General features: G+C 35.9%; 4 protein-coding genes and 1 long non-coding RNA gene across 6 annotated transcripts; 4 read left to right on the forward strand and 1 right to left on the reverse strand.

Moving 5' to 3' along the window:
• Positions 1–9,465: 9,465 nt before the first annotated feature.
• On the forward strand, positions 9,466–35,096 carry LOC116187338. Its single transcript, XM_031515997.1, has 5 exons — positions 9,466–10,305; positions 19,739–22,126; positions 22,361–23,170; positions 33,528–34,350; positions 34,541–35,096. The coding sequence occupies exons 2-4, from the start codon at positions 20,576–20,578 to the stop codon at positions 33,651–33,653; spliced, it is 2,487 nt and encodes an 828-aa protein (XP_031371857.1). The 5' UTR covers positions 9,466–10,305; positions 19,739–20,575; the 3' UTR covers positions 33,654–34,350; positions 34,541–35,096.
• Positions 9,902–20,572, forward strand: LOC116206932 (putative disease resistance protein At3g15700). The gene is made up of 3 exons (XM_031539773.1): positions 9,902–10,305; positions 19,725–20,475; positions 20,531–20,572. Exons 1-3 carry the CDS (start codon positions 9,902–9,904, stop codon positions 20,570–20,572), a joined length of 1,197 nt encoding a protein of 398 aa, XP_031395633.1.
• Positions 35,097–35,682: 586 nt separating the features above from the next.
• On the forward strand, positions 35,683–46,172 carry LOC116187327. Its single transcript, XM_031515986.1, has 5 exons — positions 35,683–36,447; positions 36,613–37,386; positions 43,146–43,883; positions 44,092–44,628; positions 45,970–46,172. Exons 1-5 carry the CDS (start codon positions 35,755–35,757, stop codon positions 46,036–46,038), a joined length of 2,811 nt encoding a protein of 936 aa, XP_031371846.1. The 5' UTR covers positions 35,683–35,754; the 3' UTR covers positions 46,039–46,172.
• A 408-nt stretch (positions 46,173–46,580) lies between these two features.
• Positions 46,581–48,096, reverse strand: LOC116187347. Of its 2 annotated transcripts, none has more exons than XR_004152034.1 (3): positions 48,002–48,096; positions 47,564–47,747; positions 46,581–47,303 (listed from the first exon to the last, which is right to left on the reverse strand). It is a non-coding gene; the product is annotated as an uncharacterized LOC116187347 (long non-coding RNA). The 2 variants fall into 2 exon arrangements; XR_004152035.1 differs by lacking the exon at positions 48,002–48,096 and adding an exon at positions 47,835–47,973.
• An 884-nt stretch (positions 48,097–48,980) lies between these two features.
• On the forward strand, positions 48,981–54,133 carry LOC116206942. Its single transcript, XM_031539784.1, has 6 exons — positions 48,981–49,028; positions 49,085–49,240; positions 49,473–49,856; positions 51,472–52,128; positions 52,337–52,876; positions 53,242–54,133. Exons 1-6 carry the CDS (start codon positions 48,981–48,983, stop codon positions 53,710–53,712), a joined length of 2,256 nt encoding a protein of 751 aa, XP_031395644.1. The 3' UTR covers positions 53,713–54,133.
• Positions 54,134–72,089: the final 17,956 nt, after the last annotated feature.

The following is a 72,089-nucleotide window of genomic DNA, read 5'->3' on the forward strand; positions in this document are numbered from 1 at the left end:
TGTCTAATGAAACCTTGACCCTAAATATCCCAATTGCAACTAGTCAGAACGATTACTGCTATGCAAATGTAATAGGTTGAAACCAATGACCACTAAAGGAAGCTGAAATCTGTTCAAAACCTCAAAACTCACATAGATTTGAGGTTTTGAGGTTTTGAACACACATATATGTTCACTTGACTAAACATATTATATATATGCATATATGTTTATACAATATATGAAGGATTACAATTTTTTCTATGACCGCTCATTATCAATACTGCTGCCAAGCCAAAAAAAAGAAGAAATATATATATATCAATAATACAGTTTTCGCGTGACATACCCACAGCTTCGCCTACAGCTGTTAGGCAAATCGTAAAAATATATGTCCACTGTTCACTCGACTAAATATATGTATATAGATGCACATATGTATATAATATATTAGAGAAGGGTCCTCCAATCTCATTGCAGGACCCCCCTCCAGCGATTCGTTGACTTCAAGGTTCTCCAAACTTTCCATGAGGCGAGTGCATATGTTGGCTGATTTCCTTGCAAGGCTAGTTCATGATGACTTAACTAATACCCATAATGCAGAGTACTTTGACTCGCCGCCGCTGACCTTTTGTATGCTGATGTTATCAGTGCTTCTACTACTAGACTGATTTCTTGATACTGGTAGTCTTCGGCCACTACTCCTTGATTAGTAATATAACTTTTCTATTTCTACCAATATATATATATATATATATATATTAGAGATTACGATTTTCTATGAAGAGCATGTGCGGCCGCACATTTATCAGTGTACTTTTCACATGACAGGTCCCTACTTAATTTGCCTAATACTAGCTAGATTTGAATTAAAAATTTGGGAAAGTAGGCCATTCATGCAAAAAGGTTCAAGGACTTTTTAAATTTACTATTTTAAAAATTTATATATGAAAATTCACAAAATTTCATTCAATTACTATATCTACCAAATAGTTAATTGTCCCATTAAATAGGATGATATGGAAGATAACAGTGCATACGTGGCTGACGGATTCCTACGTGGTTGACAAATTCCTCCTTGTTGCAAGCACTAGAGGAATTATCATGACAATAACTGTGAACTGTTTAAACAAATCAGAATACTAATAATCCTTTCATTTTTGAAAATTCTTGATCTCTTTTGTTTGTACTATTCGTAGTTATTGTTATGACAATTCATGTCGTGCTTCCAACAAGGAGGTTTGATTGTCGGGGCGTACGCTATAAGCAATAGACACGACAGTGAGGTCAAGAGAGAGAGAGAGAGAGAGAATGAGCAAGAGAGAGATAGAGAGAGGGCGACTTAGCTTGAGTCAATGAAGTTGGGCTTCGCTACTAGCTTGAAGAGGAAAAGGAGCAGTCTGCTTCGGAGTTCAGTGAAGCACAATGACCAATGAGCAGAAGAGGACCTCGAGTTGTAACCCAAGGAGATTGTCGGAGGCCAAGCCAGGGTTGAGCATATTGGAGGGATAGGGCTTCGAAGTTGAGGATACCAGAGGAGTCAACGCCGATAGAGGAACATCATCGAAGGAGCATCGTTATGCCGCTGCAAGTGGTTGCTACCTTCCTCTTCATCTCCGATGCAGTGTACACACAAACAATCCGTCACAGACCCATTGATTCCGCAGAATACCAGAACAACGACCTTCAATATCCTATTGAGTTTTCGAATACCTAAGAAATTGACATCAAACTCGAATCAAATCCGAGAATGGGCAAAGAGCACGGAAGCTCTAATTTTTATTAATTGATCAAAAGACAAAACGTTTAACCATAGGGTTTTACAAAGTTTTAATAGGAATTAAAACGTCTAAATTACATGAAAGACATAAACTTTTCCTAAAATTGCAAAAATGTCCAAATAACATAAAAATGCCTGTTTGAGGCCCGAAACGATGGAATTCAGTCTAAATCTCATATTTTCATGGTCGGGTGAATTCGCCCTCAAATCGTCATCGTTCGAGCTATCACCTGCATAAGGAATCATGTACTCCACATTAAACACGTCTACAGTGCGAATGTGGCCCAACTTAAGCCAATATGCGTTCGGGTTGATCTTCTCAACGACCTCCACAGGACTAATATTTCTAGAAGCGAGCTTATGGTAGTCACTAGCAGAAAAACGATCATTGGTAAGAACAGCCCAGACAAAATCGCCAACTTCAAACTCCACGTGCATTTTCCTTCTATCAGCAGAGGTCTTGTTTTTCTTGGCAACCTTCTCCAAATTATTTTGCATTGCCTCATGAATCTCTTGCAGATCGTGAATGAAGTTAGCTGCCTTTCCATGGACTCTGGTCTTATCCAGCACGAGTAAGAGATTAAGAGGACCTCTGGGAGTAACATAGTACACCACTTGGAAAGGACTGAAATCGGTGCTGCGATTAATAGCGTGATTGTGCGCAAACTCTGCCTGGCTCATCTTAGGTCCCAACTCTTCACGTGCCCCCCTACTAGACCCCTCAACAGGTTACCCAATGACCTATTAACCACTTATGTCTCCCCATCTGTCTGCGGGTGATAAGCCGTACTGATGTTCAGCTGGGTGTTCACCATCTTCTATAGGCTCCGCCAGAAAATGGCTCAGGAAACGGGTGTCCCTGTAGGACACAATAGAGAATGGTAGACCATGTAAACGGAAGACCTCCAAAAAATATAACTGAACAACCCGCACGGTATCAATGGTCTTCTTGCACTGAATAAAGTGTGCCATATTGGAAAACCTGTCAACGATTACATATATAGAATTATTGCCTCGCTGAGTACGGGGCAAGTTGAGAACGAAATCCATACTGATATCCACCTATGGCTGCGAGGGAATTGGCAGGGGCAAGTACAACTCCGCATTAGTTGCAGTTCCCTTGGACACTTGACAAACCTTACAGAGCTGCACGTACTTCTCTACCCCTTTACAAATCGTAGGTTAGAAATAGGATGTCTAGACTAGATGCAAGGTCCTGTCTCTCCCCACAATACCCTCGCCGTGTAATTGCTGAATAATGTAAATCCTCAAACTACATTCAGGGATACAGAGTTGATTACCCCTGAAAAGAAAACTATCCTACAACACATACTTCGTTCTCTCTCCAGTTCGAACTCTAGCAAGTGCCACAGAAAAATAGGGGTCGGTTTCAAGCAACTCAGCAAAGGAACTAAAACCAGGTACCTCAATCGTCATCCTACTCAGAATGCTACGCCTCCGACTAAGAGTATCAACAACGCGATTAGTAACTCTGCTCATGTGCTTTACCACGAAAGTGAAACGTTCTAGGTAAGCCACCCACGATGCATGACGGGCTGACACCTTATCCTGACTATGGATGTGTTTTAAGGCCTCATGGTCGGTATACAAAATGAACTCCTTGTGGAAAAGATAATGCCGCCAGTGCTTCACCTCCTACACTACAGCATAAAACTCCAAGCCGTAAGTGTTGTACCTCACCTTCGCTCCCATTAGCTTCTCGCTGAAAAAGGCAATTGGCCTGCTGTTCTGGCTCAAGACTGCTCAAATCCCCACCTTCAATGCATCAAAATGCAGCTCAAAGGGTTGTTGAAAATCAGGTAGGACAAGGATTGGTGCGATCGTCAAACGCTCCTTGATCTCTTGGAATGCTGCTTCTGCACCCTCAATCCACTTGAATATGCCACCCTTCATGCAGTCAGTTAAAGGAGCCATAATACTGCTGAAGTGAGGAATAAACCGCCCGTAGAAAGAAGCTAAACCTTGGAAGCTCCTGACTTCAGTAATATTCACAGGTCTAGGCCACTGTCTGACTGCCTCGACCTTGGACGAGTCCACCCTCAAACCATCAACGTAAATAATATAACCAAGGAAAATAACTTCCGACCTCATAAAAACACACTTCTTCAAGGCAGCATAGAGTTTCTCGTGTCAAAGGACAAAAAGTACTTCACGCAAGTGGATCAGATGTTGTTCGAGGTCGGCGCTGTAGATCAAGATGTCATCAAAATACACAACAACACACCTGCCAATGAAAGGCCGCAGAACCTAATTCATCACTCTCATGAACGTACTCGGCGCATTTGACAGCCCAAACGGCATTACCAGCCACTAATATAACCCTTCTCTGGTCTTGAACGCGGTATTCCACTCATCACTAACTCGAATCTGGCGATAGCCTCTCTTCAAGTCCAATTTAGTAAAAATCCTGGCACCATTCAGCAGGTCAAGCATATCATCCAAACGAGGTATAGGAAAACGATACATGACTGTTATCTTATTGATGGCTCGATTGTCCACACACATACGCTAAGATCCATCCTTTTTGGGTACTAGAAGCGTTAGAACAGTACACGGGCTCATACTCTCCCGAATGAACCCCTTCGATACCAGCTCCTCCACCTATCTCCTCAACTCCTCATGCTCAGCCTGTAGTGTGGCTTGTTCGGAAGGGATGCACTAGGCTGAAGGTCGATGTGGTGTTGGATGTCCCGCAAAGGTGGTAGTCCATATTGCAGCTCCTCAGGAAAGACATCCTTGAATTCTTTCAAAATCGGCAAGGACTCGACAGGTGCAATGTCCTCCTTCACAACCTCCCTGCCAATGAGAGCAAACATATACTCCGCATCATGCAACTCTTCTCGAAACCGAGCAAGGGACAACAGGTTGGTTCCGGTAATCGAATTCGCAGGTCGGGGCTCAACGATGTCCCTATCCCTGTTTGGCACTAGTACAATCTTCAACCCCTTATACGAAAAGTTGTATTTGTTAGTCCTTCCGTCATGGCTCACATGTCTATCAAACTGCCAACTCCTCCCCAACAACAAGTGGCATGCATCCATAATAACAATATCACACCAAACAGAATCCTTATATCGCGAGCCAATAAAGATCGTAACCAGAGCACGCTTCGATACACTAACTTTACCTCTTTTTCTTCAGCCACGCCTGCTTATACGATTTGGGATGTTGTTCAGTTCGCAGGCCCAACTTCTGCACGGCCTCAGCAGACACAATGTTCTTGCAGCTGCCAGAGTCTATTATGAAATAACATACTTTATTCTCGATAGTGCAGGTGGACCGGAAGATGTTGTTATGCAGCCAGTCTTCGTTCGTAGCCCTCAGGGTCATACAAGACCTCTTCACCACCGGATTGGTCACCCCGTCTCTTATCACAATTTCCTCCTCGTCGTCGAACTCGGGATCTCCATCGCCTCCCGCTACAAAAATTACTTCATCAGACTGATCTTCTTTGATAAACATCGCCCTCTTTTCCCATTTTCTGCATTCAGACTACCGATGTTCGGGTTCTCCACACTTGAAGCATTTCGCTCCGCTACTGCTTGGGCCAATGTTGGTAGGCTTTGATGGACGCTTAGGAACATTACTACCACCGCTAGCTCGAGAGACCCCACCAGTTCCTGCAACGGCGACACCTTCACTGGTCACCCTGCTGCCTACTCGTTTTAGCTACCTCTTGACAATCGAGGCCCTCTGACGGGCGGAAGACACGATGACAGGGTCGAACAAATTGATCGTGTCCTATAGCTGCACTCTCAGTCTACCAATACATCTCGCTACCAGCTGATCCTCGGTTTCTTGAAGCTCTTTACGAGCAACCAACTGGTAAAACTAGCCGGTGTATTCGTCCACCGACCTACTGCCTTGCCTCAAGTTCTACAGGCATTGGTACATGATATGTTGAAAATTATAAGGCAGAAAGGGAGCCCTCAAATTTTTCTTCATCTTCTCCCACGACGTGATCTTAGGTTTGCCCATGCTGCTACGGGTAAGCTTTACCTGCTGCCACCAAGCCGTCACCCTACTATGCAGTCGAGTCGCCACGAGCTGTATCCGCTTGTCCTCCAGTACCCCCTTGAACTCCAGAACTTATTCCACCGTCGCTAACAAATCCAGAAACTCCTCCCGTTGCAAACCCCCTTGGAATTTGGGAATATCGATCCTAAGTCCCATCTCCCATCGCCTCTGGTCTGTTTCTACGGTCGGCAACCGACCTCTCCTATGATCCCTCCTAGCATACTTAGTCGCTTCCCCCTTAGAATAGGAATCGTACTCGTCATCCTCCAAGTCTGCAGTCGGATTAGGGACTCGGCCCCGTCTCGGGTTGGCATCCTACCGGGCCTCCAACAACGTTCCCATCCTCTCGGCTAGCTGATCCACAACCTCGTCCAGCCTACGATCCAACGCCACCCCTAGCCGGGTATCCATGATTTGCTCGATCCTCCTATCCAATTCGTCATCCTCAGTAGCACGACGTTGATTAACTGCTATTCGGGGCGGCATTATTGATCTAAGAACGAATGCAGTTTTGATACCAATTGACGCAGCATACAAGCAAACAATCCGCACAAATCGTTGATTTCGCAGAATACCGGAACTACGACCTTTAATATCCTATTGATTCTTCGAATACCTAGGAAATTTGCATCCAACTCGAATCAAATCAGAGAATGGGCAAAGAGTATGGAAGTTCCAATTTTTATTAATTGATCAAAACACAAAATGTTTAACCCTAGGGTTTTACAAAGCTTTAATAGGAATTAAAATGCCTAAATTACACAAAAGACATAAATTTTTCCTAAAATTGTAAAAATGCCCAAATAACATAAAAATGCCGTTTGAGGCCCTAAACGATGGAATTCGGTCTAAATCTCGTCTTTTCACGACTGAAGGTGGTGAGTTGTCCAGAGATCGTTTCCCTCGAGACATGGTCGTCAAAACCTGTTTTTCTCAAAATATCGATTTGCCACGTCTTCTACCGCATCATTCTCATAGTCTAGCCCAACTTCACCGACTCGAATTTAGTCTCCCTCTCCCTCTATCTCTCTCTTGCTCGTTTACTCTCTCCCTTGACCTCACTGCCGTGTCTCTTCCTCACATCTCACCGGAGCTTTCTATGACGCACCCATTGCGCAACCTTCGTGTGCCTTCAGCCCGAGCTCCTTTGACCAAAAGCAGCATAATCGTGAGTCTCAACAAGGAGGAAAGTAGTAGAATCTATATTTCGACTTCAAACAATTCGCAGTTTTGTCATAACATTTCCCGTCGTGCTCCTAATAAGGAGGAATCTCTCAGCCATGTATTCACCTTATCTTCCATGTCAGCATATTTAACGGGCTAATTGACGATTTGATGCATGTGGTAATGAAATGGAAATGAAATTGTGTGAATTTTCAGGTTAAAATTTAAAAAACTGATAGATTCGAAACAAACTTAAAACTTTGTGTATTTCTAGGCTATTTTTCTAAAATTTATTGCATAGCTTTCTCCTGGGATATGAAGCATTTATAAAATTTTCTTTTCGTCAATAATCTCTCTGCACATAGTACAAAGATATCAACCTTTTCCTGCCTCCTCCTTAAGCCAAGTGATGAAAATAGACTCAATATAGACTAAATATATTGTTTTTTTTCTTCATATATGTATAAATATTAATAAGGGGACGTGAAGAGACGATTAATCACGAATTTAGAAATTGTTCGAGAAGCTTACGAGGAAACCATGGCCAGAGGTACAATGGAGTTTTGAGGCAAAATTTTGAAATCTTATTGATTTCATATAAAATTAAGAAATTTTAGTGGGCGTTTGATTTCATAGTATAGTTATAACTATATTCCACTTCATCAAATGAAGACAAAATAATTGGAGAATTTATAATTGATTGTATTAATAGTTAAGAAAAATATGTGAGAGAATTTATTATAAAATTAGAGAAAAATATTAAAAAAATTAATGAATAGTTGGGAGAATTTAGTAATAAAAAATTAGTTCTAATAATGGTTAGGAAAATATATGTGAGAGAATTTATAATTAAATTAGAGAAAAAATAAAAGCATTGAGGGAAGAATAGAGTGGAGTAGAATTAATATTTTCGAACCAAACGAAGCAATATTTCTAGTACTTCTAGAAATATTTGAAACTAAATCAATTTTAAGTACTTCTAGTTGCTAATGTCAATATTTCTTTATACTTTTAAAATACTAACTGTTCAAGCCAAAATATTACATATTTAGAAATTTCTTGAAGTACTGAAATTAGACTGATTATAGTATTTTTTTAATTATTGATGTTAGTACTTGCGTGTACTTCTAGAAATACCAACACGTTTAAACTAAAATACTAAATACTTGAAAATTGGAGTACTTAGAGTACTATTGTAATGCTGAAATTAGATTGAGTTTCATACTTGTAATTAGAAGATTAGCATACACGTGTACTTAAAAGATACTAAATGGTTTGAGCTAAAATACTAATTACCTGAAAATTGTAGTATTTCAAGTACTAATTAAGTTCTGAAATTAAACAGATTTTAGTATTTTTAGTTATTAAAATTAGTATTTGTACATACTTACAAAATACTAAATATTTGAACAAAAATATTTAATATTTGGAAATTATAATACTTCAAATACTAATGAAGTTACGTATACTTGAATGATTTTAGTATTTTTAGTTATTAGGTTAGTATTTGCATGTACTTAAAAGAAACTAAAGATTGGAGTTAAAATACTAAATATTTTGACGTTATAGTACTTCATGTATTATTGAAGGGTCTTTTTAGCATGACACGAAATTACGGTAACACGTTTTACTACTTTCAATTCAAGTATTTAATACTTTGATTCAAGTATCTAGCACTTTTAGTACTTGTGATTAGTACAAGTGTTTATTACTTTTATTTTCAATTCAAATGTTTAGTATCTTAATTCAAGTGTCAAACATTTGGTATAATTCATCACAAACAGTGAAAGTATTAAACATTTGAACTGAAATACTAAACACTTGAACTTGAACTTGATGTACTAAATGTGTCATGTTAGAATTCTCCACTATTTAACCACTAAAATATAAAATTTCAAATAAAATTAGAAATTGAGCGATGAAGGCAAGAGGGACAAGGTGAGGTCCTATCACCCTTGAAGTGGCTCGAGGCACATCACCCCGTGGTCGTTGGCAATCTAAAAAGGCCACCGACCACCTCGTTTGAAAGTGTGGTTGCCCGTGGATACGCATCGACCCCCAATGTCCTTCTCGGAATTGACAACTTTGATTTCCTTTTTCTTATTTATACAATTTTGTAATTTATTTAAAAAATATTATTATTCTTTTAAGAAAAGGAGGGCATGGATGGGTTTTTAGTTGGATGGTGGGAGAGGATCGTGCGGGGAAGGTTCCGTTGCCTGATGGGAGGGAGAGGAGGAATCGCACCCGGCATGGGCCCCACTTAAAAAGTTCTTGTTTTGATATGAATTTTGATATTCAAAAGTTAAATTGGATCATGATTAATTCAGTTGGATTTAATCGATATATTAAGAAATAAAATTCTTTCAATATGAATTTTTTACGATCGCAGGAACTCGAATATGAGACTTTAATTAAACAAAATAAATGCTGAACCACTTTGTTTACTTAAGAATTTTTTTCCTAAGGCCAAACCGGTGAATCTGTCTTCAGAGGGTAACCATAAAAAAAAAAGAGGACAAAATGGGGTCAGCATCAGATAGGGTCCATGCCAGACCCCACGAGAAATGCATCAGACAGCATTTCCTTCTTTTCTTCAATCAATCTCTCTACACAGTACACAGAGAATAACACTCCCTGCAGGCCTTTCTGCTCAAAGCTAAGTCGATCGTCAAGTCAACCCTTCTTAATTTCCATTGTTTGCTAAGCTTTGCTTTGCTTGCTCCGTTTCCTCTCTGGTTTCCTAACTCGTTTTCATTTCTTGTTGCTCTTCAGTTTGTTTCTTCCTAACTAGCTAGTTGTTTGTTTCTCCCCACCAAAAAAAAAAAAACCCAAAAAAAATGTTTGCTCATCCCCTTTTCTAGTTAGCAGTACTCTGAACTTGTTTTGCTAAACCCAGAAAAAAAAAGGAGAAAAAAAAAAACAGAGAGAGAGACACACATGGCTACTGATTTTCTTTGGAGTCTGGCATCCAAAGTCATCGGGTACACCGTCGGCCCGATCGCTCGTCAAGTCGGATATGCATTGCTGTCCGAGAGCTACGTGAACGACCTGCAAGATAAATGTCACCAGATCGGCGATGCTGGACAAGAGATCCAACATAACATTGAAGAGGCTCTCACGACCGAGGTGGGGAACAGGGTCGAGCCCAAGGTCTTGAGGTGGTCCGAGACAGCAGCCGAGCTCAAGGGGGAGGCAGAGGAGCTGATCGAACGGAAGAAGAAAGCTGCTGGTTGCTGTGGGTGTGTTGCCAATCCGATAACCCGCTACCGGTTGGGTCGGAAGGCGAACCACAACTCGCTTGCCATTCAAAATCATCTTGCACCTCCGCCCCTCACAGCCAGGTACGTGCGTGGTATTACTATATTTTTTTTCTCGGTGGGTGAGAAACGAACTTTCAAGGGTTAGTTGCGCCATATAACTTAACGTTTGAAGGAATTTTTAGTTCTACTCCAAACTTGATTTTTTACCTGAGATATTCCAACGTTGATGTGTTTGTTTCACATCTAGTCCGACGTTAACTTCCCGTCCAAAATTGACGGAATTGCACATGTGGCACGTTAATTTTGTAACATATGTAAGCAACGTTACAAAATTAACGTGTCACGTGTGTAATTCTGTCAATTTTGGACGGAAAGTTAGCGTCGGGCTAGATGTGAAACAAACACGTCAACGTTGGGATATCTCAAGTAAAAAATCAAGTTTAGACTAGGACTAAAAATTCCTTCAAACGTTAGGCTATATGTTGTAATTATCCCAACTTTCAATACATTTAAATAAATTATAGGAATAGTATAGTACAAACTTTATAACAAATGTAACACTTTAGTACATATTTAAAAAATTGTATAACAATCAAATTTTTTTTCAAAATGTAAGCAATCAATTAAATTCCGTCAATTTTATTGATGTAGTTGCTGACATGTAATGTTTTGACAATACAATTCTTACTTGGCAAAGCAATGTGACATTTGTGAATTAAAAATAAATAAATAAATAAATATAATACAAATATAAATGTTTGTAAAATTCGAACAAAAATAACAAAATTAAAATTAAAGTAAAATAAAAATTCTGAAAATCAATTATTTGAACAATTATAATTAAGAAGAATAGCAAATATTGTTTTATAAATAAAAATATATTAAAAAAAGTGAGAGATCTCGACTAAGATCTCCAATCGGGGTGGGGTGGGGAAATCGAAGACGAAGGCGAAAACGAAGGAGAAGAAGAAGTCAATGACTAGAAGAAGAAATAGGAGAAGGAGAAGGAGGAAGGCAGCAAATCGGAGAAGAAGAGAAGCAAATCCTCCACTGAGATTCTTGGAAAGCAGCAAATCCTCAATCCTCTGAAGAGGAGCAATGGAAGACACCTCAAAGAAGGAGAATCTCAACAGGAAGACGCCTCAACCATCAAGATTACCTCAACATTGCTAAATTCACTAAACCTGATAATATTGGATCATCGGTAATTTAAAACAAAGACACAAACCCGTGCATAGCACGGGCTTTCATAATTTCTTTTGGTTAAAAATCCAAACTGCACTAAGTGTGTTTTTATTTTCTTTCTATTAATTTTTTAAAATATAATTATTTTCGTAATTTTTCTATAAATATAAAAAGAAGATTTTTATTAATATTAATATTAAATAATAAAATTAATAAAAAAAATAAAAGTGTAAAATGCACTCTCCACCCTCGAGGTATTCTTAAATGACCAATGAGATCCAAACTTAAACAAAATAGACACACCATCCCATTTGACTAACGAAGAGTTAATAAAAAAGTTAGCGTCAACCACTTTTCATATCATGGTTAAATGATAAAAGAGTTAAAAATAAAAATAGAAATAAAAATGGGCGTCTCCTTCGTCTTTCTATAGAAAAAAAAGAAATAAAATCGGACCGAATCATTCCATAATTGTGGATAAGACTACAGGACGTTTTTTTGGGGTTCTCAGTCGATTATGGGCTTATTTGGTCCATTTTTATTTCTTTTTCTTTTTCTTTTATTTTTTAATTCTTCTATCATTTAACAATGGTATGAAAGGCGATTGATATTAACTTTTTCGTAGCTGTTTGTTAGTCAACTTGGTTTACAGGGGAGAACATCTATTTTCATCAAGTTTGACTCTCACTGTCATTCAAAATTTCGGGGTAGAGAGTGTATTTTATCCTTAAAAAATAAAAATAAAAAGACAACAAAATAAAAATGGACCAAATTAGCCCATAATCAGCTGAGAATCCAAAAAAATATCTTTTAATCTTCTCCACGATGCTAGATCCTTTTAAGTAACTAAATAATATATATATATATATATATATATACACACACACAATCACATACTTTTTTTTTTAAATAGCCACACAGCTTGAAAATGTGAGAGGAGAAGTTTCACTGGAGCAAACGTGGAGAACAATTAGAAAAAGGCGGGTTTGTTTTGCAAGTTACCAGGTCACTGAGGCTATCAATCTTTAACTAAGTGAATTTTCAATTCAAATTACTACTCAAAATTCTTTAGAATTAGAGTAATAACACTGAACTCATTTATCATAAATTTAAGCTAATAAATTACAAAGAAAGTGGCGATAGTCAATAGTCTCCCTTTCCATAAAATAGCCAGTACTTGATATGTAGTCAATGAGAAATTTTTCAGTAAGATCTTGTCGTAGTTGATAGTCTCCACAAACGACTAACACCATATACAGTAGAATGGGAGATGAAGTCTAAAAGGCATGACGAAGGTTATTAATTTTTTTATTTTTTCCTCAATTGAATATGGCCTCATTGGTTCATTTTGGGGTTTTTTTGGGTTCTTAGCCGATTATGGGATGATTCGGTCCATTTTTATTTCTATTTTTTAAATTCTTCTATCATTTAACCATGGTACGAAAGTGGTTAACGTTAACTTTCCATTAAGCAACTAGGTCAACTGGGGGAATGTCTATTTTGATTAAGTTTGGGATTCATAGTCATTCAGTAATACCTTGAGGATGGGGGAAAAAGAGGGAGGGCAACAGAGGAGAGACAGGGATAGGAAAAAAAGAGAAAAAAAAAAGAAAGAGCGAGAAGTTATTTTTTTGTGGTTAAGAAACACATGAATATACTTAATTATCCTCTTAATATCTATATATAGATAGTTGTTCCTTGCAATAAATAGGGTTAGAGAAGTAAATTTTTTATGATATAAGGGCAGAAAGGTCAATAGATATGAAATAAATTGAGTAGATAGGTCCAAATAAAATATTTCTGTCTCTATCAAATTGAAATTTAATTTAATTTAAAATAACAAAATCAGTAAAGAAACTTTACTTGGATTAATTTATGTTGATATCTTCGCCTTCATTTTGAAAAATTTTATTTGTAACAAATTAACTTTTATTTGTTAAGCTAATTGTACAATCTATAAACGAATTAAAATTTATAACTACAAAGTTAAATTTATTATTAGATTATTGCAATACAAATATCCTATTATTTTAAATTTACGTTGGAAAATTAGTTATTACAAATAAAATTTATATTATATATAAAAATTAATTATTTTATGTGTATTAAACTACGATCATCTGTACTTTTGATCATGTATAAACTTGACTTGAATTAATCGGTGTAGGTATTTTTGCCCTCAATTTGAAAAATATTATTTGTAAAAAATTAATTTTCAAATAATTGGTTAACTGTACGATATATATAATTGAACTAAAACTTATAAGTAAAAAGTTCAATATATTATTAATATATTGCAATACAAGCTCTTATCATTGTAAATATGTTGAAATATTGGGTGCGTTTGGAAACAGAGTTTGATTTTGATTTTGATTTTGATTCTGAAAAAGGTTAAATGAGATTGTATTATAAATTTGACTTGGGAAACGTGTGTTTTTGTTGTGTAGTGGGTAGAGTTAAAATCAAAATCATGATTCTAAAATTAAACTCCGTTCCCAAACGGAGCCTTATTATAACAAATAAAATTTATATTGTATATAACAAATTAATTATATATGTGTATAAAATAATAATAAAATTACGTGTACACTATATCCTGTATAGTTTTTGAAAACTACTTTATTTAAAATGAAATTATAATTAAATTTGGCAATATGAACGTTACCCAACCACCATCCTATTTTAATTTGTACTATTGATGTAAATCTGATTTTCGGTAAAATGATTACTGGCTATATATTATCATGGAGCAATGGACGAAATATCCCAAGACAACCCACCACCTCACTGACCGCCAGGACCGATTTTCCCCCTCCCTCCTGCAAAGACGAGTGTCTTCCCTGCTCCCTACACTCGGCTCCAGGGATTCCAGTTTGTGTGGTTTTCCAAACCGATTTTAACTTCAATTTTAATCCTACTCCACTTATTTTTAATTCAACAACATAATTATTATTTTTCCCGTTTTTAACCATTCAATTCAATTTTTAATATTAAATTCTCTCAACTATTCATTACTTTTTTCACAATTTAACAACACAATTATTACTTTATCTCAACTATTCATTATTTTTTCAACAATTCAACAACACAATAATTACTTTCTCTCAACTATTTTTTACTTTTTCACACTTTTTATCATAATTCAATAATACAATTATTTTAAACCAATTAAAATAAAAACTCAACTCAATCAAACTCTAAAACGAAATACAACAATTCCCCATGCTGATCTCGTTTTCATTCAATGCTCGAATGGAACCCTAAGAGACTCACATTCGATAATGTGGCAACCACAACCAGAAGTCGAAAGTATCATAAACTTAAGTATGACAGATGTGAATAAGATGATTTAAAAAATAAATTATAGTTGATTAGAGGAAAAAAAAGCAAAAGTCGATGATTTTAGGATAAATTTATGAACTTAACATGTTTTTCATAATTATAATAAACTTATTTTGCAAAGGATTAATTTAAAGAAAAATATCTATATTTTACTCTCTTTTCTAAATATAGAAAAAAAATGAAGGTTGTTAGAAATTAAGAAAAAAGGTTGTCTTGTCTATAGCCACACTTTTGACTTCCGCTAATTTTCGGAAGGTCGTATTTTTAAATAAAAAAAGGCCATTAGAAGGTCGGATTTTTAAATAATTTTAGAAATAAAAAAATGAGAAAGTTGAAAATAAAAAATAAAAATAAAAATGAAGATCCTTAAAGAGGAGCAAGAGATGGGGGACCCTCATCCATTACCACGTCAGGATTTGGTAACTCGTTCAAAGAGCGGGAGGGAGTATAAAATTTCGACCGGGTCAGGCTTGAAATTGGAATCAGGCCACTACCATTTAAGTAAAATTATGGCGTCCTCAGTGCGGTGCCTTCACTAAAGGTGTGTTTATTTCAATTTAATTAAATAAATACTTAAAAATTAATTACAAATTAGTTATAAGAGAAAATAAATTTAAGAAAGGAAAATATGAGAGATAAGGATTTATACTACTTGATCATTAAGTAAAAAATTACTTAATGAAATAAGTAGAAAATTTTGACTTCATAAAATAAATCATTTTTCACTCATTGGTACTCTTTATCTCTTAGAATTTTTTTTTTCATCCTTATTAATCCCTCCCTTTTTCCTATATATTTCTTCTGTTAACTAATTAAGTGTTTAATTTTTAAGCACTTAATTTATCAAACACCATCTAACTGCTGCATTCTCCCTTCATTATTATGTACTTTTTCCTTTTTATAAATTTATTTTTCTTATATGATTTAATTTTTTAAAGAAATTAATGGAAAAGTAATGAAAAACTGATGGAAAACGATGAACTTAACGAAAAAAAATGAAAAAATTAACAGAAAAATACACAATTAACTATAAACAAAACAATTCTGAAAGAAAGCATTTTAATTTCTGGCAACTTTTATTTTTTTGCTGTACTTAAGAAAGAGAGTAAAACACATATTTTTAAATTAACCCTCTTTTAAAATCATCTCTCTGAATTATGTCTTGGATCAATTATGTTTTACATTATGGGACTAACTGTGCCAATAATAATGAACTTTGTCTATTTTTTCAAATTTAGCATAAACTTTGACATAAAACTACATAAACTTTAGTTGGGTCCCAAATCTACCATCCATTAATTTTTTCTTGTATTTTTGCTGACATTGCAAACTAATTGCTGACATGGCACTACAAATATTTAAAAATAATATAAAATACATAAAAATTCAAGAGAAATGAAAAGCAGAAAAGTTCTAGAAATTAAAATAAAAAACAAATAAACTAAAAATAATAAAAAAATTTGTACAAATTTTCAAAAATTAGGCTTAAAAGTAAGAAATTTATAATAAAATGCATAAAAAGTTGAAAAGTGTAGAAAAATTTGTGAAATATAGAAAAGTTGAAAATAATAGAAAAAATAAAATTATAAAGAAAGCAAACAAAAAAAATAAAGTAAAATATTCAGACCAATGCAAAAATTAAATACTTCAAAGAAATGTAAAGACAATAAAGAAATCATGCCAGATTTGAGGTAATAGATAAAATTCATTATTATTGCTGCAATTATCGTAAATTCTGTAATATTTTTGTCTAATTAATGAGGTGGCATTGCCATCTATTACTTCTAGTCGTTTGCCTGTGCTTTGCATGGGTTGACTAAATAAAATTTGTTTTATAGGAATAAATATTGAAAATTAATTTATATTTTTACAGTTTCGATATAAATGCATGGAGAAATCTGATTATATGTCCTTCATAATAGATATATCTAGCTAAAGATAGTTAAAAGTCAAGTATTATATAACATTTCCTAAATTTTACTACTCGGCTTATCTTTATTATATTATAATGTTGCTACATGACATACATTGGAGGGTTATGTGTATTTATATATTTAAGACTCATCTAGAATGCAATTGCATAATTATAAAATAGAAGAAAAGATAGATATACCGTGATTCTTCTTATTTTATAAAGATGGGTAATCGATATAGTGAAATTACGTCCCAGAAGGATAGTACATGCTCCAATATGAGAAAGTCTTCATTCTTCTTGTTTCTTAGTTGACTCCGCACCCAACTAGCACCAAGGTAAAAGTAAAAAGAAAAAAAAATCCGGAAATGATAAAGTAATACATGCGATTATAGTGGAAAGAAAGTATGAGAAAATATGATATTTTGGTAACTTAAAATGTTGAATAAATAAAAAATTATAGAACTTTTATATATCTATTATTATAAATAAATATGCAATATTTCTTTGCTAAAAATGACTAAAAATAATTAATAAATAATTTTTCATTGTTTTATTATTTAATGCATTCAATGCAAGAATTTTACTTATTTGTTCTATAAATGATATTTCAACCCTATATCTCATTTAGATATTTACATTTGTAACCCGATAAAATTTTGACGTTTACCTTTAACCCTATTTATTGTGGGGGATACAACTTTATATATACTAGTATTCTATCCCGTGCTTTGTACGGATTCATTATCGTATACCTATTCATATTTTTTATGAGAACTATTCACATTTCTAACAACAACTTTTTTATTAGCAACAATAAATGATTAATTTGAAACACAAAATAATAATCTTCAATAATATTAGACCATATATAAATGATTAAATAACAATTTTTTAACTAATTTTCTTATACAATATGCATTATATATCGATTAATGATTAATATATATTGATTATCATGGATATATATTTTTACTAAGTCACAGATTTATTTTCACTCTGAAAGAAATTGTTTTGTGAGATTCTAATTTTCAAATTTTAGTTTTTTTAATGAATCATAAGCTTATAGAGTTTGTGATAAATTTTAATTTTTCAAATAACTTTAATTCCATTAAATTAGTGCCTTGTGATACTCTTTATCTTTTTTGAAAATTACATAAATAAAAATTAATTGTTCTTTTAGTGTCCTACCTTTATTATCATAAAGTTACATGATTTATTTAATTTTAAAATAAAAAACTTACTTTTAAGTCATTAATTAATTAATTATCCCATTGAAAATTTGAACAATTTATATTTGATTTTTTCTATATTAATGAAATTATGCATTTGTCATTTATATAGACCAACTTCTAATAAATAAATAAATATATATATATATATATATAATCTATGTAAATAGATAATTTTCTAAATTATATTAGTCCAAGGAGCTTTCTCATATGTATTTTACTATATATAAAGATAAATAGATATATGAATACTATAATTAAAGTATATTTTATAGTTATGTAAATAATCTCAAATTATTATGATATCTTCAGTCTTAATTGAAAAAAAAATAAGTGCAGTGACTAAAGCAATGCATATAGTTTTTTATTTATTTTTCAAATTTAATAAGAATAAGAAAATTTTATGAAAATTAATTGATAAATAAAGCAAATTGATATTTCTAACCCCATTAAATATAGGCTATTAATTGCTTGTAGGAGTCAATTTTACTGTATATATGGATATGGATTTATATTTTATAAAGTGAAAGACCTCCCTTTGCTCTCACTTTTTATTTCCAAAAAACATTTTGACGAAAAAATCCAATTAATTTGGCCACAAAAGGAATGTTAAAATTTTCAAATTGTCAAAATGTTTTTAATTTTGGCTCCTCAATATCGTGTAATAGGAGGCCTTAGTTCGTGTAATAGTATTCTGCTATATCAACAATTTCACAATTTTAGGAGCCTTTCTAGATTCTTCATATTCCTGCATTTAGTTTTTAGGTCCCAAAAGAATTTAAAAAATATAAAGAAAGTGTGAGATGAGTATAAGATTGTTGGTGTTGTATTGGTAGATATATGGCCAATTGTGCCCATTGTCCCGTGTTTGAAACTCTTCATTCAACTTCTCATGTTTTTATTATACTTTTCCCTTTATATATTTTATTATTTGGATTTTTTCCTTTTTCCTTTTATTTGTTGCATGTTAGACTAATCTTTTCTTCCCCTTTCGTACTTTTTGTTATTAATACCTTCTCTCTTCTTTTGTTTTTATTTTCACATATGCCCTCATTATAAATAATACTACCAAACTAAATATTATTTTTAGATAATTATTGAAACTTAGACAGCTTTTATAGTAGGGATATATAGAATTATATATAACTTGGTAAACATCTATTCTCTTATTCAACATATTTTATATTCTTCTTCTTTTTAGTAAAGTTTTTAATTTAAATATTAATATCACTTTTTCCTATATAATGAGTACTTCAATTTTTCATATCTAAATCGATAAATGACTTTATATACAATTTTCTTCATCCTTTTTTTATAATAAAATTCCTATGGTATGACAAAGTTTGTCTTAAGTCATTCTATGAGAAAACCACATGATACTATCATGACTTACTTTTTTTTTTCCTTGTATATATAATTAAAGTAGGCTTATGTGAACGAGAGCCCTTCATTTGATTTACTAGAGCTTTCCACATAGACTTTTCGAACAATTTCATTGAACAACTTTTCGAGTATCTATTATTTAATATGGATTTGAATTTTCACAATTAGTGATTAATTTTAACGGTTTAAAAGTGAACTTTATGATATGTTTGTAAATAACTTACGGCTCCATTTGGATAGAGGGAAATGGAAGGGAAGGGAGGAGAGGAGACTGTACGTAAGTTTTTGAAAATTTCCCACTACTTTTCCTTCTCCCCCCTCCCCTCCCCTTCCCTCCATATCCCTCACGCCTAAACAAAACACCAAAGTTCGTGATTTTTTTTTTCCGTATAATTTACCCATGAACTATATTTTAATTGAATTGAATCAGAAAATAACTTATCTAGTTTCTACTTTCCAGAAGGCATTGCCACCGCATCGTCCTCTCAAAGCATCTGTCCTCTCCAGTCAAGGGATTCAATGTTCGAGGACATCGTGAAAGCTTTGGCGGATGATTCTGTGAACAGGATTGGAGTGTATGGTGTGGGTGGGGTCGGCAAGACCACCCTGTTGTCTCAAGTTGAAAAACAAGCCAGGGCATCGAAGGAATACGTCGAAGTTGTGGCAGCACTTGTGTCGCAAAACCCGGAACTGAAGAAAATCCAACAGAAGATCCGTGAGACAATTGATAGGGTCAAGATAAAAGCGCAGCAGCAGCAGAAGAATGATAAGAAAAATGACAAAGAGCAAGAGCCCATGACGAAGAGGGCGGTCCTCATAATTTTAGACGATCTCTGGAAGAAACTTGACTTGGAGGAGATAGGACTTAGGGAGATGGAAGGTGACATTAAGTTCAAGTTAGTAATGACTTCTAGATATTGTCGCGTGCTAGCTGATGAAATGCACTGTCGGCAAGTTTTCCATCTTGAGAAACTGAAGAATGATGAAGCCCTGAAATTGTTCGCAAACACAGTGGGCAACAAACTTAGTGACCCCCTCCTCAAGCAGACTGCAGAGGAGCTAGCCAAGAAATGCCAAGGCTTGCCTCTTCTGATCGATGCGCTGGCAAAAGTGTTGCAGAATAGTGATTCGCCAAAAGACTGGGAGAATGCATTAGAACAGCTCGAAAAATCTGACAGCGTACACAAGGCCCTGGAGGTGAGTTTCAGGCAATTAGTGGACAGCCAGGTCAAGCTGCTATCCATAATCTCAGGGGTTGATGGAAGAGAAGGCATTTCGGATGAAGCTTTGCTGAGGTATGGTATCGGCTTGGGCCTATTGGCAGGCAGCATCCACACTATGGAAGCAGCTAGAGGTAGAATGCGAGCGTTGCTCGATGGTCTTCGGGCTACTTCATTGCTGCTTGATTGTGATGACAACTGTGTCAAGGTTCATGATATGGTTCGGGAAGCCGTCGGATGTCAAGCTATGTGAAAGCAAGGAGATCTTCTTGCCTTATCCTGATATCCAGGAGTTGCCCTGTATATGGGAATGTTCAGAATTGGAGATACTTGTCCTGTTTGCACGAGAAGACCGTCTCCTGCCAGTTCCATATTTATTCTTCACAATAATGCCAAAACTTAAGGTCTTGCATTTCGCCCGTGCATGTTTGAAGCCCTTACCATCATCAATCCGACACCTGAAAAACTTGCAAACGTTATGTCTTGAATACTGTGATCTGGAGGATGTCCGATTTGTCAGGGAGCTTAAGAACCTGCAAGTGCTCAGCTTCATGGGGTCTAAGATCACTCTACTGCCAAAAGAAGTTGGGGAGCTCACAGGTCTGAGATCGTTAGACTTGAGCCACTGCTCGAGACTTGAAGTGATTGAACCGGGCTCATTGGAGGGGCTGGCTCAACTGGAAGAACTATATCTGGAAAAATCCTTTGTCCAGTGGCATCTAAAGGGAGATGAACGGCAAAGTAATGTCAGCATTTCTGAGTTGAACAAGATGTATCGTCTGAGCAACCTAGAGGTACTTGTTCCTGACGTTGACATGCTCTGTGAAGACCTGCAATTTTTCTGGAAACTAGATAAATACAGAGTGCTCGTTGGCAATAAGTTCATTGGCGATAAGCGGAAGTGGTCTGAGATATGTAAAGGGCAGCGGACGCTAAAGGTCACGTTGAAAGGCAATGGTATCCTCTCTGAAGAGTGGTTCCAGCTGACTTTGCAGAGGACTGAAGATCTTCATCTGCATGGTTCAGATGGAATCAAGAGAAGCATCCATGGGTTGTGTAGAGAAGGCTTCAAGGAATTGAAGCATCTTCATGTGGAGCGCAGTCCCTCCACTCAATACCTTGTCCGCTCAACCGAATGTGCTGCTGAGAGTGCATTTATGGTTCTGGAGTCAATCTTTCTGGAGAATTTGTCCAATTTGGAGAAGGTATGCCATGGCCTGCCCGGAAAAGGTTCTCTTGAGAGACTAAAAATTGTGAGAGTCCATGGCTGTCGAAAGCTGAAGAATCTTTTCAGTCTTGCCTTGCTGAGAGACCTTAGAAACCTTGAGGAGATCGAAGTGATTGGCTGTGGCATGATGCAGGAAATTGTTGTATCTGAAAGGACGCTAGAGTATGATAGGAAAGACAAAGGCCCCAAGGGTTATCCAGCAAAAAAGGAAAAATCAACCAAGGATGATAAAATAAAGTTGCATGGTTTACGCCGTATAAAATTGGAGAACTTGCGGAACCTCAGGATTTTCTTGACCAACGCAGAGCCAATACCATCAGATTCACAGACGAAGGCAGGAGGGGGCAACTTAGCTAAGGATGAATCTCGAAATACAGTTGCTTTCTTCAACAGCCAGCAGGTAAGTAGTCTGCAATTTGGTTCACCTTCTCTTGCTTTAATATCACTTGTTTTTCGCCATCGATGATGTCAGCACAATCTATTTTTGTCAAGTTAAGATTGCAGTAGACTTTGAAACTGATATGTAAACACCACTAAATATATAATGGTGCTGGAAAATCACAAATTAGAAATTCTTTCACGAGAGAGAATAGAGGTGGATTCTCAATGACTTATTTAGTTGTCTGATTGTCAGGTTTTGCTTCCCTGCTTGGAGTCCCTGGAATTACTTCAGCTTCCCAAATTGACAGATATATGGAAATGCCAGCATTCCCTGGAGTGGAGCAAGCTTAAGTCGCTAAGAATAGAGAAATGCCACAACCTCTTGAAGGTTGTTGACTCGAGTAATTTAAAGCTTGAGAGCTTGGAATCGTTATCAATAAAAGATTGCAAGTCAATGGAAGAAGTCTTTGATTTACGAGGCGTTGCAATTGGAACAGTCAACAAGATTCTGCCCCGTTTACATGCACTAGAGTTGGAGGATTTGCCAAGTTTGAGGTGTCTGTGGAACATGACGAGTCCCAAAGGAATTTCAGGATTTCGAAAATTAGGGTCGTTGAAGGTGGATAGTTGTTCAGGTTTGAGATGTCTATTCCCTTCATCCATGGTTAAAGCTATGGTAGCTCTGAAGGAATTAGAAGTTTCATATTGTCGCAACATGGAAGCGATTGTTATGGAGGACGGTGAAGATGCATCAGAACGAAGTTGGTTGTCATCATCAAAGGTACTGAGTGCAGCATTCGAATGTCCAGGCAGCCTCTCAAGTTTTTCCAGCAAGCATTTACACGGTGACAGTGTGGAGGGAACAACCGAAAAAGCTAAAGACATGGCAAAGAACATCATAGCGTTCCCATCCTTAAGGGTGTTAACTATTTATGAATGCAGCAACATAAAGAGTTTCGTCTTATCATGTAAGAGGGAGCAAGAAGCCGTCATGATGGCTGGTGATGATAGCTCAGACTTGGAGTCTAAGGACGACGGCCATGCCGCCTTCTTCAATGCAAAGGTACGTGTATAGTGCATGCAGTCTTTAATATTAGATTTGTATCTAGAGTGATAATTAACAATGAACATGTGGTATCATATGTAACGGGTATATCATGTGCCATTATATCACAAGACACATAAAAAATACTGGAGATTAACTGTCAAAAAGAGTTGAAGACCACCTTAACTACATTAGACAAAAATGTGAAAACAAAGAAATAAAATTTGGAAGGAATACAAAAATAATTTATAATCTATATGTAATATCTATAATACATGATATAAAGTAGAATTGGTAGATTTCTTATGCACTAAATATATTACTATAAATTTCATCCAAAAATATATCAATATAAGTAACTAACTAGACAATGACCTGCATGTTGCGTAGACAATTAAAAAGAAATTTTAATATACAAATCTTGAAGCATCAAAACATATTCGTATTGTTAAATAATGTAAAATTTGATTTTGATATATATATATATATATCTATTATAAATGATTGAATTCTTTTTTAAAAATGGGAATTGAGAAAAAGAATCTAAGACTATAGAGATTAACATAGTATTATCTTTTTGGTTTAATTATAATTATAACTAGATGAAAACGCACGTGTTGTGCGGGAAATATTTCTAATTTTCTCAATTAAAATAATTATGCTATAATATTATATTGATAGTAATCATATTATATTGTCATAATTTAGTTTGTGTTGGGGAGTATTGCTTTTATTCCGCCAAAGTGACAACAAATAAGTTTACTATAGGCTGTTTGCCACTCCACGACCTTGTTGGTTGAAGTTGGGATCACATAATCTAAAATATTATTTTGGAAAATTAAAACAATTGGAAAGTATATATTTGAATTGGAAAAAAGAAGAAACAAAATTTAACAAATTAGCTTAAAAAAAGACCTATTCATAATATTTTATAACTTGAAGTTGGATATATACATGATTATTATAGATTAAAAATAAAATAATAAGAAATAATATCTGTTTCGATTCCATATTTAATGGATAGTTTATATTCATAATTGTATATATTTTTAACTTCATACTTATCAAATCTAGATTTCTTGGATATGATGTTTAGTGCAAAATAAAATTTTCCAAAACTATATAATGTCCAATAAGATAAAATAATCATCAACTCAAAATATCTGACGTCAATATTTCAATATATTTATGTATACCTCGTTGTTGTCAGAAAATTATTTGCGAAACAATAAAATATTAAAATAAGGAATTTTTGGATTCTTAGTAAATGAAAATGTAATAATTCTATAAAAATAATTATTTTGGAAAAAATAATAAAAATAATAAATATGTAAATGTTCATACTATATTTTCTCCATGTCATATAGTTATCGATATCGTAACAAAAATCCTAATGAAAATTGAAGTTGTTGACCAAAACTCCAAAAAAATATATATAATAAATCATCTCTTGTGTAAATTATTCTTATGGATGTAAGATATCATCTTATTATAGGGTAGCATCTATAGGGCCCACCTAATTCCTCACCGCTTGAATTTGAAGCGCGACTTGGGGAGCTTCAAGCACAATGAAGAAAATTCGCATGTAAAAATTCATCAAAAATAAACAAAGGAAAAACTACCTTCATTGGAAAACCTACCATTTATTCTTGTCAAACATAGTGGAAAAAATCCGCATGTAACAAAATTCATCACAAAAAACAAGGCAAAATGACATTCATTTGGGAACCAACTGTTTATTGAATTTATAGGGTCCATGGAATCCCTTTCCATTTGAACCTGGATTGAGACTAGGGGAGCTTCAATCCTAGAGGAGAAAATTTGCATGTGACAATATATATATATAAAAAAGGAATGGAGAGAAAAAGAAAAGAGGAGAAATGACATTCATTCGAGAAACTACCGTTTGTTACTTGTCAAAGAACTTAAGGGGTATAGAACACATATTTATAGTTAATTAAAGAGATGCCAAAATTTAATAAAATAAAATATAATTTTTAAAATACCGTAATAATAATTATATACTATATAATTTATATCGTAAATTATTGTGATGCCCCTTATTAGATTATATTTCATTGTAAATAATTTATAAGAGTTTTAATGCTATATATCTTATGGTTCTACTCTTTTTTCAAATCTATCACATGGTTTAAAAATTATCTAAAAAGACCCATGTTTTACATGTTGTTTCAGATCTATTGCGGTGTCAATTTGTCCGTTAATTTTTAACGATGTTGTTGATTTGGAACGTAAGTGAACCCATCTTTGCTACTGTGGCCTTTGCCTGGGGTAAATTTGAGAAAAAATTAAAACGTGTGATAGATTTGAGAAAAATTAAAATCATGGGAAAGGTTAGGGGCCCACTTACGTTTTATTAATGGACAAATTAATGGAACAATATGTAAACCATAGGCCTTTTTGAATAATTTTTAAAATATGGAATATATTTGAGAAAATGGTAAAATCATGAGATATGTAGCGTAAAAACTCCTAATCTATATATTGGCCTATGAATATACAATATATATATATATTCTATAGTATATTTTCTTCCCTTGTATATATTTTGTTGAGTTATATACATATAATATATATACTCTATTATTACATAATTAATAATCAAATTTTAAACAATTTATATGAGAATATTTCCTTTCTTTGTAAGAATATAATAATTTCCTTAATGTAAATTGATGACATGACAACGTGAGAGAGTTTCGTTTTTTTTTTATTTTTGATGATATGGCAGCGTGAGAATTCAGCTCGGGCTTTCTTTTCATAGATATATAGAAATGTAAAACTTGCATGAAAAACAATAAGCATCAAAACCATCAACTTCTAATTCCCATCAAAAAGTTCATCCACCAAATCAAAACTCAACCATGAAAAGGAAAATTTTAGAGAAGACTGATAAAACAATCATTATTGAAGTAATTAATTCGAAATTTGCATTAAAAAATTTATACAATTAAAATTAAACCAAAGAATTAAGAATAAATACATAAAGCTTATGAACTTGAAGTTTATGGAGAAAAGTTTTCCGTTATATTATGATATGATGAAATAAGAGTACAACATAAATATTCTTGGCATAGAAGTCAGAAAGGTCTGTCCATTACTGAAACAACATCCATAATGAAATTGCAATATAGAAGATTATTAAAGTTGAACAATCAATATCAAAGAAATTGGTTTGAAATTGCATTAAAAGAGTTATTCTACCTATTAAATTTCAACCAAAGAATTAAGAATAAATAATTAAAACTCATGACCTCGAAGTTCATGGAGAAAAGATTTCCATCAAATTATAAAATTAAAAATTAAAAAGAAATATTTAGAGAATAAAAATTCAAAAAAATTTATAAGCACTGAAGTGATACTCATAATGGAACTACAACATAGATCCTTTCAACGCAATCAATATCAAAGCAATCAATTTCACATTTGCATTAAAAAGTTTAATTAGGGAATCAAAGTTCAACCAAGAAAATTAAAATTTAAACAAAAAAAGAAAAAAGAGGTCTAAGATCATGCATAGAAAATAGAATTATATATGTCTGTTTTATGCCTTCCCCTTTTTTCGGTGGAATTGTTCTGGCTTCTCTTTTTGTTTCCCCTTATATATACATGTACATATATATATATATATTCATAAAGGAAATATTATCTGATATATACATACATATATATATTTTGTGGTTTGCACTTACGTTATTTTCTTTTTTGATAATCTTATGTCTATAATTGAATATATATACATATATTCCGTTAATTTGAAATTCATCGAATATATCAATATTGGCTGGATCTTCCTTTCTATTTATATCTATGCAAAAGAATCGATATATATATATATATATATATTGGTTTTGAATATCCTTTCTACTTATATGTCCATGCAATATATATTTGTAAGAATTTGTATATATTGTGCTCTATATTCTCAAAAAAATTCCTTAATACACAAGGGATGACGTGATAAAATGAGAGAACTTCGGTTTTTGATAATGAAGCAATGTGATAATTCGGCTCATGCTTTGTTTTAATATATATATATATATGTATATATATATATAGATTATAGGGTAAATTACAAAAAAAAACCCAAGTTCTGTAAAATGTCTCAATTTTGTCCTAAATTTTGTTTTGTAACAAAAAAAACCATAAGTTTTCTAAAATGTCTAAAAAATGACCTCCGTTATAACTTCCGTCAATTTTTGCTGCTGATGGTGGGTCCCTTTAACAGTCCACGTAGGTCACACGTAGGCAAAAATTGACGGAAGTTATAACGGAGATCATTTTTGAGACATTTTAGAAAACTTATGGTTTTTTTTGTTACAAAACAAAATTTAGGACAAAACTGAGACATTTTACAAAATTTGGGTTTTTTTTGTAATTTGCCCAAGATTATAAGAAGCTAATTGATTTTAATTTTGTTCTCTAAGAAATAATGCATAATAAAAAAACCCTAAATTTATTTATATATTGAATAAACATGAGCTTTTATTTATAAAAAATCACCCTCTAAAATATTTTAAAGAGATAGCCAAAAAGGAAATTATTTAAAGAGATGGCCAAAAAGAAAATTATTTAAAGAGATGTGTATATTTTTTTGGATCTTATCATTATTACAATAATTTAAGTGTGTATATATATATATATTTATCTTAAATCGATAATGTAATAATGAAGAGATTCGTACGTATTATAATTTGTTTGATTCTGTCTTTATAGTAATAATAGAAAATTTAAAACATAAATATTTTTTATTAAAAATTTACATATGCAAGATTATTTGCCTGTAACTTTTCTTATAATTTTTAGTAAGCATCTCTAGACTTATGAAATTTACATATATAATAGTATTATTGTAATGTAAACATTGATTGCAAGATGTCAATTTCAGAATAATATGTCAAGTTTATTTATTTATTTATTTATCAGGATATTTAGTTCAAAATTCACTTGAATAATTTATATAAGAATTAGTTTATTTAGGCAAACATGTCTGATTTTTAATCGAAATCCTATTTGCTTATTACAAAAATCACATCATAAAAAATTAAAAGTAATTTCCCCATAATTTTATAAAATTATGCAAACATTTTTTTAAATTTTTTTACAAAAAACTACTATGAACTTATAAAAAATTAAATGCTTGGATAATATTCATCTTATAAAGTTCTTTTATTAGAAATGCAAATAAATAAATATATCAAAAACCTGTGCATCGAACGGGTAGTTGACTAGTATACAGTAAAGAAGAATTCGCCCCTTTTTGATGCATTAATTACTCCATATTTTAGGTACAATGATAAAGATGAACAAAGCGTGTAATATGTAGATTTGGCTAAGTGTATTAAGTAACTACACTCGATAAATCGTAGAAAAATAAAAGTTAAAATCTGTGGCACAAGAGTATAGTTTTCATAATTTAATTAATTAGAATAGCAATTGAAAATTGAAATACTCAATACTTGATTCTGAAAAATATTTTTAATATGTTAATTGATCCAAAGAATCATATTGTATATTATCATTTGTACATATGAATTATTGCCCCTATCGCCCTTCTCCCTCTCCGAGGATCTCTATTTTTTTTTTCAAAAAATTAGTTTCAATGTTCAAAACTTCGAAAATTTAAAACATTAAAAGACTCAAGTAACACTTTGAAGTACTAATAGCAATTGGTGAATAGAACTATTTAATGGCTTGTGTTTATGTACTACCGCAATATATTTTTCTTACTGTACTGTTATAAAATCACTCACCCGGAGAGATTAAATCAAATTATTTTTAACTCTGGTAGCTACTTAATTTTAAAGGCATTGGAGGAATGGTAATTTTGGAAAAGGAAAGTAACATCAAGCATTTTTCTTTCTAGTTTGCAATATAAGATTAAGGCCGGGGCTATTTCTGCAACAATTACTAGTTGCATGACTATACTGTGCCCTCATTTCCCCTTAAAGCAAGTCTATGAATATATCCTTGTAGCATGTTTTTCTCGACCATCCAATCTCCTTTTCTATTTTACTTCACAAATCATGTACTCTCTTATATTAGCAATCTTTAAGTTCTATATCGCCTGTCCCGTCTGCTCCCTCCTTCCTTCAATCCATTCATATCTTTCCACTGTTAACGAACATGTGGGTAACACCTTAATTATTTCACTTAACATACCAACTCATTCAATTGGTAACATCTTTAAGTTACAAGGTATTCGCTTTGGAAATATTTATTTTAGATTGTAGAATAGAACTTTATTCAATTTTTCCATGTAATCTTCTTTATATGTTGTTAACGATTTCTATTAATTTAGCAAGTCTCCAACATGTTCCATTGTTTCCTATGTGAATCTTATGACTTAAATTTAAGTTGGACTATATTATGATGCCAATCTCCACATATACATTATTTATGATATACAACTCTCGCAAGAAATATATTTATGTTTAACTTTAATCATGTCTTTCCTTTTCTCATACAATATCATTATAATATATAATGACCTTTTAATTTCATGTATGCAAATTCTAAAATCTCAACTCCATGTAAATTGATCTTTTAATTTACTTAAAACCCTCAGCTCCACGTGCATTGACTTTCAATTTTAGTTAAATAAGCCTTTACTATATTATATTTTATTAGTGCTATATTCAATGAATGTTAAATGTTACTCCACTATGTAATATATAGATCCGCCCCTGTACATCTCTATCTATACTACTATGTAAAAGGAAATCCTTGGTAGCCTCTTGTAATTAGTTTAGCTTTGGGATAATTTTACAAAATTATGCCCATTATCTTTATTCTATTACAGAAAAAGTTGAATGGAAAATGTAAAAAAAATAAATAAATTGTAAGGCTACTCAAATTTTAAACCAACATCTCCTCCCTCCACGTGGCTATCGCCCACTCTCCCTTTTGCTTTTTTCTCCGGTAATCCCCTCTCTCTCAACCTAAAGTTTATTTTTTTTCAACTTAATGATGGTATGTAATGATTAAATATATAGGCGAAGTTTTAAGTCATGTTCTTTTAATATGTATGGCACACGTAGTAAGGGTAAAAAACATGGGATAAAACATGATCATTTATTTTTTCACTAATATTATTATATAACTTGTGTTATAAATTGTTGAATATAGTAATTTATAATAATAACACTGTGCCTTTAGATATATAAGAATGATGCTAATTTAATTTCACAAATAAGATAAAGAAAAAGTTACTTAAAAGGAGATAAGTAAATCTAATATAAGTCTTAAAAAATCTCCCTATAGAAAATGTTTCTATTGAGATATAAATTAATACATCAGGATATAAGTTACAAAAGAGGCAGAAAATTAAAAAAACTAATGTTTAAAAAATTGAAGAACTCACGTTCACCATGGCAAATAAAAAAGTCGTGTCCACTAGTTTAAAAGTGATTGTGCATAAAAAATAAAAACGAAAAATTTCAACCTGGGAGGATGATTTTTTGTCCTCAACATTATCAATATTCATATAGCGTTATATTGTATCTTATTCAATGACATATATAAAATACCCAAAAAATTCTACAAAAATTTATATAAGATAAAAAGCAAAAAGTTGATTGTGCATTTGGTTTCAGAGTTAAAGTAATTTTGATTTTGATTGTGGAAAATGACAAATGATTGTGTAGTATGTTGAGTTAAAGTTAAAGTTAAAATTTTTGACTTGGGAAATGAGTATTTTTGTTCTGCAATGTGTTGAGTTAAAGTTAAAATTAAAATTTTTGTGATTTTAACTGCGAAACCAAACGGAGCATGAAAAAATCACCTTCACGTCTCTAATAGTATACGTACTAAAATAAAATTGCGTGCATGTGAAAAATTGAAGAACTTGTGCCTAGTGGCTGCAATATTTTTCAGAGCTGGATCAGTGATAGTTTATATGTAGTAATTTTGCTTAATGTATTATACATAATATAATATAAATAATATACCAATACATCTATAAAAATTAAGATTTGATTTGCTTTTAGAAAAGCAAATATGTAATGCATCATATCTATGAAAAATATGATCTAATTTATCTTTTGGAAAAGCAAATATGATCTTATGTGATTTGTTGTATCTGGATATTTTCATAAAATATGTATATATAGAAAAAAATTAAAATCGAGAAAAATAATGAAGGGTTGCTTAAATCTATATCTATATACTTTTAAAAATTATAAATTCGTCTCCTAAAGAGCTTGAAAAAACCAATTAAATAACGAACGCTCTCACAAATCTATACTTATATATTTTAAAAATTAGAAATAAAAAATAAAAATTTGTTCTCTAAAAAAAACTCGAAAAACTGAGAAAATAATGTCCAATCTCACAAATCTATATTTATACAAAATTTTAACATTCATTTAAAAAATATAAAATTGAGAAAATAATGTCCTATCCCACAAATATATATATATATATATATTTTTTAAAAAGTTAAAATATTATTTTAAAAAATAAAGCTAAAAAAGTCGAGAAAATTATATTCAGCATTCCGCGGATTCGCGGATTCTAAGACTATCTATTCAACACACCATAACTTCGCTTATTTATATATATATATATATAGATAGATAGATAGATAGATAGATAGATATAGATAGATGTGTGTGGGGGCAAGCATGTGTTTGTGTGTTGACAAATGTTTAGAAGTGTCCAAAACCCACTAAACAGAGAGTATGAAATTAACCTGCAAACATCAAAATGGAAAAATGAATATAGATATGTAAAAAGTAAATTGAAATTAAAGCGGTCTTTGTTTCAACTTAATTAATTAAGTTCTTAAAAGTTAGTTATAAATTAATTATAAGAGAAAATGAAAGTAAGAAAGGGGAAAAATAAGAGATAAAGATCTAAACTACTTAATCATTACGTAAAAAATCACATAATTCATTAAGTAGAAAATTTTGACTTAATAAAATAAGTCATTCTTTACTTATTAGTACTCTTTATCTTTCGCAAAACTTTTCTTATCTTTATTCATTTCTCCCTTCTTCCTATACATTTCTTCCCTTAACTAATTAAGTGCTTAATTTTTAAGCACTTAATTTATCAAACACCACCTAAGTCAATATGGTTGGTTTTTTGGTTAAGGGGCCGGACTCCTGTAGTGAATATCTAAAATTGAATCACCAAAAAATCATATAGGATAATTGACTGTAGGATTTCATAAATCATAGGCATGTGATATATGGCTTATAAAATATGGTCAATAGCTCAAAAAGATAATTCAACAGTACAGCATAACTTACTAATACTAAACATATATATATATATATATATATAAATTTTCTGCAGATATATATAAATAAATAACTTTAGTCATATAATTAAACAAATTGTAATAACTTTAGTCATATAATTAAACAACTTACAATTGATTTGACTAATACTTAAGTCGTTATCGTGTAAACTCGGCTCATAAATGTGCAATTCATCAAAAGTTATTCCAGGGCATGAGGAGGCAATTTGGCGTTTTGGTGTTTCGGGGGACGGGGCTATATAAGGAATTTCTTCCAAATTTGAAGAATTATAAGTAAAATTTCTTATAGCGTTAAAATTTTAGGGAGCCGACCGTTCCTCAACCCCTCAGTCCATCCCTTCGAGCGCAGGTTTTTTGGTATTAGTTTAAAATGTAAAAATGATCTAAATTCAATGGCAAGCGTGAGGTTGGAATTTATTAACATTCGGTTCCCTTGAAACTGTCCATACTAAAATAACATAAGTAATTAAAAGAGGGTGTAGCACAGTAGCGCACGCCATCGCCTGGTAATTAAGAGGTTTAAGGTTTGATATTCAGTTAGATTACCAATGTCCATTTATTATTAGGATTTCTATTTCATTGTATTAGATCCATGAGCCTTCTTTGTAAGTTGTAACCGAAAAAAATAACATAAGTAATGACCAACCACTAGCTAGATTAAGAAGCAGTTAAGGAAACTTTTTTTTCGCTGCGAACCCGGTATCTGGAAAAGCAATTAAGAATACTTTCAATGATCAAAACGCAACCACTTCCAGAATTCTGTCCTCTCTCTCCTCTTTCCACTTTCTCTCTCTTTTCCAGCGCTTTCGAATTATTTCCCTTCTTCTAGGAAGGTCCAAGAAAAGTTCCCTTCTTTTTCTTTTTTTATTAAATTTTATTTTATTGCAACACATTTTTTTGTTAATTTTATTGCATCCCAGTTTTAATTGAAACAGAAATTTGATTTAATTTCGCACGTAGCACATGTCTCTTTCTAGTATAGATATACCAAAAAGGATCAAAATGAAATTACAAAAAGTCACGAAACATTTTTGTGATGATTGATAAATTATAGTCGATAGGCTTATGTGACGATGTTGTGCTTCCCAGGTTCATCTTCCGAGCTTGGAGGAGCTAGCACTCGGTGACTTATCTTGTAAGAAGATATGGCACGATAAGCTCCCTGAGGGATCCTTTTGCAAGCTAGGAGATCTCCGTATTGGCTGGCTGGTGTGACCACCTATCGGTTGTCTTTCCTTCAACTTTAATAGAAAGATTGAAGAATCTGAAAGGTGTCTTTGTTGGATGTTGCCCATCTCTAAGAAGACTATTTTGTTGCCATCTATCATCAGTTGTCTTTCCTTCAACTTTCATAGAAAGGTTGAAAATTCTGGCAAGTGTTTGCGTGGAAGATTGCTCAATTCTAAGAAGACTATTCGCACCTGTTTCGCGGGAATCTAACGAAAAGCTCAAATGGATGAGTCTACCTGAACTGAAAGAAGTGGAGTTATATGATCTGCCACGACTGATGCATGTTGTGGAGGGTGGCTTCGGCTCCCATAGGGTACTACTGGGATTTCCAAGTCTAACGAAAGTTGAAGTGGATGAATGCAAAAGTTTAATGGACATGTTCCCTACTGCCACAGCCACAACACTCTCAAAGCTAGAGGAAGTTTCAATTCAAGATTGCGACAACATGCAGGAAGTGATAGCGAAAGAAGAAGAAGGGGAAGGGATTGACGAACTGGCGTTCCCTCGATTGAGTTCACTGAAACTTCATGATCTCAAGAATTTGATCTGTTTCTCTTCTGCGAGTTGTTCATTTTACTTTCCATCCTTAGAAGACCTAAGTTTAAAGGACTGCCATAAGATGGAGGCATTCATCTCGCCCAAAGCACATACTGAAACTGCAGCATTATTCTTCAACGAGAAGGTTTACATTACACCCCTCCCTCCCCCCCCAATTTCGTTGTGTATTTCAGTCTTCAGTTGCTGATGTTTGCTTTAGTTGGATCGCATGTCAAGTGGATTGACGAATGCAAGCAAGCAAAGCTGGTGTTTTTTTGCCTCATTCATTAATTTACTGTAGTCTGCATGACATTTTTTTGTTGCTCCACATGCAGGCCGAGCTTCCGAAATTGGTGAAAGTAGAGATTGCTCGAATAGGATTGGAAGAGTTATCATCGCACACACAGATCCCTACTGGGTCTTTGCGAAGCTTGAGGCAACCTGTTATGTTCAGCTGGCCTGAGTTTCACGGTGTTCCATTCTTTGCAATGAAGAGGTTGCAGCGACTGGAGAGCCTGTGCTTACAGGGGAAAGGGAGTGAGTCGCTGTTGTTGAGTATGCTTACCCAGAGCCTGACTTCCTTAGAGATCTACGGTTGCCAGCAAAGAAATCTTTTCACAACTTCACAAGAGTGAAATGCTTGCAACATCTCCAGTGTCTCAAGATAGAATCGTGTGATATTCTGGAGCATGTTGTTACAGACGGAGAGGCACCAGCAACTAGGGGCATTGTCTTTCCTTGCTTAACTAACTTAAAACTTCGTGATCTGCCAGAACTCTGCAGCTTCTACCACAAGCGCCACACATCAGGCAAAGAAAGCCATGAAGAATCAAGCCAGAAGGATGAGGATGGTCTCCACCATCAAATTCAGCCATCACTATTTTGGGTTGAGCAGGTAAATAGGTTCCTACGTTTCATTTACTGTCTTAATTGCTTCACGGTTACTCCTATATGTGTCCAGTGTACTTGAGAACCATAAATAAAATTAGAATGTACAATTACGTACACAAACATGACACTTACCATATAGCAGAGCTTTCGTCCTGCCCGTTGTCCTACACTGCCACATCCCCTAAATTTATACTGATATAAAACTTTTCTCAATTTTTACACCAAAAGGAAAAGCCCTTATCAGTTTTTTGTGATCTCTCCCATTTTCCTTGAAGTTTCAATCATATAATATCAGATTGATCTTACAATGATGCTGACATGCAGTGTAACTAATGTACAGTTTCCAATTTTTTATAATCTTAGAGTAATAATTCTCCGACAGACAGTAGAAGTTTAGAAATTCATAGAACATCAAGGATAAACCATCAAAAGCACTAGGAAGTTAATCTTGTGATTTGAAATCCAGTAGGCCACAGCCATCCATTCACACAAAATGTAATTTGTTCTTCATATTTAACAGCAGCATGGACACGCACCTCATCTGTTTCTTGCCTTATCATCACCAAAATAAGGAATTAACCAAAGACTCTGTGCCGCACTGCAGGTTTCATTCCCCTCCTTGGAGAAATTGGCGATTTCAAGGATAGGCAAATTAAAGATGATATGGTATGGTCTAGTTGCTCCAGACGCTTTCAAGAAATTGACAAAGATTAAAGTGGAAAGCTGTAATAAGCTGGAGCATGTGTTCAAATCCGATATGGCACAATCTTCTGTGAACCTTGAAAAGCTGAGCATTACAGACTGCTCTTCATTATCGGTCATATACGATCTGCAAGGGCTCATAGTGAACCCAGGAGTGGAAAATGCTGCCACCACTGCCCATCTGAAAGAATTGAATCTGCATGGGTTGAGCGAGTTAAAGCATATATGGAACGGGGACCCCACAGGAATCGTCAGCTTTCAGAACTTGTCCACTGTTGATGTTACTAGATGTGGAAGTCTCACGTATCTTTTCCCTGCCTCTCTGGCAGAAAGCCTTCTGAAGCTCGAGAAGCTGACGATTAGGACATCTGGCCAGCTAGAGGTGGTTGTTGCTGACAATGAAGTGGACAAAGTATCCGATGACCGCAAACTTCTTTTTCCAGAACTGGAAGACCTCACACTTGAGAAATTACAGGAACTCAAGAGCTTCCATTCAGGCAGGTGTATTTCGCAGTTCCCTTTCTTGAAAAAATTGACAGTTGAAGGGGCGGGCGACCTAGTGGAGCTCCTTGCTTCTGACTTTGGGAGTTTCTCAGCGCCATCTAAAAAAAGTTCTCCAGTCCAACAACCTTTCTTCTTAGTTGATAAGGTGTGTGACATACCTACTCTCCCACAGCTTATGTTCCTGGTTTAGTTTTAGTTTTTGCACAAACTGACTAATTAGGTTAAGTGTGCCAGAGCGCTCACTGCCAACCTGTCTCAATTGGGCAAAACAATTCTCAGAAAATAAATAAAAGAAATTGTAATGTCGCAGGTTTCATTCCCTCGGTTGGAGGAATTAAGTATTAGAGGCATGAAGAATTTAGGAACGGTATGGCGCGGTCAAATAACTGGAGAATATTGTTTCAGCAAACTTAAAGAGATCACTGTAGAAAGCTGTGCTGCACTGGTTACCATATTCCCTCCCAACACGGTGCGTGCATTACGGAAACTCGAGAAGCTACATGTAGAATTTTGTCCTTCATTGAGGGTCATCTATGACATGCAAGGACTCACTCAGGACAGAGTGGAATATTCTGATCACGTTGTTGTTGGGGCCCAGCTGAAAGAATTGCATCTTTGGAATTTACCAAAATTAGAGCACATCTGGAACATTGCACATCCAGGAAGGATTCTCAGCTTTCACAACCTGGGCTCGGTCAAAGTTAGGAAATGCGAGAGTCTCAAGTATGTCTTCCCTCCCTCTGTGGCGAAGGTTCTTTACAACCTTGACGTGCTGTGGATAGAGAATAATAGAGGGCTAGAGGAGATTGTTGCAGCGGCAGTTGAGAAAGCCGAAATAGCTGCGGGTACCTCGGAATTTGTATTTCCTCGGGCTACAAGTCTGAAGCTCTCTGGACTCCTGGGGCTCAACAGTTTCTGCCAAAGGCGGCATATCTCCAAATGGCCCTCGTTGGAAGAATTGGAGATCGACGGCTGCGATCGCATCCAAACATTGTTCTGTCATATCGATTTTTTCCAAGATGCACCGGGTAACAGGAATGATGTGGAATCTCCTCCTCAGCAAACCCTCTTCTTGGTAGATAAGGTATGAACATTTATTTTTTTCTCTTACTTTTTAGTTGGTCAGCTAGCTATGACAAATTTAATGAGAAAATATTAGGTGAGATCACTAACACATCTCAAAACAGTTATATAACAGTTATTAGCTATAACACATATGTAATCAATTCAAGCACAATCCAAGGGAAAGGAAACTATAGTCTTCCCCTTAGACCAGGGACGGACGCAGGAATTCGTGTTAGGGGGAGCGAACTTCGAAACTTATGGTAAGGGAAAAAAAAAAATAAAGAAACGACCATTGAAAAAAATATCAAAAAATAAAAGGTAGATACATTAAACAGGAATAGTAACAATCAAATATAAATTATCCTATTGTGCTATTCTCCAAAAAGTAGATACATTAAGCTCCAAATTTCCAAGTTTAACATCGCAACCCCAAACATAAATAGTTACAAATTTCATAAGAATATAAATTTATGATCTTCCTTCGTCGCTTTAAGAGAATTTCTCGCTCAAAAGCTTAAGAACTATAAGTCAGCTTATCACCAGAACTCGAGGGACCCAGATGACATATACACTTCGCATTCACGATATTAAAAGAGAAAGAATACAAATTGCAACATAAAGGAGGATATGTTCTGCTGTACGAAACAATCGTTCAGTAAAGAGAATTGCCAAAGCTGAAACTTCCAGTTCATGTTCAAAAACTAGTTATTGGGAATCAATATTCTCAAAATCGCGAGTGCCCGTAGAATCGGACGATTTTACGAGTCCAGGTTCTCCAGCGAGTCAACTCGCAGCAAAATCGTTCCTTGGCTTAAAATTGCACTGAAACGCGAGTTGAAAAGGTAAAATCGGTAGACTCGCGTGTCTACAATCGATTCCACAAGTCTCTGTTGCTTCCCTCTTTTCTTCTTCCTCAAATCTATTGGGGTTTTCTCGTCGACCAGCAAGGTAGTAGCAGAGAGGCGGGGCAAACAAAACCCTCAATGGTTTGTTGGGGGGGGGGGGGGGGGGGGGGGGTTGGTGTTGGGGTGGAAGAAGGAAAGGGACCAGCGGCCCCAGTGATTTGAATTTAAAGGCCTCTTCTAAACTTTTATAACAAAATAAATAGAAAGAAACACAAATATATGGAATTAAAAGTGGGGCCCTATGTAATTTTCTCCATTCTCAGTTTCTTACTCAGAAAATATATATGTACTGCATAAGGCATATATATCAACTCTCATTTAAAAGTGATATATATATTTTGAATGATAATAATTAAAAAAATAATTGGGGGGGGGGGGGGTGGATTCATAAAGTTCTAGGGGGGAGAGGCGGAATTTAGATAATCATAGAATATATAAAGAAATTTACCTAATCTTAAATTTGGAAGGGGGAGATTGCCCCCCAGTCCCCTCGGTCCACCTTATCTTAGACTTCACAAATCATTGCCCTTTAATTAATAGTATTATAGTTATAATTACTATAAATACTAGTTTTCTCTCCCGTGTTGCACGGATTTTAAAAGAATAAATGGTATAAATTTGTAGCTCCTATTAACTTGTAAAAAATTTAATTTTTATATTATATAAATTTAAATGCGATAAATTCTGACTTGTTATAGAGGAGAATATATATATAGAAATATATCAAAATTTCTCAAGTAAGGAATTCATATATATATATATATATATATTATTGCATGCATAATAACTAAGATCCTAAATATTAATTTTCCTAACGGTAACTTATAAGATCTCACATTTTTTTTTCGATAAATTCCATAAAAGGTGTTGGATAAAAACATTATAAATTCTTCTTTGATAAATACAAACTCTGCCAAATATGCAAAAATCTCAATAAAATCTCATTTCACCGCCACTCTTGACCTGTTAAAATCTCAAGTTTTACCAAAAAAGGTGTAGCGTAATAGCGCACGCCCTCGCCTGTTGATCTAGAGGTTGCAGGTTCGATACCGAAAAGGACTACCCGTGCTCCTCTATTAGTTATTTAAAATTTCTCTTTCATTGTAATAGGTCTTATGCCTCCTTTGTAACAAAAAAAAAGTCTCACGCTTCATCGCTTTGACCAATAAAAACAATTGAGTACATGTATTTTGGGGATTAGCTTAAGTCCAGTGAATAAGTACAGTTTAAGTTAATCAGATCATAATACGAGACCTCCAGAATTAATATCATCCTTGAGCATTTTCCCAACCCCCAACCGCCATGGCAACTTCACATTGGTAGCATTTCTACTCCATATAGCCATTTCCTATTGCTCGGCACATAACTGGCTCAAGACGCCATGAGACTCACTGACTCTCACTCACATAGCTCAAAAACCTCGCCATTTCATTTCTAAATATCACCATTGATCGTATAAAAATACTTACACCACAATCCATGATATTGACAATCTGATGTAATATCGACAATACAGTTCATAAGATACAATTATAATCAAAATAAAAATACCAGTTTAAGAGTAGAATACTCATCTTACTTTTTTCTAGAATAATTTTTACTCAAAACACTCCCCGGTTCTTCCAACTCCCTCCCCGAGTGTTTTGACCGAAAGAATGAATTGGCCGGAGGAATAGAAATAAACAAATTTAAAAGGATAAAACTTAAAAGTAAGGCGGTGGTCCCACCGGAAAATAATAATAATAATAATAATAATAATAATAAGGCGGTGGCCAAAAGCAAACAATAGGCAAATGAGTGAAGGATTGACACATGGAAGGCGCCGGCTCTAGTTTCGGATTAAAAATTTCGATTGATTTTGAGGGATTGCTTGAATTTACTTTTTCCCGTGCTCTCTGTTGAGGGCAATAAAGATGGTGGCAACAAAATTGTTTGTTTTATTGTTTTATTATTATTTTTCTTTTATGTTTTTTAAACTTATAAAATAAAATTGCTATTTATTTAATTAAACGGGTAGATTTTCGGTTTGGTTTCATATCGAACCGAATACAACTTGTTCACAGGTGTGACTGAATATTGTCGAGAAAATGCATGATTGAAAATATCAATAGTCAAATTATGAGGCATTATTCTTAAGATAAAAAGATCCCGGACATGTGCACAGTCCGAATCTTACGTAGTGGGATCTAACGGCTAGAAAAAACTTCCTTGATTATTGTTTTTTCAGCTAACCTTGGTAGATTCTGTAATTAATTATTTGCATAAATCACAGAAAAATTCATGAACTTTTACTATTGTCAGATCACGAACTTTTAATTTTTACTGTGAAATCACAAACTTTCAATTTTGTGTCATATCTATCATTTCGTCAATTGCTTTTAAATTTTCCTTTCATTTGTTGCATGTATCGTTGCGTCAAAACAAATTTGAAACAAAACACAATAATAACAATAATATTTACAATAATAATAATAATAATAATAATAATAATAATAAGAAAAAAGGTAATTTTGATCCTCAATTTTTTATTTTTTTGTCATTTTCATCCTAAATCTTTATTTTTTGCTATTCTCATACTTAACCTTTTAATTTTTTGTCGTTTCAGTCCTACCATCCATTTTTCCGTTAAAAACCTCATTTTCCGTCCAAAAAATATTTTAAAATGATTATTATAAAATAGATAAAAATAATAAAATATAAAAAAAAAGGAAAAAAAGAAGGGGATGCGGCAGCTGTGGGTGCCCCCGCCACCATCCCCCGATGGAGGTTGCCGGGAGGGTTGGACCATGCCGGCGATCTCCGTGGTGGTGGTTAGTGTGGGTCGGTGGTGCCTAGACCCCTCGATTTTGACCGATTTCAGAGATCAGGGGAAATCTCGATCTTTGAAATCGGGGAGAAATCGTCACCAGCCCCCCGATGAAGTCGTCGGCGAGGTCCAATCCTCTTGGTGACCTCTGTTGGAGGCACGGCGAGGGGGTGATGGTGGGGGAGGTGTGGGTGTTGGCCGGCGGGGATGCCCCATGCCCTTTGATTTCAGATATCGGGATTCCCCCAATCTCTAAAAAATCAGGGCAAATCGAGGGGGCTTGGGCACCCCTTTTTCTCTTTTTATTATTTTTTAATTTTCAATTGTTTTATAACTTTCTATTTTTCAAAAATCATAATTATTTTTAAATTATTTTTTTGACAGAAAATGAGTTTTTAAAGGCAAAATAGACACTAGGACTAGAACGGTAAAAAGCAAAAGGTTTAGGATGAGAATGGAGAAATTAAAGGCTTATAATCAATATGACAAAAGCTCCAAATATTGAGAACTAAAATTGCCTTTTTCTCAAAATAACAATAACAATACGAATAATGATAAAAAAATCATAAACTTTTACTATTGTCTCAAATCTATATCAAACTTTTATTTTTGTCATAAGATGACGAATTTTCAATTCCCTCCCATATCCATCATGTCATCAACTGCCGTTAGCTTTTCCTTCCTTGATTCCACTTTTTAGAAGAGTTCATAGTAAAAGACAGTAATAATAAAATTATAAGAGTTTTCATTGATTGACCGAGAAAAAAAAAAGACAGTAATATATTTATTTTAGTAATAGAACTATAATTATGGTTTATATTTTATAATTCACATGTATACATGACATTGAATCGAAATTCATGATCGCTAGGACTTAATGAAATAAATACCAATGACTACACAATTATAGATAATTATCTTAGATATTACCTTTTCAATCGTTTTGATTCTGCGAGGGAATTACGTATTATTACTTTAGTTAGTTGCCACCACATCATTGTATCAAATTTCTCAATACATCTTAATTATGGTAATTATCAATAAGGAAATATTTATTCGCTTATGATAAGTATTTTAGATAATTATTCGTCTAAATAATTTTGCTAACCTGAAATAATTATTTTCTATTGTTTGTTATCTTCTTGTTACTTAAAGAAATTAAAAATTTTTGTCGCACAACACGTAGATTCTCCCATAGTTTTACATGGTATTACTGTAATCGTGTATCCGTCCCCTAAGAGCATTTGCAATGGGTGGCCCATTTTAGTGACCCTTCCCATTTTGGGGGCCTCACGTGGTGCCACGTCACCTCCAATGGATTGAAGAAAAAATTGTCTATCTGTTCCACAGTGGGACGGTGCATTTTGGGGGGCAATTTGTGACTCCACATGTTTTTTATTTTAAAAATTTTGCTTACACATTTTTTAACTGGGAAAGAGTGAAACGTGGTGCGCTTTGAGTGGAATGCGTCAATTGTCTCCTGGCCCTCTAATCCGGGCCTGGGGACAGTTTCTTGTGGGGGGAAGAAAAGTGTCCGAGCGTGGGGGCAATTGGGCCATTTTTTTAAAGCATTGCAGATGCTCAACATTAACTTAAAATTATCAAAATTAAAATTATTACTTAAAATAAAGAATAAAAAGTAATTTTCATAAGTACATGTTAGCCTGCGGCATAATTTTTCAATTGTCAAAATTAGCCAAAATCATATTTTTGAAAATATTTACCAAACATTACTTTTACGTTAAAAACAATTGAAAAAGCGCTTTTCAACCTCCAACTGCACTTTCAACGAACTGTAAGTGTAGAAACGTTATTAGGTGATCTTATATCGCCACGTGGCGTAAGAAAGCACCAATTAAATTGCATGAAACTAGGGATTTTGTGCTAATTACTCTGATAATTGTCATAATTATTTTTCATTAAAGAATTTTTATTGATTCTCCCACATCACGTCATTTGAGGTAAGATTATCTAAAATTTTATTATAAGTGCATATTGTAAATGTACACTTCCTCTCTGTCTAATCATTTCCAAAAGAAGATCCAATTTGTGAGCTGCATGCTACAGGTTTCCTTCCGTTGCTTGGAGAGATTGGAGATTTCATCCATGAACAGCCTGACAACAATATGGCACTCTCAAGTCGCTGCGGATTCTCTCAGCGAACTTATAGAAATCACGGTAGAAGGATGTGACAAACTGGTGACCTTGTTCCCCCCCGGCACAGTGCGTTCATTTCAAAACCTTGAGGTTCTAAAAATAAGAAGATGCAGTGCATTGAAAGTGGTGTATGAAATAGAGGAGAATGCTGGTTCTGATCTTCCTGGCTTGGTAGCGATCACCAAACTGAAAGAGCTGTCTCTTGCTGATTTGGCGAATTTGCAGCACATATGGAGAACGGACCCAAAAGGGATCCTTAGCTTTCAGAATTTAAGCTCAGCCTCAGTTATGGGATGCAGCAGCCTCAGGTATCTCTTCCATGCCTCTGTGGCACAAGCCCTCGTTCAGCTTGTTGAGCTGAAGGTAACAAAGTCCAGCCTAGAGGTAATTGTTGCGAAAGATGAAGGCATGCAACCGGCCAGTACCCTGGAATTTGTTTTCCCTCGAGCTACCAAGCTGGAGCTCTCAGACCTCTCGCAGCTCAAAAGCTTCTACCCAGGCAAATATATTTCTCGATGGCCCTCGCTGAGAGAGTTGATGATCTCTAAGAGCAACAAGGTTGAGATATTTGCTTTCGACTCGAAGAAATCCCAAGCAATAATCAGGAATGGCAATCAAGCTGAACAACCCCTGTTCTTGGTTGACAAGGTACATGCTTCCTATGCCACTCTCTCTCGTCTCCCCACTAGATTATGAAAATTATCGACACGCATTAGATGAGCAGAACAGGAATAACGAGATATTTCTAGCTATGTACTTTGAGTGCGAAATGGGGATTATGAATGATGAAGCATCCGCAGGGTAAGCTTCCAATTTTCATATCAGATAACAGATAAATTTCGGATGATCTTGGCAGGGAACATTTTCCAATGTGGAAACACTGCATATGCAACACAATGATAACATGAAACAGATCATATGGAGTGGGCGCAACCGTCCCAAGCTGACATGCTTCTCATCAGGGGTCCACTTCCATTTCGCGAACCTCACAACTCTGAAAGTTGAGAATTGCTGCTCTTTGAAGAACATACTCACCCCAAACATGGTGTCGGAACTCCCTTGGCTTGCAACACTAGAAATTAGGGACTGTGCAATGCTGGAGGCAGTGATTGTAAGAGAAAAGAAAGCTAGAAAACGTAACATCAGGCTTGCAAAGTTGAGATATATAACTCTAGAGTCCTTGCCCATGTTGGTTAGCTTCTGCCCTCATGGTTGCTTAATTCAATGTCCATCTTTGACGGAAATGGCCATAAAAAACTGTCCTGAAATGAGGAGATTCACTTCTCCACACCTGAAAGAGAAAGTGTCGAATGCGATGGATGAAAACAGCAAAGAATCATACTCAAATAGTGGTGATATTGACATACCTCAAGAAGCCTTCTTCAATGAAAAGGTCAGCTTCAATGCCCAGTTTCCTTGCATATATATAGTACATGTTCTTATTTGATTATAGATATGTCTTACGCTATGTATCACCATGAAAGGAATTCTCTTTAGGAACTTAAGAAAGAGAAGAACTAATTCAATTTGAGTATATTCATCATTGCTCTCGATACAAATTGCAGAGCCAAGCAAATCCACATCGCGTCACATCTAAGGGTTGATGATTGTATTTGATCTGTTTATGATTGACATTCTGCTGCTCCATGGTGATACTATTTCTATATGTTTTTATTTGATCTATGTGTCTTTATGTATACTGGAGTTTGTGTTGGTGCTACGTGCAGTGATACACGCACTGTTTTATTTAGACTTACTTCTAGAATTTTTATAAATATTTATTTTTTGCCAAAATTAATGATATAAAGAGAAAAAAAATTGCATGAGAAATATTGTTTTGAATAATTAATCGTACTACAGGCGATATTAAGCACATTTCAACTTTTGTAACATGATTTTTAAAATTTTAACTAATCCAACAAAAGGAAAGAAAAGAAAGTGCAAAAGAAATGTAGTAACGTGGAGGAGGGTGAAAAATAAATGGAGAGGAAATAGATGGAGAGAAGGGAAGTAGGAAGGAAGTAGTTGGTGGTTATTGTTTGAATTTACTTTTTCTAATCTTAATCTAATGATCCTTATTAATTGAATAAAAAAAAGGATCATTTTTGGCAAGTAAGAGTGAGACAAACTTACTTCTTCTCCCTTTATAACAGTAGAGATGCTTTCATTTTGTGCTAACAATGGAACTGAAGAATTGTTTAGGATCCTATCTCGTCTGAAAAAGGTTCTCTATTCCAACAACCTCTCCTCTTAGTTGATAAGGTGTGTGATATATATATCTACTCTCCCACGTTTTTTTGGTTCAGTTATAGTTTTTTGCACAAACTGACTAATTACGTTGAGTGTGGCATGAACAACTTTGCCGTATAGTAAACTCTTGTTGACTCTATCCCGTGCCAAAGCACGTCACATTGCCCATCATGTCTCAGAACGATCTAAAACAGCTTTCAAGCAAGATTTAATTGCTTTAGGGTGAATAATATATAGGGAAACCCTCTTTTAGTCTGTGGAAAATAACGAGGTGGTGGCCCCAGAACATAATCCTCATTTTGCTAATATTCCCCTGCAGATTTATGTTTGCAGTCAATTTCAGCAAATAATAAACGATTTCATCTAACATGCTAGAGGATTTCAGTAAATGCCTTGTTGAGAGGGGATCAAGGGTGTCCTCGAGGCATTTAGTGCATAATATAGGAAGAAGGAATATAACGTAAAATTTGTAATGAGCGTGCAGGTTTCATTCCCTCGATTGGAGGAATTAACAATTTCAGTTAGGAATGATATGGGGCGGTCAAGTAACTGAAGATTGTTTCAGCAAACTTAAAGAAATCACCGTACAAGGCTGTGATGCACTGGTTACCATATTCCCACCCTGCATGGTGCGTGCATTATGGAAACTCGAGAAGCTGATGGTAGAATCTTGTTCTTCATTGGAAGTCATCTACGATATGCAAGGGCTCACGGAGGGCAGCATGGAATATTCTGATCACGTTGTTGTTGGGACCCAGCTGAAAGAATTGAGACTTAGTGATTTACTAAAATTGGAGCACATCTGGAATACTGGAAATCCGGGAAGGATTCTCAGCTTTCACAACCTGGACTCGGTTGAAGTTGAGAAATGCGAGAGTCTCAAGTATCTCTTCCCTCCCTCTGTGGCAAAGGTTCTTTACAACCTCAGTGAGCTGGTGATAGAGGATAATAGAGGGCTAGAGGAGATAGTCACAGCTGCTGTTGATGAGGAAGTGGAAACAACTGCAGGTACCTCGGAATTTGTATTTCCTCGAGCTACACGTCTGAAGCTCTGTGGACTCCCGGGGCTCAAGAGTTTCTGCCAAAGGCGGCATATCTCCAAATGGCCCTCGTTGAAAACATTGCAGATCAATCGCTGCGACAGCATCCAGAACTTGTTCTGTGGAATCGACTTGTTCCAAGATGCACCTGGTAATGGTGTGGGTTCTCCTAATTCTCAACAAACCGGCCTCTTCTTGTTAGATAAGGTATGAACATTTATTATTTCTTTTCCTTTTTAATTGGTGATCAGCGAGCTAGCACAAATATCAAGAGAAAATATTATGTGAGGTAACACATCTCAAAGCAGTTATTAGCTATAACACATATGTAATCAATTCAATGCCGACCCAAGGGCAAGGTAACTAAGGCCTTTTCCGTAGGCCCATAAATTATTGCCCTCATATTAATAATAATAATATTATAATCATATTTACTACAATTATTATACTACTACATAATAAACTAAGATTCAAAATATTAATTTTACTAGCTATATGATCCTGCATTTTTCCCGATATAATCCATATATACATCAATAATAGATTAATTTTCTGTACAAATTCTGAAAATTTGGTAAGTACAAATTCCATTGAATACGCAGAGATCTCGATAAACTCTCACACTGGCCACTCTGACATATAAAAACAACTAAGAGGATATATTTTTAGGCTCGGCTTGAAGTCCACTGAATAACCCTAACCTAAAGTATATATCATAAAAATATGGCCCAGTCCTCTAGAACTCGGATCACCCTTAGCCCCATTCCAGTGAATTCCCCTGCAGATTTGTGTTTGCAATCAAATTCAGCAATAATAAACGATTTCATCTAACATGCTCGGAGATTTCAGCGGATGTATTTTTGAGAGAGGTGTCCTACAGGCATTTAGCGTATGATATAGGGAGAAAGAATATAATAAAAAATTTTGTAATATGCAGGTTTCATTCCCTCGATTGGAGGAATTAACAATTTCAGGCATGGAGAAGTTGGGAACGATATGGTGCACTCAGATAACTGGAGATTATTTCAGCAAACTTACGGAAATCACAGTAGAAAGTTGTGATGCACTGGTTACCATATTCCCACCCTGCATGGTGCGTGCATTATGGAAACTCGAGAAGCTGATGGTAGAATCTTGTTCTTCATTGGAAGTCATCTACGATATGCAAGGGCTCACGGAGGGCAGCATGGAATATTCTGATCACGTTGTTGTTGGGACCCAGCTGAAAGAATTGAGCCTTAGTGATTTACTAAAATTGGAGCACATCTGGAATACTGGAAATCCGGGAAGGATTCTCAGCTTTCACAACCTGGACTCGGTTGAAGTTGAGAAATGCGAGAGTCTCAAGTATCTCTTCCCTCCCTCTGTGGCAAAGGTTCTTTACAACCTCAGTGAGCTGGTGATAGAGGATAATAGAGGGCTAGAGGAGATAGTCACAGCTGCTGTTGATGAGGAAGTGGAAACAACTGCAGGTACCTCGGAATTTGTATTTCCTCGAGCTACACGTCTGAAGCTCTGTGGACTCCCGGGGCTCAAGAGTTTCTGCCAAAGGCGGCATATCTCCAAATGGCCCTCGTTGAAAACATTGCAGATCAATCGCTGCGACAGCATCCAGAACTTGTTCTGTGGAATCGACTTATTCCAAGATGCACTCTGTAACAGTAATGATGTGAATTCTCCTCCTCAACGAACTCTCTTCTTGGTAGATAAGGTATGGATCTTCTTCTAGTTTCTTTTTTCTTTTTAATTTGACAGCTTGCTAGCATATAATTGTCGAGACAATGTTAGGCGAGACTCATACATCTCAAAGCAATTATTACCCATAACACATGTAATCAGTTACAACTTCCAACTAATTCTCAAAGGTACACTTGCTTTCTTGGTAGATAAGGTATGGATGTTCTTCTAGTTTCTGTTTCTTTTTGATTTGACAGCTTGCTAGCATATATTTGTCGAGAAAATATTAGGCGAGGCTGATACATCTCAAAGCAATTATTAGCCGTAACACAAGTAATCAGTTACAACTTCCAACTAATTCTCTAAGGCACACGTTAAAGTAGCATCTGGATCAGCTATATAGAGGAGTCACTTGAAAACATCGGGAGTAATTCCTTGTACCAGGTCTATGGACTTGAGTTTTATTTTTTGTTCTAATGAAATAGAAATCGTACATAACTAATAAAGGGGCACGAATTTCCCTAACACGAGTATCGAACCTGGAACCTCTTGGCTACCAGGCGAGGGCGTATGCCACTGCACTGCACCACCCTCTTTGATCTATGGACCTCATTAGTAACCAAAAAAGTCGGAAATAATTCATCTTTCTTAGTAGTCTCTTAGAGAACAAACTTTCTTTTTCAGCCAAAAAAAGAAAAGGTGGGCTCCTTTCCAGTGAATTCACCTGCAGATTTATGTTTGCAGTCAAATTCAGCAATAATATATAATTTCATCTAACATGCTTGAAGATTTCAGTGAATGCCTTCTTGAGAGGGGTGTCCTTGAGGTATTTAGCGTATACTATATTGAGAAAGAATAAAACGAAAATTTTCTAATATGCAGGTTTCATTCCCTCGATTGGAGGAATTAACAATTTCAGGCCTGAAGAATTTAGGAATGATATGGGGCGGTCAAGTAACTGAAGATTGTTTCAGCAAACTTAAAGAAATCACCGTACAAGGCTGTGATGCACTGGTTACCATATTCCCACCCTGCATGGTGCGTGCATTATGGAAACTCGAGAAGCTGATGGTAGACTCTTGTTCTTCATTGGAAGTCATCTACGATATGCAAGGGCTCACGGAGGGCAGCATAAAATATTCTGATCACGTTCTTGTTGGGACCCAGCTGAAAGAATTGAGCCTTAGTGATTTACTAAAATTGGAGCACATCTGGAATATTGCAAATCCGGGAAGGATTCTCAGCTTTCACAGCCTGGACTCGGTTGAAGTTGAGAAATGCGAGTCTCAAGTATCTCTTCCCTCCCTCTGTGGCAAAGGTTCTTTACAACCTCAGTGAGCTGGTGATAGAGGATAATAGAGGGCTAGAGGAGATAGTCGCAGCATCAGTTGATGAGGAAGTGGAAACAGTTGCAAGTACCTCGGAATTTGTATTTCCTCGAGCTACACGTCTGAGGCTCTGTGGACTCCCGGGGCTCAAGAGTTTCTGCCAAAGGCGGCATATCTCCAAATGGCCCTCGTTGAAAACATTGCAGATCAATCGCTGCGACAGCATCCAGAACTTGTTCTGTGAAATTGACCTGTTCCAAGAAGCACCCGATAACTGTAACGATGTGGGTTCTTCTCCTCAACGGACCCTCTTCTTGGTAGATAAGGTATGGATCTTCTTCTAATTAATTTCTTTTCATTTTTAATTAGTCGGCTTGCTAGCATATATTCGTCGAGAAAATATTAGGCGACTCACTGATACATCTCAAACCAATTATTAGCTGTAACACACGTAATCAGTTACAACTTCCAACTAATTCTTTAGGTTACAGCCAGAGGAGTCGTTTGAAAACATTGGAGGTAATTCCTTGTACTAGGTTTATTAAGAGTTTATAAGAGATTGGGTACCACACGAAAAAATGGAATAAAAAAGCATGCGTTTATAAGAGATTGGGTATCACAATCTATGCTCGAGTTTTGGGTTGGAGATAGACCCAGTCGATTACAAAGTCTATGGATCTCATTTCTAATAAAAAAAAACGTAGGAAATAATTCAACTTTCCTAGTCTAGTCTCTCAGAGAATAAACTATCTTTTTCAAAAGAAAAGCTCTTTTATCTCCACGTGGGTTTGCAGTTTTATTTTTTCAATCTCTCTTGGGGGCTTACTCGGCCAATCTTCGAACGCCACATGACACCATTAAGTGCCACGTCGGCAATTCTGTTAAACTTAATGGAGAAATCAACGTCGTACCAAACGTGGTAATAAATCAAAAGTTAGCTTATTACCATGCAAAGAAAAATTATTTTGTGCTAAATATTGGAAAAGGTACACGTACGGTTTGTGTTTTTTCTTTTTGTTATTTATCCTTTTTCTTATTTATGCTTAAGGGTAATATGCAGTGTATAGTTTGAATATCAAGAATTTGTATAGAATCATAATCATTTATTTTATTTATATTTTGCAGTAATATCTAATATTTTATTGAGAAATCAATAAATATTCAACTTGTTATTGCACTTTTCTCCAAAAATTTTCTCCCTAGCTGGCATTTGATATTATGCCTACTTATTTTTTCTAATCTGATAATTATTTCATTGATGTAGGTTTTCTAGATATAATGTTTCCTTGGGAAAAAAATAATTCTTTTGATAACATAATAGTGGTAGTAGTTCTACATATGCTAAGAAATTAAGGTTGGATGTATACAGTGTCAATGATGTGTTGATATTCAATATATACTGTATTCAATAAAATTGTGGTAATAAACATCATTCATAGAACTATGTGTTTTACACATTATGAAATTTCACATATATATATATATATACATGTCATTAAATCAAAATTGATAATCTTTCTCAATAGGTCTTAATCTATTAATAATCAGAGTCTAGACAATTATCTTTCAATGATAATTATCTTAAATAGTTATTTTAGCAATTGTTTTATTTTTTCTAAGATAAATATTTTTATTACTAATTTAGTTGCCACCACATCATCGAATCGAAATTGTCAATTTTCTTGATACATATCAAAGAGGACATAATTATTTTCTTACTATAGGATTCTTAGGTTCTAACTATTTTTCATGCGCAACGATTGGGTACTTGCCAAGTTATAGATGATATTAGTTGTCTACCCTTCCCCTAAGCTGGCTCTAGCGGTTGCTTGACCTAGCTAGGAACAGTCATACGTGCATAAGCGCATACAATAAATTTACACTTCCTCTGTGTCCAATCATTTCCAGAAGAAGATCCAATCTGTGTGCTGCATGCTGCAGGTTTCCTTCATTTACTTGGAGAGATTGGAGATTTCAGAAATGAACAGACTGGTGACCTTGTTCCCCCCCGGCACAGTACGCTCATTTCAAAACCTTGAGGTTCTGAGCATAGAAAGTTGCGGTGCACTGGAAATGGTCTATAACATAGAGGAGAATGCCGATTCTGATCTTCCCAGCCCGGCAACAGTCACCAAACTGGAAAAGCTGTCTCTTACTGATTTGGCAAAACTGCAGCACATATGGAGAACGGACCCGAGAGGGATCCTCAGCTTTCAGAATTTAAGCTCAGTCTCAGTTATGGGATGCAGCAGCCTTGGGTATCTCTTCCATGCCTCTGTGGCAAAAGCCCTCGTCCTGCTTGTTGAGCTGGAGGTAAGAGAGTCCAGCCTAGAGGTAATTGTTGCGAAAGATGAAGGCATGCAACCGGCCAGTACCCTGGAATTTGTTTTCCCTCGAGCTACCAAGCTGGAGCTCTCAGACCTCTCGCAGCTCAAAAGCTTCTACCCAGGCAAATATATTTCTCGATGGCCCTCGCTGAGAGAGTTGATGATCTCTAAGAGCAACAAGGTTGAGATATTTGCTTTCGACTCAAAGAAATCCCAAGCAATAACCAGGAATGGCAATCAAGCTGAACAACCCCTGTTCTTGGTTGACAAGGTACATGCTTCCTATGCCACTCTCTCTCTTCTCTCCACTAGATTATGAAAATTATCGACACGCATTAGATGAGCAGAACAGGAATAACGAGATATTTCTAGCTATATACTTTGAGTGCGAAATGGGGATTATGAATGATGAAGCATCCGCAGGGTAAGCTTCCAATTTTCATATCAGATAACAGATAAATTTCGGATGATCTTGGCAGGGAACATTTTCCAATGTGGAAACACTGCATATGCAACACAATGATAACATGAAACAGATCATATGGAGTGGGCGCAACCGTCCCAAGCTGACATGCTTCTCATCAGGGGTACACTTCCATTTCGTGAACCTCACGACTCTGAAAGTTGAGAATTGCCGCTCTTTTGAGAACATACTCACCCCAAATATGGTGTCGGAAATCCCTTGCCTTGCAACACTAGAAATTAGAGACTGTGCGATGCTGAAGGCAGTGATTGTAGGGGAGAAGAAAGCGAGAAAACGTAACTTCAGGCTTGGAAAGTTGAGATGTATAACTCTAGAGTCCTTGCCCGAGTTGGTTAGCTTCTGCCCACATAGTTGCTTATTTGAATGTCCATCTTTGATGAACATGACCATAAAAAACTGTCCTAAAATGAGGACATTCCTCACTTCTCCACACCTGAAAGAGAAATTGTCCAATCCGGTGGGTGAAAGAAGCAAAGAAGCATGCATGGATAGTGGTGACATTAACATCCCTCAAGAACCCTTCTTCAGTAAAAAGGTTGGTTTAAATCCCCAGATTTCTTGTTCTTTCTTACCTTGTTTTAAGTGCTTTACTATCCATCACCGTGAAGGAATTCTTCTTGGGAACTTCACTGGAAAGGGAAACAAATTTAAATTGAGTATATTCATGGTTGCTCTTGATGCAAATTGCAACGCCACATCACCTCACTTATAGCATTTGGTGACTGTATTTGATTTGTTGATGATTGACATTTACTTCTGTTCCATGGTGATATTTACTGGAAAAGTACATGCATTTCCATGTGTTTGGGTTTCATTTCGTGCAAAGAATGAAGGAAGAATTGTTTAGGATTGAATCATGTCCCCGTACTAATAATACAGTTGAATTAATGCAAACTCCAGGTTCAGTTCCCTAGCTTGCAAATACTGGTGCTTTCCCATATGGAGAGCTTGAGCATGATATGGCATGACGTACTTGCAGAGAAGTCATTTGATAAACTGAGGGATGTCAAGATCTATCATTGCAGAAAGCTGATGAGAATATTTCCGCCCAAAACTGCTCTTGAAAGATTCAGGAATCTGGAGAAGCTGCGTATAGCTTATTGTGATTCATTGGAAGTAGTGTTCGACATTGCCGGCCAGTGCCATGATCCTGTAATAAAGATGTCGTTGAGAAAACTGTGTCTGTCTAATCTGCCAAAGCTGCGGAGCGTGTGCAATGCAGATATTGGCGGAACCATCAGCTTTGACAGCCTAAAGCCTGTGCGAGATATTGCATGTCCGAAGCTTGAAAATTCCTCGGGGATTGCCTTTACAGGAGAAGAAAGTCAGGATCTAGAAGAAAGTTCGGAGGCAGACTTGTATAGTGACTGAAAGTCAGGATATTGACGGCACCGTCAGCTTTGAAGACCTGAACCCAGTGCGAGTTATTGAATGCCCAAATCTCAAAAATTACGGGGGACTGGCTTTGTTACTGAATAATGCAAAAGAAGGAGATAAAGTGTAATTGTCTCCGTGGGAGTCGCTCGTACTTCTACATTCTTGCAGCTTTAGGAGAAAAGATGTCTATTTATAGATGGCTGCGATGAAGGAACAATTTGCTCTAGTCAACAGATACATCATTTTGTTCAATTTCTTTGTTGCTATTGGACTAATTGTGGCGAGACCTCGCTCGCAAGTACACTTAACTAGCATTACCTCCTGCAGTGTCAATTTCTTGCATACTGAATATGTATCTATATGTTATATACAATGGCATATGGATACTTTTGTTAGTCTTATATTGCTCGCAGTCCGAAACAATGAAAAGCTTGGTAAGCTTTCCTAGGATCAAAATTTTACTTAAAAAAAAAAAGTCGAAAAAGTGGTATATATCGATCCTATTAATTATCTACCATGAAAAAGAATGTTTTAGTAAATAGGGTGAGGCTGAGAGCAGAGCCCTTTCATCCTCTGCTTCCTAATTCATTTCGCTCTTTCAACTATCCAATGTACCTCACGGGGCATTAAAAATGATACGGCTTTTTCCACCCGAAAAGAAAAATGATACGACTTCGATAATCTTGACTACTCATGTCCAAATTATATTCTTCACATCATCGTGTTTTTCAGGAAGAGGTATAAATAAATGTCCGTATGTCCCCTGCTTCATAGATTTTGTTGTCTACAAGAAACAAGATCTTGTCGTGCTGGATACCTTTTTATAGCATGAATGAATGTGAATCCCACCGGAAGAATCTGGCACGTGAGAGATTCTCCAACCCCACCATGTTCATGTTCGATCACACTGCTCAGAATTTCCATTTCTGTGGCATCCAATTGTATTCCCGTATAAAGTGGACTTTCCACCAGCACGTGGGATGCTTTTTGGGTGGACTTATAAATTATACAGACCATAAGAATCTAGGAATAAATCCAGATATACCAACACCTTGCATGGAAATATAATGCAGTGCCAATGAATATTAGGATAATATCCATATATATCCCATGTCGTCTTGCTAGAGGACAGTAATACCCTCTCAGCGTTCTTAAACCGCGGTGACATGTGATGTTATTGTTCTATAATGAAACTGTTGTATTCCAAACTAGTCATAAAATCCGTGCGTCGCACGGCATAATTCCACCAATTTGAAAAAATATATAATTACAAATTAAAAAGAAAAATTACTTGGAGAATCAAAAGTGAAACAAAAATAATAAAATAAACAAACAATCATCGCGTTTAGTGGTAGAATAACTTACTTCTTGAGAGCATATATATAGGTAGCAATACATTTCTGGAGATGAAACTCACATCACTAATCTTGAAAAAAAATATTAAAAAAACAAAAAAATAAGAGAAAAATGAGAGAATGATAATTTTCGATAAAAATGAGAGAAAAACAAAGTATAAATTTAATCAACTCACTTGCATCTAGATATATATATAGTTTCGAGAGCTCGCGTCTAATTGTAGATGTATTCTTTGAGCGCTAAATATGTTCATATTTATGTGTGTGATAATTCACATTTATAACTACCATACAAAGTATAGATAAAATATAATTTGATTTGTCTTTCTTTTTTTCGGTGAACAAATCTGATTTGTTTTTTGAAAAGAAAATATAATATATATATATATATAAATATTATCTAATCTATTTTTAAAAATATATATTTGCAAAAACATATAATTTATATATACTTTTTCTTACTATATACTAAAGAATGTCCACATAACCATATATTAACATATTTTATATTATGCATGAATATATACTAATATATATACTTATTTTGATGTTAATATTTATTTATAAAATGTTAATATTTATTTCAAAAATATTTGAGATTATTGAATAATATCTATACGTATAATAAAATTTTCTCATTTATTTCAAATACATTCTATTATATAGATTATAAAAATTGAAGAAATCAAGAAATTGGATTTTATAATGAGATATCTTTAAAAAAATATTTTTTATAAAAAATAATTCCAAAAATAAAATATTCAAAAAATCTAGAACATTCCATATATATCTATAAGAATATTATCTAATCTATTTTTAAAAAACTAGATATATATATATATATATATATATATAACAATATAATTCATATATACTTTTTCTTATTATATATACTAAAAGTTATCCACATAACCATATATTAATATATCTATATTATGTATGAATATAAAATAATATATACATATATCAATATTTATGTGATGAGATATTATTTTTTATTTTAGAAAATTCAAGATTTTTTAGTAATATATATTATAAAAATTTAAAAAAAATCAAAAAATCGTATTTTATGCTGAGATATCTTTTAAAAATTGTAAAAAGCGCCATTTAGAAAATTCATATTGTATTCAACGAAGATTAAATGGAATATTATTTCAGAAGATTTTGTTACTGATTTTATAATTGAGTATAATTTAAGATTTTGAAAAACTCAAAAAATAAGAAAATTTCATTCAGAAACTGAGCATTCTAAGGCCATCTGGGATGAAATATTAACTTTCATATTAAAATATTCAAGATTATTAAATAATATATAAATTAAAGAAATTAAAGAAATGAAGAAATCTGATTTTATATTGAGATATCTTTAAAAACAAATTTTATTAAAAATGATTTGGAAAATTAAAAAAATTTAAAAACCTAGAAAGTTCATTTAGAATATTCATATTGCCTTCAATTGGAGATAACCGTAGTATCCAAAAGATTTTATGATATTTTCGATTTTTTAAATGGAATACTATTTTAGAAGATTTTGTTGCTAATTTCATAATAAAAGATAATCTAAAATTTTGAAAATTCAAAAAATCAAGAAAATTTCATTCAGAAACGGAGCGTTTTGAGGCCATCTGGTCCACCTCGTATCTTGCTTTCATATATATAGATATAGATATTATAACAGCATACATATATCTATACAATATATAAAGGGTAAATTGCACCGGTAGTCCAAAAGGTTTCATGAATGTTTCAAGCTGGTTCAAAATGTTTTTTTGATAACTAGTTGGTACAAAAAGTTTCAAAACCGTTTCAATATAGTACATTCTATCAAATTCCCCTAACGTCGTTAACATTTTGCTGACGTGGCGAGTCATATGTGTCACTTTTGACACGTGGAACCAATCACAGTGCGCCACGTCATTTAAGAGAAAATAAAATTTGAAAAAGTCTAATAAAAAATAGAGTAAAATTTAGAAAAAAATAAAAAAAAATATTTGAAAATTTTTAAAAAACTTTTAAAATTTAAAATTCAAAAAATTTAAAAATAATTTTAAATTTTAAAAACTTTTAAAAATAATTTTAAACTTTTATTTTTAAATTTAAAATTAAAATTTAAAATAGTTTTTATTATTTTAAATTTTAAATTATTTTTAAAAAAATTTAAAAATAAAAAAAATTATTTTAAAATTTTCAAAAATAATTTTAGTAATAATTTGAATTTTTTTAAAAGTTATTTAAAATTAATTTAAATTTTTTATTTTTAAAAAATTTTAAAATAATGTTTTTTATTTTTTTTCTAAATTTTTACTATTTTTTGTATTTTTTATTATTTCTGTATTTTTATTGGATTTTTTCAAATTTTATTTTCTCTTAAATGACGTGACGCATTGTGATTGGTTCCACGTGTCAAAAGTGACACACATGACGCGTCACGTCAACAAAATGTTAACGACGTTAGGGGAAATTTTCGAAATGAACTATATTGAAATGGTTTTGAAACTCTTTGTATTAACAAATTACTAAAAAAATATTTTAGACCAACTTAAAATATTAATGAAATATTTTGGACTATCGGTGCAATTTACCCATATATAAATGAAGGAAGCTCATTTCACTGCTGGTCCGCATCTCCGTTCCAAAAATGCCCTCCTTTTTATTAGGAAATTACATAAATGTCCTTCCCCTTAATCCTGTCTTTATAAGAAGGCTTCCCTTTTCTTTTTGGCCCATTTCTTCTTCTTCTTCTTCTTTTTGAAAAAAAAAAAAAACGCCCATATTCCACTGACGCTTCAACTATCCCCTTTCGCGCGTTCAGCCCTTTTTCAACAGACGCGCCCAATGTCACCCCACCCTCTCTTGTTTTGCCCCAGTGTCTCATCCCGATGCCTCTAAGCGACTGAGGCCCCCCCGTTTCTCTCAGTGATTGACGGCCCCGATGTCTCGTCCAGTGCTCCACCCAAGGTCCGAGCAACTGAAGCCCCTGATTTTTCTTTGTTCAGCCCGATGCCTCTCTCCACATCGGACCACTGCCACTTCTACAGCTTGGTGGTGAATACGTCCGAACTAGTATATAAATGTAAATATGCTAGTGTTGTTTCCACCCCTCTATGACTAATACACTCCATTTGTTATTCATCTTACAAAAATGCCCCCATACCATATTAATTACTTTATCTAATATGGATAAAACCCTTAAGTCACTCTTCTATCTTTATTTATCGATCTATGCTACAATTTATTTCCATTTGAGTATTTTTCTTCTCTTTATTCTAAATATCCACTACCCAAAAATTATTTTTAACAAAACTATGTTTCTCCTTTGTAAAACAAATGAGAGCAAATATAATGCTAGTCAAGAAACCAAAATTTTATTTGTTTTTGTAGTTAATTACTCATTTAAAAATCTTGATGTCAAAAGAGAAAAGAATCCAAACTCCATATTTAAATAAAATTATTTTCACGAGAAGAATAAAAGCAATATCACCTAAATTAATAAAAGAATTTATTAAAACTTTTCAAAGTTTATATGAATTTTTTCATTGAAGATTGTGTTTATTTTGTAAATGCATACAAGTAATGGACCTGTGTTTTTCAAACTATAGATTTACGCAGTTGTACACATGTAATGTACTTTTCAATTTTTTTTATTTATTTTGAGAATCTTTTAAGTTATAATATATCAATTTTAATAATATTGATGAAGTTTGTAATTCTAAGAATCAACGCACACTAAATTAGATATATTATAGTCAAAATTAATATTACATATACAACCACTTTAGAAAGCAAGTAATGTAATAGATGGTAAAGATAACATCGAATTCATCATCTTCCGCCAAATACCCATTTGAAAAATTATCTTCATTGGATTAATTAGGCAAGGAGCGAGAACATTGCCTCATGAACGGCACACATGTTATAAATATTTATTTTTTGTTTTTACAATAATAACAAATAAATTTGTATATATATATATATATATATATTTTATTGTGTTTTCAATTTTTTTACTCCAAGATTTTTTGCCAAATAGATAGCTATTACATATATAAAAGTCTGGAGCTCATTATTGTGTTTCTCTACATTTTAAAATTTCTATTTTACCCTTCTATGTATGTAGACAGTTTGCTTAATTCTTATTTTATCAATTCAATGTATGCAGATATCTTCCTAGACTCCATTCACTCATTCAATATACGCATACATATTTTCTATTTTCTATTTAAAATACATGACCCTTAGTATTAGTTTCCATTGGAAGAAAAATAGTGCCTTATAGAAATTCTATATATATATAAATATATACCTAACGCACTAAAGTGTTTTCACACTTATGCCTACCGATTATGCCTTCTAAATCACAATTAAAGCATAGTGCCTTCCCAATTCAAAAAGACACGTTACATATATATAGATATGTACCTCTCTCTATCACTATATTTAATAATGAAAATCACTCAATTATATCTAATATAAAATAAACAAAATCACATGTCAAAAAGTGATGTTGCATCTGATTCGTTCAGATTTTCTATTTCTACTCCTTCTTTCACTAGACGATTCTTTTGGCCATCTGCTTAATATCTGCTACACAATTACTTTTCCAAGAGTACTTTTTAAACTTTCAAAAGCATGCATCTATAGTCCTCTTTCCCTCCCTGTGCGCACCCGAATTTCGTCTCGTCGGGGCCCGCATGCGCGTGCCTAAATGCAACGCGGCTTGGGAGTATCCACCTTCCCGGGGACGCGCGACGGACGCACGTGAGAAGGAGTCGCCACTTGCCATTTTATGACCCGAGGGTCGAGGGCCGACAAGTTACCCAGGTCTAGGGGTACGGAGTACACCTAATTGCTAAGGCATATGGTCTGCGAAACCCAAGGTTCCGAATTCGGGGGTTCTGTTACATGCGAGCCTATATCTCGCATGCCCTATCGGTACTCTAACTTGTCTAGGCTTGCCATTTTATTTAATTACCGCTTAATTAAGTTTCGCTCATCTTACGCGTTTTGACACCGTAAATTCGAAGAAACACTCCGACCGTCTGCTCTCCGACCGGGATTCTTACATGAATAAACATACAACATAAATCCTCACATTGTTCTCTCAAATAAATAAAATACAAATTATAACAATTGGATCCCGGTCGGTTCGCATTCGGTTATTATTCCACTCGTGCTCACCGTGTAGTTTGAAAAGACTGAAATTGAAATTAAAGTGCGCACTCGGTGTATAAAGGCATTGGACCCCGTGATCGACGGTTATGAGCGTTGGACCCAGTGTGAATCGAGTCCTAAAGGATCAGACTCGATCCGCATAACAATCAAGTGCAAAAGATGTAACAAGCAAGCTCAAATAAACAATCAATGGGGTTTTGTTATCACCAAATTTACGTGGATTAATTGATTATTAACCGAGGAATCTTGGCATACAAATCCTACCCTAAAACAAGCAAAAGGCAAGAGGGGAATGGCATGTAGCATTCAGCATTATTTACCGGACCTGACAGACTGTATGTGTCAGTGATCAAATCTCGAATGTGTGGGTTGATTTTAAATTGTTATGTATCGTGACACTTTGATTATGATAGGTTATTATAGAATGTGGATTTTGACACGAGAATCCTACAACCTAGTGCCTAGCCCGCTATTCCCATTATGTTTTCTATTAGGCCGAGTATGCGATTAAGTCGAATGTTGGTATCTTAAACTGTTGTTCCCGATCTAACTACCCAAGACCATGCCGAGATAACAATAAATTGTAAATACGCCTTTTTGCCTTTGTATAGAAAATTTATTTTTGAAAAGAGAGAGATTACGCAATGCGGGCCACCTCGGCCTGTGACCGGCGTTGACTGATTCCCTGATTCTTCTAGGGTTATACGAGAACCCCAAAAAAGTCAAAGAAACGGTCAATCTATCCGGAAGTGATCTAAAAAGAACTTCCACACCCCGACTTGAGACCTAAAATTAGGAGGCCTCGAGTCAAAACATGCAAGTTCTTCCCAGACGTCCATGCCACATCGGATCACGAATCTCAGATTTTAGTATGAAATTTGCGAATTTTGAAAAGAAGGCGTCAACACGTATTTGCAATTTATCGACGCGTATTTCCGATTAATTACCAATTCGTGCAAAAATTATTAAGGTCGAGTGAATTAATTAGTCAAATAAACGTCACGTTTACCAGATTGGTGAAATCATTAAGTTTAATTAGAAAAGAGAAAGCTTAGGGGGAACGCGTTGCCCTAGGCTAAAAGGATACACGAGTTCACGCTTGTAGCGAGATGTACCCCTTTTCCTCTGTTCTTCTGTTGTGTAGGCTATATCAAACTGCCTGGATAGCATGCTCGATTTGCCCACTATGCTTGAGGAAGAATCCGCGCTAGACGGTTGAGCTGTGTTGGAAGGCTGATCGAGGATCATGTTGGAGTAGATAGTCTGGCCACTTCCGTTGAGGATCCCTAGTCCGCACGATGTGTGAGAGACTAGGGGGTCAATTTTATCCATCTCTCATTTTGCTCTCCTTTTGCTACGGTCACCCACCTTGGGGCCGTACCTCTCAACCTAAAGGGGATTAGCTCTCCTTCTGCCACGACTGCCCGCCTCGGGATTTTCAGTCGTGCCTCTCTCTTGCCCTAACTTTTGCCTAGGTCGCCCCTAAGGGTTTTCGACCTAACGGGCTCGATTCTTTTGTCTCTCGAGTTTGCAAGGGCGAAGGGTTCGAAGAATTCGACCTTCGAGTGCGTTGTGTTCTGTCTCCATCGAGGAGTTGCATCTGCTGCTCCCCTTTTGTCGGGGTTTGTTGATTTCTTTTTCGAATTGGCGGTGCCGGAGTTTTAAATCTCGGGGGCACCTTGTTTTGTCTATTGGCGGGTTTTTCCCGCTTCTTTTGCTCTGTTTTTTTTTTCTTTGCAGCTTTTTCTCGCTTCTTATGCTCAGTTTTTTTTTCTTGCAGCTAGGGTTTGTTTTGTGCCCCCATGTCTTTGTTTGAAACTCCACGATTTTGCATCGCCGAGGCCGCTTTGGTGTGCTTCGCCTCGTGGAGACTTGTTGCATGTTGCTAGCCCTATTTTGTGAGAGCCGGCTTTATTGGAGGTTTTACTCTCGCGCACTCGGAAGTCGAACTTCGTGTCATTTGCCCTTGCAAGCATTACATGTGAATTTCCCCTGCTATCTAGGAAAAGAAAATGTCAAATTGCCCCATGTGGAATAGGGAACCGAGGTTGTCTCGTCATGAATGTTGAACGGGGATGCCCCGGTCTTTATTTGTTGAAGTGGCCCGTGGTAGGCGCCTGGTGTGATGTCTCCGATCATCTCTTGTTGTTCTTTACAGCGCGTGTCCCTTGGAGAGTGCACGCTGTTGAAGCCACTGGATGTTCAAGGAAGATGGTTGCATCAATGTTGAGTGATTCGCTCGATTGTCATTGTTTTCGACTTCATAGGGGGGTACCTCATCGTCGGACACCTCCCTCGTCAAAGTATAAGGAAAGGGTCCGAGACAAGTTCTCAAGGAAGCGTGAACTCGTGCATCGCTCTTCGCCTGTGGTCAATGTGCCCCTGTGAAGAATGACAAAGAAGACAATGCATTAGGCGATTATGCGGGAATATGTGGTAAGAAATATGAGGTGATCCCATAGGAAAATCCCTTTTTGTCCCGCGCGTGACCCATGGGGTGCCACGTGTAGGTGACATTTGTTTCTGGGAATCTAGTCATCACTACTCTGGAGTGGTTAGACCGTGACTAAAGTCACATGAGCTTATTTTCCCTAGTTGCGAGTAAGCATGCGCAGTCATCCTAGGGAAGGCTCGAGGAGTCGGGTCCCATGAGGACAGGCGAGTCGAATAGGTCCAACAGAACTAATAGGGCGTCACAAAGACTGTCACAATGCTCCATTGAATGATTTGTTCATATCGAGAGCCTATTTGGGGGAATGCATTTAAATTAAAGCAAAAGAGAGTTTAAAGAAGACTGCGCATATTGCCCCCGTATTCAATCGGCGACCACAACAGATGTGGATGAGATCCATTCTTTGATCAGAGGCATGATCTTGCTGGTATCTCCTGCAATCGAGAGTTGGGTCATGCTCTGCTTATGGAGCTGTCACTTCCGGTCTTTGCAGCGAAAGGATTAGACTTGCTACTCGGAGTATCGCTTGGATGAATTTGAATCCAAATCGATTTTGGATTTCAGATGAGCCTGAAAGCAGTAAATGTAAGGTGTCAAAACCTGAATGTAATAAATGCTGGGCTGGTGCCCAAAAGCAGTAAATGTTGGGCCAGGGCCCGAAAGCAGTAAATGCAGAACCGAGGCCCGATACGGGGCCGAAGCTCAAAAGTGGGGCCGAAGCCTAAAAGTGGGGCCGAAGCCCGATGCTGGGCCAAAACCCAAAAGCAGGCCCGAAGCCTGATGCTGTAAATGCGGGGGCCCGAGCCAGATGTGGGGTCGAAGCCCGATGCAGTATATGCGGGGATGGAGCCCGATGCAGGGCCAGAGCCCGATGTAGGGCCGGAACCCAATGCAGTAAATGCGTGCTCGATAAGAAAGTGCAAGAGATGCGAAAGGAAATGTCAATGCTGAGGAACAGTGCAGGGCACTGCAAAGCGGTGACTCTGATTTTTCTTGCAGTCTTACTTTGTGGAGCAAGGATGGGGACTTAGTATTGAAATCCCAAGGAGCTGGATGAGAGACGTTTGTTGTATCAAGTGTGGTCGCTCAATATTCAGGCTGTCTTGTTGTTAAGAATTTCCTACAATGGGAAAAGAAAACAATGAAAGAGGATAAACTGTTCAAGATTTCAATGTAAGAGTGTAGGGAAGCGAACTGGCCTGGTAGGCGTCGTGCGAGCACACCAAGAGACATGCATTGATGCGTTGAGCATGCGTGTATGAGTTGATGTGAACATGCTTGGACACGTGTGAGGCGCGCTTAGCCGTTAGTAGATGCACAGGGTCTTGCGAAGAGATGTGCATCTGATCACGCGATGATACTCTCTGCGAAGAAGGTCTTCACTCACTTATATGGTGAGATGTTAGCTAGTATACAAAACAGTAAATGATTACGATGCATGCGATGCGTGAGTTTTCCAAAACTAATGCCGTCATTCGTATTAACTCCGAATGGTTCAAAGTGCAATACAAATTTTCAAAAGATAGTCCTAAATCGGTCTTCTGACGTGCCCGAGGTGCAAGCGACCGTCGCCATGGAAAGGACCGGTTCCAGGTGAGGGCCTGGTAGAGGTGTCTATCCTAGGATGTGCGTGGACCTCCACGGGCCCTCTTCCTGGACCTTTCCAAAGCAGCGTTCATTTTCGCCAACTCCTGATCACGCCTCTGCGGTTGGGCGCGGGCCTGGGCGAGCTCTCTCTGTAGTTGGCGCTGATCAACAAGTTGCTCGTCCTTCTCTGCGACTTCTTGACGATGACGATCTCTTTCGGCTCTGAGATGAGTGAGCTCGGCTTGGATGGTCATATTCGGAATGGGAGTTGCGCCGGGTGACCCGCCATCTCCGACTCGCGGAGAGTTGACGAGATCCTCGTGTGCTGCTGGACCCCATCGGTAGAAGCGAAGGATGTATTCTTCTGTAGCCTGGAAATCCCGCTCATCAAGGGTCGGATGCTCGGGGAAGTATGGACGCTCGGTAATCACAGTTCGCCACGCATCCAGGATCTGTTTGACGTTACTTTGGCGATCTACGGGTGTCTGATCCTCCCGCCAAGTATGTTCAAATCTAGTTCGCGCCGTATCCTCGGGGATCGTCTGTAAGCCACCGAGCTGCCTCACTACTCGCGCCAGCAAATAAGTGGTGGACCCCGCATGACTCATGAGTGGGACTCCATAAAAATCAGGACACCTAAGGGCCATGGGTCCGGGTGGCATCCACGCGGCGCGCCATTTAAAGCCCTTTGGTGCTATTTCGCGAAAAATTTTGATCCACTCGGAGACTTTGCGTTCCTCCACACGCAACAGAGGTAGTAACTGCGAAATGATAGACTCCGGACGTGTGAAAAACATAACCGGGCGAACAAGGCCAAAGGGGTTTGCATGGCTTTGGAGCCAAATTTGCAAAAGGATTGGGGACTCTCTCAACCTTCGATCGGTCTTTCTTGTAACGCGATCAAAGGACCGTATGGTCTCGGCCAACAAGGCCACCTCGTATTCGCGGCCTCCAACCACTTGGAGGACAACGCTAGCTAAGGCTGCGTCAATGTGACCGGCCGAGCGAGGGAATAATATAGTCCCGAAAATTAATAATAAGATTGCATGACAAAAATTCTTTTGTAAAAGATCCCCTTGAACCTCGCGCGTTCGTATTTCAATAAAACGGAGCAGTTTCGCGGTGACTATCTCTGTGCCACCGGAATATGCAAGTTCGGCTTGTAGCTGAGACCTATGCACCCCAAGTAGACACGATACCAAAACAAGTCGGGTGGTGTGGAAGTTAGGTTCCACAATGCTGCGGGTGGCTGCAATTCTTCCAACGAGAGTGCGATATTCCTCGATGGTAGGTGTGAGCTCGGTACCTTGGATGTTGAAAACGGCGTGGACTGGGTCCCAAAATGTCACCGCTGCTCCCAAGAAGTTCCAATCCACTCGGCACATAGATAGCATTGGTATATCCCCAACAAAGGTATTGATGTAATCGCGGTTGACCTGATGTAGATGAGCCAAGATGTGACTGATTTCCTCAAGTGGTGGCGTGACCCCGTCGAGGTGTGGAAAGGAGACCGAGCGCGCCATCTCTTACCAAGATGAAAGGAAAACCGATTTAGGACTAGTTAATATAAATGACTCCTAATTTTGAAATTAGATGATGCATGAGTACAGAAAATAAATGCCAACGGCTTAATGTATACAACGTACATCTCTCTCAAAAACAGAAAAGGAATCAAATGGCGCGCAGGCCGACTCGATGGACTGTTACTGAAGTCGGAATATGGCGTGGAGCTCCTGCAGTACGCATGGTTTTGGCACTACAAGGACCGTGCTACCTAGGGATGGGGGCCCCCGACTCAAGGGTGTCAATTCCTTGAAATCGAGCGGGATTCTTTTCAAGGCCTAAGCGACAGTCGAACTGCGCGCCGTACCCCTACTTCGAACCCCTATCTAACCTATGCTCCTATTACCGGTCGTGGGACGCGACCCATAGGTACCTAGAAGCTAGTATGATATGCAATGCGTGTGCGAGAAATAAAAATGCATAAAGTAGATAAGCGAAAAATTGCGGAAAGCGATAAATAAACAAGCAAACAAAGCAAGCGGAAACGAGCCCGAACCCTCTAAGTGTCCCCAGTGGAGTCGCCAAGCTGTGCGCACCCGAATTTCGTCTCGTCGGGGCCCGCATGCGCGTGCCTAAATGCAACGCGGCTTGGGAGTATCTACCTTCCCGGGCACGCGCGACGGACGCACGTGAGAAGGAGTCGCCACTTGCCATTTTATGACCCGAGGGTCGAGGGCCGACAAGTTACCCAGGTCTAGGGGTACGGAGTACACCTAATTGCTAAGGCATATGGTCTGCGAAACCCAAGGTTCCGAATTCGGGGGTTCTGTTACATGCGAGCCTATATCTCGCATGCCCTATCGGTACTCTAACTTGTCTAGGCTTGCCATTTTATTTAATTACCGCTTAATTAAGTTCCGCTCATCTTACGCGTTTTGATACCGTAAATTCGAAGAAACACTCCGACCGTCTGCTCTCCGACCGGGATTCTTACATGAATAAACATACAACATAAATCCTCACATTGTTCTCTCAAATAAATAAAATACAAATTATAACAATTGGATCCCGGTCGGTTCGCATTCGGTTATTATTCTACTCGTGCTCACCGTGTAGTTTGAAAAGACTGAAATTGAAATTAAAGTGCGCACTCGATGTATAAGGGCATTGGACCCCGTGATCGACGGTTATGGGCGTTGGACCCAGTGTGAATCGAGTCCTAAAGGATCGGGCTCGACCCGCATAACAATCAAGTGCAAAAGATGTAACAAGCAAGCTCAAATAAAGAATCGATGGGGTTTTGTTATCACCAAATTTACGTGGATTAATTGATTATTAACCGAGGAATCTTGGCATACAAATCCTACCCTAAAACAAGCAAAAGGCAAGAGGGGAATGGCATGTAGCATTCAGCATCATTTACCGGACCTGACAGACTGTATGTGTCCGTGATCAAATCTCGAATGTGTGGGTTGATTTTAAATTGTTATGTATCGTGACACTTTGATTATGATAGGTTATTATAGAATGTGGATTTTGACACGAGAATCCTACAATCTAGTGCCTAGCCCGCTATTCCCATTATGTTTTCTATTAGGCCGAGTATGCGATTAAGTCGAACGTTGGTATCTTAAACTGTTGTTCCCGATCTAACTACCCAAGATCATGCCGAGATAACAATAAATTGTAAATACGCCTTTTTGCCTTTGTATAGAAAATTTATTTTTGAAAAGCGAGAGATTACGCAATGCGGGCCACCTCGGCCTGTGACCGGCGTTGACTGATTCCCTGATTCTTCTAGGGTTATACGAGAACCCCGAAAAAGTCAAAGAAACGGTCAATCTATCCGGAAGTGATCTAAAAAGAACTTCCACACCCCGACTTGAGTTACCTAAAATTAGGAGGCCTCGAGTCAAAACATGCAAGTTCTTCCCAGACGTTCATGCCACATCGGATCACGAATCTCAGATTTTAGTATGAAATTTGCGAATTTTGAAAAGAAGGCGTCAACACGTATTTGCAATTTATCGACGTGTATTTCCGATTAATTACCAATTCGTGCAAAAATTATTAAGGTCGAGTGAATTAATTAGTCAAATAAACGTCACGTTTACCCGATTGGTGAAATCATTAAGTTTAATTAAAATCTGCTGAATGCTTTATTTTATTTTTTTGGGTTTCGAGCCGTCGAAACGATCAATAATAGATCGCCCGATGAACTCTAATTTCCAGTCATCTCGAAAAATTTGCATAAAGATTGAACAACATAATGTAGAATAATAAGGACTAATAAAGTAACGAAAAAGGTTTCAAGGACTAAACTGAAACAAATCAAAAAATTTGGAGAATGTCCGGGAAAGTATAAAATGGGCTAGGGTTTATTTGAAATTAATTTTTGAAATTCAGGGCTGGTTTTAAAATGTTGCAGGGACTAAATTGAATCAAATTGAAAAGTTTACTGGAGCGATTTTAAATTCTAAAAAAATCAGGGAACGTTCTGGAAAGAATGAAATAGCCCGGGACGCGTTTGAAAAGAATTTTGAAACTCTGGAGTGATTTTTAAAAGGGATATATGTCACAGGGACTGAATTGAAACAAATGGAAACGTTTTTCTGAGGTGGTTTAAAATCCTGAGAAAATTTGCAGGATGTGCTAAAAATAATGAAATAGCCCAGGGTATGTTTGAAATGAATTTTGAAATTTAGGGCTGATTTTAAAAATTAATAAATTCTCCAGGGACTAAATTGAAATAATTAAAAAAAAGTTTACTGTAGCAGTAAAAAATTCTAGAAAAAATTAGGGACGTGATAACAATGTTAAAAATGTCCTGGGACTGATTTAAAATGGATTTCGGAATTTGTGATAATTTGAAAAATAAGAATAATTGCGGCAGGACTAAAATGAAACAAATCAAAAAGATAAAATAATCGAATTAGACATAATTTCGATAACCTATGCAAGCAACAAGCAATTATTTCATGTCATCATCATCCAAGCAATCACGATATTTAATATGAAGCCCTAAACATGCCGCTAAGTTGAGATTTTACCTAGTCCGAAAGTTTGGGGACGTTTCTGTAATATAAGAAAACTGCCGAACGGACGGGTCGGGTCGGATCGGATCGGTCAGCCTATCCGAAGGAGGGAACCGCCCGAAGGGGCGTTGGGCTGGACTGGATTTTGGGCCGGACTGGGACTTGGGCCGCGAAAGGCGTTCGGCCGCGGCTGACGGGCTGGGCTGGCTGGGCTGGACCTGCAATGGAAACGCAATGGGCCGAAGCCCGTTAGTGACAGATTCGTCGGACGGTAACGCGGGCGGCGCCGAGCGGCTGAGAGCGGCTGTTCTGGCCGTTGGGCGCCGCAACGACGGCGCGAAGAGGAGCCAGAACGGTCGGGATTGCGGAGATTTCACGGTTTTCCGACGCGGTTCCAATCGGGCTCCGATTTGCAAAATTCTCCCAATCCGAGAGGAATTTCGCGATTTCTTTCGCTAGGTTCCGTTCCCCCCATGCCGAATTCGATTTCCCCCCCTTTAATTGCAATTTTTGGTTGAGATTTCGACCAATTTGGGGAGGAAATCGCGGAAATCCGCGATTTCCTGTTCTGGGCAGGTCGAGGATCGCGGGCAGCCGGCGAGCGCTGCCCGGCCCCTGCCCGGCCTGCCCGAATCTTTTTTTTTTTTAAATTAGGGCCGGCGGGTCACGGGCAGCCGGTCAACGCTGCCCGGCCTGCCCGGCCCTGCCCGACTCTTTTCTTTTCTTTTCTTTTCTTTTTTTTTTAAGAAAAGGTGATAAATTGGGAAATGACAATTTTGCCCCCCTCGGAGCCGATGGACCGAAATTAGGTGCTGACACTCCCAATTGTATTCCTCTAAAATATAAGCGCATGTACATCTTCACTTATATTAAGCCATTTACACTAATCGACTCTTTCCAAATACATATTTTCATCAATAAATCCTCTATCAAGTATAATAATAAACTAAAAGCTATAATAATTTATAACATCCATAAAAGTACAAATATTTTAAAGTATTTCTCGATTTTTACTTTCTAAAAATACCCTTTCAACTTTGAAAATTATGTATTTATATCCCTTTATATGTCTAACACTACAACACAAATGAGCTATTGAAATGACATTATATGTCTCTATAGGCCATTTATTTACCTTTGTAATTTTTAGAGACAAATAAATTAATTGACCTTGTCGGTGCTATTTCTATAGACCTTTAGAGACAAATTTTTTTAAAAAAGTATTTGTTTCTAATTAGATTAATTAGAAACAAATGATTTGCCTTTGAAAATAAGTAAAAATATCCCATAAAATTGTCTCTATATACTTTTTAGAAGTAAATATAGTTTCCTCAATATGTTTTTTTATTCATATATATAAAGCTCTACAAAAAAAAGTAAATATTTTTTACGGAACCAAGTGGCAAGTCCCCAATTCAAACAAACCAACTCAATCCACCAACGTAATTAATTTTACAACAAAGAGAATCAAACCCTCGACCTCCTTTTAGTATAACATCGCCCTATCCAATTGTAAAATCTGAAAATTTTACACAATAAAATAAATAAATACAGATGAATTTTCATACAAATTAAGAAGACTCAAAAAATTACAAATTCTATCGAAGGAGTAAAAATCCCGATAAAATGTCACGATCCACCACCATTTTTAACCTGTAAAACAACTGACATTGTATTTTGGGGGTGAGCTTGACGCCCAGTGAATAACTACAACTTAAACTAGCCGGATCATAGTACAGGGTTTAGTAATATAACAAAAATATCGTCGAGACCTCCAAAACTCAGGTCGTCCCTGTGCCCCTTCCCAGTTCCCGATCACAGTGGTGGCTCTACACGGGTAACCTCTCTGCCCCAAGCATCCCTTTTCTATTGTTCGACTTACGACTAGCTCAGGGTGCCACAAGACTCGCCAACTTCCATCAATCTTAGTTACAAAACTCAAAACCTCACTATTCATTTTCAAATATCATAATCGATCGCATAAAATACATGCATGATCTGTAACGCTGACATGACCATGACAATGTAGTTCTAAAAATACCATTATAACGATAATAAAAATACTAATTTAAGAATAGGTTGCTTACCTTGACAAGTCCTAATACTCTGAAACATTGAAGAACAATCGAATTGCTAATTTTCTATAATAATATTTTTTTTTCCACTCAAAGCTTTGCTCCTCTCCATCTCTCGACCTCTCTCTCAATCTCAATTTTTAAGAATGGTTTGAAATGAAAGAAACAAATGAATGAGGTCAATTTAAAGAGCACAAAAGTATGGAGGTGAAATATGTTGATGAGGTGATGATTTTAAAAGCAATTCGACACCTGTAAAGTTAAACATCAAGTCTATCTCATTAATCTTAATGATAATTACAAACTAATTCTTTTAAATTGAAATATGTAATAAATTCATATGTGTTCAAATAATATTTTTCATGAAACAATATCTTTACAAAGTCATATGATATAAGGAAATTTGGGATGTTACAAACTCCCCACCTTTGAAGAATTTCGTCCTCGAAATTCAAGTAATCGAAAATAAGTTTATATTCCACAAGCTCAGGAGATCGAAAAACCTAAGCTCTGATACCATTTGTAAAATCCGAAAATTTTACACGATAAAATAAATAAATACATTTGAATTTTCATACAAATTAAGACGACTCAAAAAAATACAAATTCTATTGGAGGAGTAAAAATCCCGATAAAATGCCATGATCCACAGCCATTTTTAACATGTAAAACAACTGAAAATATATTTTGATGGGGTGAGCTTGACGCCCAGTGAATAACCACAACCTAAACTAGTCGGATCATAGCATGGGTTCAGTAATATAACAAAAATATCGTCGAGACCTCCAGAACTCAGATCATCTCTGTGCCCCTTCCCAGCTCCCGACCACGGTGGTTGCTCCACACTGGTGGCATCTCTGCTCCAGGCAGCCCTTTCCTACTGTTCGGCTTACGACTGGCTCAGGGTGCCACATGACTGACCAACTTCCATCACTCCCAGTTATACAACTCAAAACTTCACTACTCATTTTCAAATATCATAATCGATCGCATAAAATACATGAATGATTTGTAACGCTGACATGGCCATGACAATGCAGTTCTAAAAATATCATTATAATGACAATAAAAATACTAGTTTAAGAATAGGTTACTCACCTTGACAAGCCCTAATACTCTGAAACATCAAAGAAAATCGAATTGCAAATTTTCTATAATAATAAAAAAAATTTCCACTCAAAGCTCTGCTCCT

Source organism: Punica granatum, chromosome 1, assembly GCF_007655135.1.
Source record: "Punica granatum isolate Tunisia-2019 chromosome 1, ASM765513v2, whole genome shotgun sequence".
Classification (NCBI taxonomy): Eukaryota; Viridiplantae; Streptophyta; class Magnoliopsida; order Myrtales; family Lythraceae; genus Punica; species Punica granatum.

Bases quoted from the DNA above. Each gene is read 5' to 3' on its own strand.
- LOC116206932 (XM_031539773.1), top strand. From the start codon at position 9,902: ATGGCTACTGATTTTCTTTGGAGTCTGGCATCCAAAGTCATCGGGTAC. The intron at 10,306-19,724 runs GTACGTGCGTGG...TAACTTATCTAG, and splicing joins CCTCCGCCCCTCACAGCCAG to TTTCTACTTTCCAGAAGGCA. The intron at 20,476-20,530 runs GTGAGTTTCAGG...CCATAATCTCAG, and splicing joins GCGTACACAAGGCCCTGGAG to GGGTTGATGGAAGAGAAGGC.
- LOC116187338 (XM_031515997.1), top strand. From the start codon at position 20,576: ATGGTATCGGCTTGGGCCTATTGGCAGGCAGCATCCACACTATGGAAG. The intron at 22,127-22,360 runs GTAAGTAGTCTG...TCTGATTGTCAG, and splicing joins CTTTCTTCAACAGCCAGCAG to GTTTTGCTTCCCTGCTTGGA. The intron at 23,171-33,527 runs GTACGTGTATAG...TGTGCTTCCCAG, and splicing joins CCGCCTTCTTCAATGCAAAG to GTTCATCTTCCGAGCTTGGA.
- LOC116187327 (XM_031515986.1), top strand. From the start codon at position 35,755: ATGATATGGTATGGTCTAGTTGCTCCAGACGCTTTCAAGAAATTGACA. The intron at 36,448-36,612 runs GTGTGTGACATA...GTAATGTCGCAG, and splicing joins CTTTCTTCTTAGTTGATAAG to GTTTCATTCCCTCGGTTGGA. The intron at 43,884-44,091 runs GTACATGCTTCC...TGATCTTGGCAG, and splicing joins CCCTGTTCTTGGTTGACAAG to GGAACATTTTCCAATGTGGA.
- LOC116206942 (XM_031539784.1), top strand. From the start codon at position 48,981: ATGCTTGAAGATTTCAGTGAATGCCTTCTTGAGAGGGGTGTCCTTGAG. The intron at 49,241-49,472 runs GTGCGTGCATTA...ACTCGGTTGAAG, and splicing joins CCATATTCCCACCCTGCATG to TTGAGAAATGCGAGTCTCAA. The intron at 52,877-53,241 runs GTTGGTTTAAAT...TGCAAACTCCAG, and splicing joins AACCCTTCTTCAGTAAAAAG to GTTCAGTTCCCTAGCTTGCA.